Below are 71,109 nucleotides of genomic sequence, written 5' to 3' on the forward strand. Positions count from 1 at the left end.
TGTAAATCACTGCATGGACTTCTGTTTACGGCCAGCCTGACAGCCATTTACGGAAGGAAGAATCCGAGTTTTCCTCCCCGGTTGAAACCGGCTCTTTCATTTCACTTTCCCAGCCTGATTGCTAAATCAGCAGCCAGCAGAACAGAAAGTGGAGCCTCCCTCCCGGCTCCCAACTTCTCCTGCCAATCAATCTTTCCCCCAGGACTGGGAAATTAAAGTTGGGGGGGGGGCTGGCTGGAGAGAGAAATTGTGAAAATGAGAAGTGGTGATGCCAAAGAAAGGGACTTTCCAGACCCAGCAGCGGTTCTGCTTTCCTTGCGAGCGGGAATTAGGAATCAGGCTTAGAGCAGCTTTGCCTGACAGCTGCTTGGAGAGCTTCCCTGACACTGTCCTTGTGTCTTGGGAAGCGGCTGGAAGGCTGGCTTGTTTGTTTCAAGCCAGCTTCTGTCATTAGTGGCAGGGGTCAAGTGTTCTCGCAAACCACCGGCTTCTGCTCTTTCGGCCCCTGGGAAAAGAGAGGCGAAGCGTTATCTTCCTGCCTTGGTTTCTAGCACAGGGGAGCAGAGAAGATCAACAAAGATGATTAGAGGTCTGGAGGACAAACCACACAACGAACAATTGAGGGAACTGGGAATGTCTAATCCTGGGGTCTTCAAACTTGGCCCTTTTATGACTTGTGGACTTCAACTCCCAGAAGTCCACAAGTCATAAAAAGGCCAAGCTTGAAGACCCCTGGTCTAATCTAGTGAAGAGAAGGATTGGGGGGGGGACGTGATAACTGTCTTCCGGTACTTGGGGAGTTGGGGGATTGACCTATTCTTCAAAGTACCTGAGGATGGGACAAGAAGTAATGGATGGAAGACCATTAAAGCAAGATTCAGCCTAGAACTTAGGAGAAATTAGTCAAGAACAATTAATCAGAGGAACGACTTGCCTCCAGAAGTTGTGAGTGCTCCATTACTGGAGATTTTCAAGAAGAGACTGGACATGTGTTTGTCAGGAATGGGGTAAGGTCAACTGTTTGAGCAGGGGGTTGGACTAGATAGAAGACCTACAAGGTCCCTTCCAATCAGAGGATCGACTTGCCTCCAGAAGTTGTGCTTGGTCCATCACTGGAGGTTTTTAAGAAGCGACCAGACAGCCATTTATCTGGGATCTTATAGGGTCTCCTGTTTGACCAGGGACTGGACTAGAAGAGCTCCAAGGTCCTCTAGTCCTTTCTATTATTCTTTGTTCTATGAAGGCAGCTTGGACCTTGGCAACTGGGAATTAGACAAGGTCCCAAGCAAGGGACCTCCCTCCCACAGATAGGTCTCAGTATAAATGGTCCATTCAAGGCAGCAGGGGAAAATAAATCCAATATCTCAATCCAAGTCTTACTTGGGTATTTAGAGTTTCCTCCCCTTGCTACCCTGGATTTCAACCTGCAAAGCTGGAGGAGAGGACCATCTCATGATGTTGGACAATAAGTAACACAAGTGTATGAGCTTCAGTGGAGATTCTGCCCTGAGTTTGTTGGCGTCTTAAAACAACCCCAAGGCCAGGCTGAACTCCCCATAACAGCTGGAGAAATACTAGAAGCTGGGATTGCCATGGCTGGCTAGGGAATGTTGGGAGTCGAAATCCACATATCTTCACTGGTGGCGCAGTGGTTAAAGTGCAGCATTGCAGGCAAACTCTGCCCACAGTCTGAAGTTCGATCCCAACAGGACCAAAAGGTTGACTCAGCCTTTCATCCTTCCAATGTCACTAAAATAAGGACCCGGACAGCTGGGGGCAAGTAAGCTGACTCTGTAAACCTCTCAGAGAGTGCTGTAAAACACCGTGAAGTAGTATATAAGTCTAAATGCTATTGCTAAGCATTATCTTAAAGTTGCCGAAGTTGAGATACAACCTAAATTTCACCATCTATTTGAGAGACAAAGGGGGGAGGGTGTTGGCTGGGAAATTCATGTGGTCCAAATTAATTCTTTCTGACAAACTTCTGCCTTCCTCTCTTTCTTTTACAAAAAGTGTAAAAAAAATTGTGAGTCACCTTTTGGACTGCCTAAAGTACAGGTGTGCATGATTTATGTCTGTAAGATTATTTCAATCTGCAAAAGAAAACGGTTTCACTGTCTGCTCTCCAGCTGGCCCCTCCTGAGTTTCTTTTCTCCGTTCTCCAGGTCGCCCACAAAAGTTTTCCACCTTATCTCTTCTGTGGAGGTTGGGCCACCCACATGGAGACAGCTTATATTCCCTGGCAGGCTGGGCCACCTTATCTCCTCCAGCTTCACCATCATGGTGGTGCACATTCCAGCGAAATGGACATCATGGTGAACGCAACTGTTTCAAAAGTAAACCAGGAAGTGGAGATTTAGATTTGCTTAATAGATATCCAGATACACTTTCCGAATCCGAGAACCACTTGGCCAATGAAACGGGTCTTGCGCCAAGCTTGGCTGTCTTTCTACCTCCTCTTATGGAAATGGAATTAAGCGATAGGGGTGGGTGGTCTTCTAGAAGGCGGCTTAGGGTTATTCCAATGAAGGAGCCTTTCCTGGAAATCTCATGTCAGAGCTTTGAACTTTGGGACATCTGTTGCAATGTTTAGGGCTGCACCTACGCATCAGATGGGGTGGCGGTTAGAGGATTGGATTAGATTTGGAGACATTCAGGATTAAATTCTTGTTGGCCAACAGGGCCAAACAAAATTTCAAAGGGACTTGGTTGAACCGGGCTCCATCCGAAAATCTCTCCCCAGCTGCTCTGCGGAACAATGTGGGTCTCGCTGCTTCTAAAAGCGAGGTGCAGCATCCGTTGGCATCATACCCTTTTGAGGGCCAGCAGATCAAATCATCAGAAAAGCTTCTGGGCAGGCAATAGCCTTCCCTGACCAGGAGCACCAGAGTTTTCCTCACCTGTGGTGCACAGATGGAATTCCTCTGGCCACATAGATTCCATTCAGTTGGGAGGAATCTTGGCAGTCTTCCAGGCCAGAACAAACATCTTCAGATAAAGGCCTATCCAAATTTTGTTTCAAGTCCTCCAGTGATGGAACCTTCCATAACTCCAGGAGACAGCTGGTCCTCAGTTTAATAGACCTCAAGTCAGGAAATTCCCCTTTAACTTTGAATTTGCGTCTCCCTCTCTAAGACTTTCACCCTCTACGTCTATGGAGATTCTCAATCATCCAGATCATGGTTGTCCCAAAGGTGTTTTTTTGAAAAGGCAAGTGGGCTTTGATTTTCCTTGAGGATGTTTCGCTTCTTATCCAAGAAGCTTCTTCAGTTCTTCAAAAACAAAGGAAGCCCCATTGCCTCTTGTAGAAGCACCTTTGGGACTTTCACCCTCTAACTCAGGGATGTCCAACCTTGGCAACTTTAAGACTTGTGGACTTCAGCTCCCAGAATTCCCCAGCCAGTCTTAAAGTTGCTAAGGTTGGATATCCCTGCTTTGGATCTTGTCCTGTCTTCAGGCACTAGTGAGAATAAATCTATCTCTTCTTGCCTGGGGCAGCTCTTCAAGAATTAGAAGACGACTATTGTGTCTCCCCTCAGCTTTGTCTTCTTTAGGCACACACTGTTCTTTAAACCATTTTCAGCCTCCAGGCCCTTCACTACCTTCACGACTCTTCTCTGCATCTTTTCCCAGTTCCTCAGCATCCTTCTATATGGCGGCCAGAACCAGACACAGGATTCTACATGCAGTTTGACCAGTGTGCAGTATATTACAGTATAGTAGAACAATACTATCACTTTCCCTATCTTAATGCTATCCATCTGTTGAGGCAGCCCAAGATTGCATTAGCCCCTTTGGCAGCTGCACACGCTTAGTGGCTAGTCTACTGGCACCACCCAGAAACATTCCAGAAGGACTTGCTGAGTCAAGGTCCTGTCAATCCTGTTTCTTCTCAATGATGAGTCTTCCCTTGTTGCCAGAGACCTCTCCCTTTTTAGGAAAGCTCCGCCCCTTTTTGTAAGTCCATCTTTGTCTTCCACTTGGGAGAAAAACTCCAAAACCTCTCCAAAAATATGACTTCCCATCTTCCACGGGAAGGAGAAAAATGCATTAGGAAGCCCAGTGAGAGGCATCATCTCTTGTTCTCTTGGTCCTCCAAGTCATGGGTTACCTGCCTTAGTCTTCCAGGGTAATTTCTTTCTTCTGGTGGTCATTTCATAGATCTTATTCTGCCTCACCCAGAATCTCCTTGACTTTCCTGATGGGTCTAGAGTAGAGAGATGGCCCTTCAGATCTTCCACTTTCTCAAATAAAAAAAATAAACACAGTGTTTACTTGGTGCAGGCCTTCATGGATGCCATGAAGGGCTCCATCACTGGAGGTTTTCAAGATGAGACTGGACAGCCATTTGCCCGGAATGGCATAGGGTTGGACTAGAAGACCTCCAAGGTCCTTTCCAACCTGATATTTCTATGTTATATCTTCTGTACAGTCAAGGCTGAAGCTGTCTCCTCCTTTCCTCCTCCTCCTCCTCCTCCTCCACCACCACCACCACCACCACCTTCTTCTTCTTCTTTCTTCTTCTTCTTCTTCTTCTTCTTCTTCTTCTTCTTCTTCTTCTTCTTCTTCTTCTTCTTCTTCTTCTTCTTCTTCTTCTTCTCTCCTCCTCCTCCTCCTCCTCCTCCTCCTCCTCCTCCTCCTCTTCTTCTTCTTCTTCTTCTTCTTCTTCTTCTTCTTCTTCTTCTTCTTCTTCTTCTTCTTCTTCTTCTTCTTCTTCTTCTTCTTCTTCTCATTCTTTGTCTGCTCCTTCTCCTTTTCCTTCTCCTCCTCTTCCTCTTCCTGCTGCTGGTTCTTGCTCTTCTGATGACCTCAAACATTATTATTTGATGTTGTTGTAGTGTGACTTGATATTCTCTCTCCAACTTCTTCTGCATCTGCCTCCTGCTCTTTGACTTTCTCCTCTTTTTGTATATGCCTTGTATGTGGTGGTGGGATTCAGCCAGTTCACACCACTTCGGCAGAACCGGTAGCTAATTTTTTGTTGCCCAGGCCCGTAATGGACTTCCGGAAGCGGCATCCACACAGAGAACCGGTTGTTCACCTCTGAATCCCACCACTGCTTGTACGGTATGGGATCCCAAAACAGGAATATCCTTTGATGAGGAAAATTGTCTCCTTCTTAAATCAGTAAGATTGGCTATCGTGACTAAGTGAGGCTCCCTCGAGCAAATGTTGCTGTTGTGTCTTCATCAAATGCAAACCAAAAAAAGTCAATAAAAGCCTAGTAATTGTAATTGCAGAACACAGTCATCAGGGTTAATTTTAACTTTCTCTCTCTCTCTCTGTGTGTGTGTGTGTGTGTGTTTGTGTGTGTGTTTGTGTGTGTTTGTGTGTGTGTGTGCGATTTATAATATTATATGACCCAGCTTGTTCAGTTCATTTATCATGCACTGCATTGTGCAGATCTAGGGGGAAAAATGGCAACTCCAGGAAGATAGCTAAGCAGATGTGAATGCACTGGCTAGGGGAGGCAAGGGGGGTCAAAGGTCAGCCAATCATGAACATCAGCAGGTGGGCAAGGGGGCAAATGGCAAAACCTCCATGATGGTGGCCACTGCTGCACAACTGCCGCATCAGGAGACATCCTGGGGTATTTGTGGGATGACATCACCATGGGCGCCATCACGTTCAGATGCTCCGCTGGGCCCCAGATGCTGCTCAGCCCTCGTCTCTCTCAACCTCACCTTCCCCCGAGGATGGGCAGGCTAAAAGTGGGCACCTTGAAGCAGCTCTGAGCTTCTTGCAGAAAAGACGAGATCAGAAGCAAGTGTCCCCAGGCCTTGGCATCACCGCTTGCTGCTGGCCACACCCTCTGCTTCTCTCTATGATTTATTTATGTGTATCCTGCATTTATTATTTTTGTAAACAATTCAAGGTGGCGAACATAATACTCCTTCCTCCTCCTAATTTCCCCACCGCAAGAACTCTGTGAAGTTGTCTAGGCTGAGAAAGAAGGACTGGCCAAAACTCCCCCAGGCAGCTTTCATGCCCAAGGTGGCACTAGAACTCACTGTCTCCTGATAATTGGCCCAAGGTCATCCAGCTCGCTTTCATGCCCAAGGCTGGACTAGAACTCACCGTCTCCTGGTGATTGGCCCAAAGTTACCCAGCTGGCTTTCATGCCCAAGGCAGGATTAGAACTCACCGTTTCCTGGTGATTGGCCCAAAGTCACCCAGCCGGCTTTCATGCTTAAAGAGGAACTAGAACTCACAGTCTCCCATTTTCTAGAGTGGTGCCTTAACCATTAATTGCATGGTGTCACTTCTGAAATTTGTGATCCTTGGACTTTGACTTTCCTCATATCCCAAAGGTGACTTCTCACGAGGCAACTGGACTTTGTTTTTCTTTGGAAATGTTTCGCTTCTCATCCCAGAAGCTTCTTCAGCTCTGACTGGAATGGTGGGGGAATGGAAAGGATTTATACTTGCAGACAGCTGGTCATTTGCATTCTTTTAGAGAGTCGTTGAGACCACTTGGAGGTTTATCTGTGTCCTCAGGGTGACCTGAGTGGTGCAAATGGGTGTGGAGCCTTCTGGGAACTGCTGAAAGGACTGTGTTGTAGACTGGAGATAGATGATGCCGTATCCCTCACCCTCTATTGAGAGAGGGCTGTTCAGTTTTGAGATAGATGGCCTCTTGGACCCCTCTTTTAAACCAGTGGTCCTCTCTGTCCAAAACTATGACTTTCCTCATAGTTTTCCTCTGCTAATTATGGCCAAGGGCACCCAAGGAATGTTTGCTGGGGTTATCCAAATGAATGGGTCACGGAAGCAGCCACTGTCCATCGTGAAACGATGGTACCACGCATCAGGTTGAAGAGCAGATTCCTGGATTAGCCAGCCTGGTGCAATGAGTTGGAAGAGAGAAAAGGAAGTGCAGGAGAACAAGGAAGGAGAGTGGAAATAACAGTCCTTGTTTTGGTAACGGCCAGACCTGGCATCAGGCTGATTTGACCCTTTGAGAAATGGCTGCCTCTTTCTAGTATAGGTATAGATCAGGGGTAGGCAACCTTGGCTCTTTTATGACTTGTGGACTTCAACTCCCAGATTTCCTGAGCCAGCTATGCTGAGGAAAAAGGGAGAGGTTTCCAAGCTGAGCCATGCTGGCTCAGGAATTCTGGGAGTTGAAGTCCACGAGTCATAAAAGAGCCGAAGTTGCCTACCCCTGGTATAGATAATACAGGTAGTCCTCAACTTCCAGCATTTCATTGAGTGACCGTTCAAAGTAACAACAGCCATGAACAAAAAACTGACTTATGATCATTTTTCACACTTATGATCTTTACAGAATCCATATGTTCATGTGATCAAAATCTGGACCCTTGGCAACCAGCTCGTATTTATGACAGTCGCAGTGTCCCAGGATCACTTGGTCCCCTTTTGCGACCTTCTGACAAGCAAAGTCAGTGGAAAAGCCAGATTCACTAACTTAACAATTGCAGTGATTCACTTAACAACTGTGGCAAGAAAGGTCGTAAAATGGGGCAAAAGTCATTTAGCAACAGACATTTTGGGCTGAACGGTGGTTGTAAGCTATGGACTACCTGTGCAGATCATAAAGAAACTGACTTGAAACAAGCTGGCATCCATGAAGCATTTGCTAGAAGAGAGCATGGATTGAGCAGGAACAAGCTTCGTCTTGTACCATGTTTTGATCATTACCTTCCTCAGTAGATTAAGGAAATACCCTAAATACTTCTTCATTTTCAGGTAAACATTTGACCAACCAACTCTCCCATAACATGTTGACTTCAAAGCTGGTTAAGTGTCAGCCAGATGTTCAGGCAATTAAGTGGCTGCCTAGCTAGCATGAAGACTGTAATTTAAGAACACTCAAGGATGGTTCATCATCAGACTGGAGAGAGGTATCGAGCAGGGGGTCCACGAGGAACAGCCTCTACTCTTTCTTAAGAAATAATTTTGAAAAAAGGGCCTTATCAGTGGTGATAAGGATAAGATGATAAGGTAAGATATAAGATATAAAATATAGGATAGAAGATAGAAGATAAGATAGAAGATCGAAGGTCGAAGATCAAAGATAGAAGATAGAAGATGAGGTGAGGTGTGGTTAAAAAATGGCACATAGTAAAAAATGAAATTCTGATGTCCACTCTCAGAATATACATATACATATACATATACATATACATATACATATACATATACATATACATATACATATACATATACATATACATATACATATACATATACATATACATATACATATACATATACATATACATATACATACTGTATACATATACATATACATATACATATACATACTGTATACATATACATATACATAGACATAGACATAGACATAGACATAGACATAGACATAGACATAGACATAGACATATACACAGTGCTTTTTTTGTAAAAGAAAAAGCTGCCGGAACTCACACGTCATACAACCCACCCATACGGTACAACCTACAAGGTTCCATCCAAAAAAGGTGCCGGAACTCTGTTCTGGGCGTTCTATGACAAAAAAAGCCCAGCATAGACATAGACATAGACATAGACATAGACATAGACATAGACATAGACATAGACATAGACATAGACATAGACATAGACATAGACATAGACATAGACATAGACATAGACATAGACATAGACATAGACATAGACATAGACAAATACGAATATTAATCACTGTCCATTTTCAATACATAGCGCAAAAAAGATTCTTGAGAGTTCACAAGGTTGACACTGTATGGAACGAAGCTATTATAGAATCCAGTTGTTCTGCTTCGAATACCACGAAGACTCCTCCCAGAAGGTAACAAGGACAACTGGTCCTGGGGAGGGTGTGAGGCATCCCAGATGATCCTGCGGACCCTGCTCAAGCATCGCTTACATGCCACATCCTGGATAGAAGGGAAGGAACTCCCCTTAGTCTTTTCTGCTGTCCTCACCACTCTCTTCACCACCTTCCTGTCTGAAGCAGTGATGCCACTGTTTACTGATAAGAATAGTTTGAGGGGGAGCCAATGACCCAAAGACATGGTGGGCTCATCATTTATCATTTATTAGACTTAATTACATTATTAGTAACTCAAGAACATAGATAATACTAGTAGCCCTCGACTTACAACCGTTCATTTAGTGACCATTCAAAGTTACAACAGCACCGGGGGAAAAATGAGTCATCACCATTTTCCACACGTATGACCATTGCTGCATCCCCATGGTCACGTGATCAAAATTCAGACAGTTGGCATTAAGACGGTTGCAGTATCCCAGGGTCATGTGACCACTTTTTGCAAAATTCACACAAGCAGAGTCATTGGGGAAGTGAGATTAACTTAACAACCGGGTTACTAAGTTAACAACTGCAATGATTCACTGTGGCAAGAAAGGTTGTAAAATGGGGGAAAAATTCACTTGACAAATATCTCGCTTAGCAACATAAGATTCTGGGCTCAAATTGTGGTCGTACGTTGAGGACTTCCTCCTCCTCTTTTCTCCTCTGGGGGCATTCAAGCGAGGAAGGAGACCAGACTGTTGAGGGGGATTCAATCAAAGGTCTTGGACAAGTAGCAGGTTGAGCTTGCTGGTCTCCTTCCTTGCTTTCTCTTAAGGTTTAACTCTTAAGATTCTGCGCCCCAGTTTAACCTGCTTCTCCACTCCAGACTTTATGGGAAAACTTTCTGTTCCCTGCAATCCGCGACTGACCTGTTTATTTTCTACTCTGAAATCAGGAACCTGGGAGAGTATCTGGGGAAACCACCTGGCAGGAGGCCACTAAAGTCATGGGTGAGTAAACACTTTGGGGATTTGAGGTGGGATCAGAGGAGATGGAGCTGGTGGAACAAGGGAGGAGACTTCCTGGCCGCTGGTTTTCAGCTGGTCCTCCTGGAGCCTCTTTTGTGAAGGCGAACGGAGCGGGCTACCACTACTATTTGTAGCTCGGGGTTGAAACAAACGAGGGGTCCCTGGTGCTCTCTGAGCTTGGTGGTTTTCTTGCAGACGTTTTCATTACCCAACTAGGTAACATCATCAGTGCTGATAAGGAGTGCTGTTTGCTGTCGGGTTTAAATTTCTAGAAGCCTGGCACTCTGACAAACTAGCCATCAACAGACACATAGACATTAACAACATCTACAGACTCTGCAAAAGAGACAATCAACCAGCCCCAAAGAGGAAACGACTCCAGCACCTCCCCACCAGGAATTAGCACTCAGATCAGCATAGATTAGCTCCAAGGTCAACTTCAGACCAGCAATCAAGTAACCAGCAATCAAGTAAGAGCCTTGGTGGAGCAGTGGGCTAATGCCTCCTTAAGTAACACCAGCTGCCTGCAATTAGTGCAGGTTCGCATCCCACCAGGCTCAAGGTTGACTCAGCCTTCCATCCTTCCGAGGTAGGTAAAATGAGGACCCAGATTGTTGGGGGCAATTAAGCTGACTTTGTAATAATGCCGCTTGGGGGTGTGTGTGAAAGCCCTAATAAGCAGGCACATACATAGAATGAAGGCTACTGCTAAGCTTGTAAGCTGCCCTGAGTCTTCGGAGAAGGGCGGGGTATAAATGGAATTAAAATAAAATAAAATAAAATAAATAAAATAATCAATACCCCAATCAAGAAACTGCCCAAGAGCCAACAGCCAAACCAAAGAATCCCTAAGACCATCCCCACCCACACAAACAGGCAAGCCGCCAGAATATAAACCGACAGCAAACAGCACTTCTTACTAGCACTGATGATGTTACCTAGTCGGGTAATGAAATGTCTGCAAGAAAACAAGCAAGCTCAGAGAGCACCAAGGTTTCCTCGGAGAGGGCTACCTCTGAGTGCCCCATTCATGACTGTCCCTCAGCTGGCTTCTTTGAGTCAACTCAAGGCTTGGCCCCCTCAAGGCTTTCCTTTGGAACCCAGCCAGAAGTGTCCATGGGGGCTATCCAATGAGTCAAGAGGGTGGCCAGGATGGTAGGGTCAAAGATGTTGGCCTTCATGCCCATCTGAGAGGGTAGCGCAAGTGGCCTTGAGGAGCAGAAGGAAGAGCTGCTACGAAGGCAACAGTCAGATAAAAGACACCTGAGTCCGGGCAGGAATGTAATGTGAGAAAATGTCTCAGCCAAGCCCCTCGCTAGTTCTCCAGAAGATAAAGGGAAGGAGGAGCGAAGCACATTCAGACTTGCAAGATTCTGCTCTGATAGCTTTACAATAAAAGTGGCACCAACCTTTAAATGTGCCATTGAATTCCTAGCATGGTCTACCTTGAAAGGCTGACAGCACCACACCACAATGACTTTTTGGACCACACCCTGCAGATGCTTGCTTGCTCTCTGGCCTGGCCAAAGGAGAAAGACTTGCTCTGTGGATTAGTGGGCTTGTCTTGCAGCAGAAAAGAGGGAAAGAGAGAGAGACTGTCCATCTCTGGTGAGATGTGCAAAAAACCAAAACAACATAATAACCCCAAATCCCCTTTAATATTTCTTTGGGGTCAACTGCATGCTGGGTAATTCTTGAATGACACCTGCATGTCTCTCCTTCACTACTGTAGATCTTTCAACCCTTGATCTCAAGAGATGTTGATTGGATTCACATCTCCACTTAACTGTTCATCCATTTTTGTGACTTTGCCCAAGCATGGATGACTAAACCTAGCAAGCCCGACATCGTTAAGTCACAAAACACTAACCAAGATTAACACCAACCAAGGTCAACGTGTCGAGGGAATGTCTCCAGTACATTTTTTTTTACTTATTTGATGAGATCCATCAGGCACGTACAATCACAGAGTTGTCCTATAAGTTTCCATGTATCACATTTCCAAGCCTTTAATTCAGTGTTTCTCAATTTTGGCATGCTGGCTGGGGGATTCTGGGAGTTGAAGTCCACCCATCTTCAAGTTGCCAAGGTTGAGAAAACACCGCTACTCCTGTCACCTTCCTTCTTTCTTCTACCTGGCTCTCCAACTCCTTGCTCAAAAGTGGAAATGGAACAAATCCAGGAATCGCTGATGGCACCTTTGATTACCACCCAGGCCAGGAAGCAGCTGTGGACTTACTCCCAACCACAAATCAAAGCTGGAAGGCACTTTGTGAGCTGTCGTGCTCTTAAGGCAGAGTTTTAAATTGCGCAGTGCTCACAGCTGCTTGGGACGCAGCCACAAGACCATTAAAGCACCTGCTGGAGCCCACGGAGGCCTAATGGAGAAAGTCACCCACCACAGAGGCCCAGTTGAGATGGGGAGGGAAATCACGTCTTTCCTTGTAAACATCCTGAGGGTTTTATTTGAAATCGGGGCGGTGTTGAAAGCAAACCAGCTTCCCCCAGCTTCCGTTCTCGAAGTCAGCAGGAAGCCAAGGCCAAGTGCCGCAGGCTTGTAGCCCCGAGGGGCTGCATGCCACCACTTCTCCCCACTTCTATTGACTCTGGCGAGGGTGGCTAGTTTGTGCCAGTGGCAAATATCTGTAGCTCGGGTGGAGGACGAGGGTGGAGGTTTGTTCTCCAAGCTTGTGGGCTGGGTTCTGAATGTTTTGTACACCAGGTTAGGTGACGTCTTCAGCAGAGCTTAGGGGATGTCCTTGTCGGTGTTCTTCTGCTTGTAAGGACTTCAGGTGGTCAGTGGGTCTTGTGAGGGGGAGGTCACGTCAGGTGAGGGTCACATCAGGTGATGTCTTGTGGTGGGATGGATCTTCTGAGGGGTCTTCTGATGGGTCATGTGTGGGTCATCTCAGGTGAGGGTTTCGTGTTGGGTCTAGTGATGGGTCTTCTGATGGGTCAGGTGAGGGTCACACCAGGTGAGGGTCTTGGCTAGGCTAACCCAGCCCTAGCACTAACCTAACTTGGCTCAGCTGTGCCTTGGAAGCTTCCTGGGCTTTCTAGGGAAGAGGAGCCACCAGGAGACTTTTTGTCCATGGCTCAAGCAATCACCACAGGATGGGCCTCACCACAAGTTGAAGGGTTCCTGGTGCTGTACAGAGCCAGCTCCCCTGGTTTAATCCAGTCAAACTTTATGGGCCTTTGTGCCACCTTGGGAGCATTGGCAGAAGTGGTCATAATGGGGTCACAGACCACCACAGGAGATGCTATGGACTGAGCGAGCACCATCACCAACCTCTACTGTGATCCTGTCTGACCATAATCAAAGCAGTTGATTCCTTTCTCCCTCAAACGTCTGGTTTTCCCTCTTGGGTGGATGAAGCTGTTGTGTCTTTCTCCCCAAATATTCATGGTAGCCCTGCCTACCAAAAGGAGTGGTGGAGGGAGGATGGCATTGATGTCCCAACCTATCTGAAGATCAAGAGATGCCTTCAAGATGCCGTCCTAAGCACTGTCTTCCAGTCTCTTCAAAGTGATCCAGCAACATCTGCCAGCAACACACCTGCAAGAGCCAGGAGTCCTTTGCTTCACACCTGCCAGGTCCATGAACTCCTCCCTCCCTTGTGACCTCATTACTCAGCCTTGACATCACTGCCTAGCAACCAGGAAGTAACAGCTACTCCAAGGAAGAAGTAGCAAGCGGGACACAGGCTCAGGTGCAGCTCAGCCAGATATAGCAGTGGGCTGTCACAGGAATCAGGGTCCTTGAGGTGGGTCTGGGGGACCCCTGGGGAAGAGGCTGCTGGAGGCCTCCTGCTCCTCGGGGAGGAGTTGCATTACTTCATCCATCCAGGTTTGGCCACCATATGGGTTATCTATAATGTTCACAAGCTACCTAACCCAGGTTGGAGTTCTGGTTTGGCGGTGGGGGTAGAAAGGGGAGGGGCTGAAGGCAGGATCAGAAATGGGCCATGGTTGCCCTGAGAGGTACCCTGGATGCTGGTTGGCTGATGCTGGCAACCCAAAATAAATGGAACTTCACAAATCAATAGGAAGGTGAAGGACAGCAAAGGGAGGGGGCTCTGATGAGAGGATCCTTTAATGTGAATACCACCCACCCCCATTCCAATGCTGGTGACCACTATGGCCAACGTGTCTGTTTGAACTGGAGAAGAAGAAGGAAGAAGAAGAAGAAGAAGGAAGGAAGGAAGGAAGGAAGGAAGGAAGGAAGGAAGGAAGGAAGGAAGGAAGGAAGGAAGGAAGGAAGGAAGGAGGAAGCTGCTTGTGGAGAAGTTGGAAAATGGCTGGTGTGGCTAAGTGGAGTTCACCCAACTTTCACAGAAGGGTGGAAGGAGGTGCCCCAATGCTTCCCAAAAGGAAAGGGGCACAACACAGCAGCGTCCCTCGGCCTGCTAGTCCTTGGTCCTCCTCTGAGGCCCCCCAGATGCTTCTGGGATGCCTGTGTGATCCAGGCCTGAGAAAAACTCTCCTGCACTGCCCCCTGCTGGTGCCACGCCAGAGGCGGTTCTTGTTCAGCTCACTCTCCCCCTCTCCGGCCTCCGCATCTTTGGAAAACGGAATCAAAATCGTTTAGGTTTAGAGAGAGTTGAACATGCAAATCCCACGAAGTCCTCCGGGGCTGGATGACAAGCCAAGAACTCACAATTAGCAGCTGACATCACAATGCTGTCGGGAAGATTAAGGAGACACAATGTTGGCTACGGGAAGAAACGGAAAAGTGACAGGCTGCAGGTTTTTCAGAGTTGGGAGGGGAAATGATGGACGCCCTCCAAGTTGCCTCTGAATTAATAGCTTTGACCCGCCTTTAATCTCCTGCTTTTTTTTCTAATTGCTTGCTCTGGGGATGATTATGTTTTACTCAGGTTTTTAATTACTGTCGTTTAGTAAGCCGGGCTATGTGTCTTCAGAAGGATGGGAATAAATCACCCCCTCTAGCGGTTAGCAGAACTGGAGCCAAAACAGAAAAATGAGGGAAGGATTCCCAAATAAAAGCATTTTTTTTACAAAAATAAAATGCTGTGCATAACACAGATATGCACGCACAGCCAGAGTGTCCAGTGGAGGTGTGTGCAGGAGCCCTGCAGTACTGACTATCAGTTGAAAATGACAAGGATGGGAGGGAGGGAGGGAGGGAGGGAGGGAGGAAGAAAGGAAGGAAGGAAGGAAGGAAGGAAGGAAGGAAGGAAGGAAGGAAGGAAGGAAGGAAGGAAGGAAGGAAGGAAGGAAGGAAGGCCAGAGGAAATAAAAGCCCAAAGGAAATTTGCCCCAGGATAAAACCTGGGTTGGTAGTCTCCCAGATTACGAGAGCCTTCAACGTTAGGGATTGTAGAGAAGGGCTTATGGACACACACACCCCTTGAAGGAGCTACAGGAGCCCACCCACCCAATGCAGGGGCAAGGGTGCAGGCCCTTATTGGGCTCCTGAGAACCAGACGCAACCTTTCCCTTCCCCCTTCAGCCGCAGGTTCGTCCGGCTTCTTCTCCGCCCCTTCCCAGCCTTTCAGCCACCGAGGCCATGGACAGCAGAGGCTCTGGCTCCCCGAGTTTCCAAGGTAAGGGCTCCACCCTAGGCTGGTACCCAGGAGAAAGGGTGGAGGGGTCCCTGGGAGCAGAAGGCAGGTGGTCTGGAGCCCAGGCACGACCGTGCAGGAGGAGACAGCTTGGCTTCCTTCAGGGCACCCGCCAAGGGATGATGGGTAAACGTGGGGGCTCAGCCTGACCTGGTCCTGGTGGAGAATAACAGGAAACAAGAGCAGGGAGGGTTCAACTAGCCCCTTGCAAGGTGGGCAGCCATCCAAGAGAGAGAGTAGATGGCTTGTTCATCCGGAGTTTTTCTTCTGGACTCATGTTATCTGGTTCCTGAGGGATCGGGCAGCATCTACGTCTGAATTAATTACAGGTGGTCCTCAACTTACAACGGTTTATTTAGTGACCCTTCGAACGCCACCAGAGAAAGTGACCTACGCCCTGCTCTCACACTTAATGACCACTGCAGAGGATCCCCAGGGTCACGTGTTCAAAATTCAGCTGCTTGCCAACTGATTCGTCTTTGCGACCATTGCTCTTTCCCGGGGTCACGTGATCTGCTTTTACGAACTTCTGGCCGGTAAAGTCAATGGGGACGCCAGAGTGTTACTAACCCAATAGGCTGCAGCGATTCACTTAACAGCTGTGGCTGGAAAGGTCATAAAATGGGGCAAAATGCACTTTACACCTGTCTCGCTTGGCAACAGAAATTTTGGATTCAGTTGTGCTGGTAAGTCGAGGGCCACCTGTAATGAATCAATCAATCAGTCAAATGGGGAATCCCTTCTAATGTCAATCTCCTTCAACAGGGTAGGTGGTCTGCTCTTGGGGAGCTTCATCCCCGGCCCCCAACTCTTATCCCCCTCCCCGGCCCTCAGAGCTGCCAGTCTTCCTCTCTCCACTTCTGTTTCCCCACAACAGAGCCTCGATCTTCCATGAGTGACAACCTAAACTATGGCGAAGAGGAACTGGATGAGGAGACCATGTAAGTGTCTCCCCTCGCATGAGAGGCTCTCGACTGCCACGGACTCTCCGAGAGGGGTGATGGCAGGACCATCCCAGGGCTCAGTTAAGGTGGGATGGGCGCTCCAAGGCCAGCCAGCTGTGGGTGGATCTCAAGGCCACTGCAAAGGTGGATTCCCCATGAGATGGCCTGGAGGCAACGTCAACCTCATCTGCCCCATCTTCCTTGGGACAGCAATCATTGTCAGCAAAGTGTTTCTTCCAGGTCTCATCTATGGAGATGCTCAATCATCCAGGTCATGGTTGTCCCAGGGATGCTTTTCCAAAAGGCAACTGCTCTTTTTTAGTTGTTGCTATTGTTTTTTGTGAAAATGTTTTGCTTCTCTTCAGAAGCTTCTTGGATGAGAAGCAAAACATTTGCAAGAAGAAAACCAAAACAGCTGTCTTTGGAAAAGCACTTGGGGGGGGTCTCCTGGGTCTTCCTTCAGTTATCCTCCTCCCAACCTTGTGAGGTAGGTTAGACTGAGCCAGAGTGACTGGACCAAGCTCCCCTGGTGAGAGTCGTGGCCAGCAGGGACCCCACCCCAACTGCCATAGAGGGCTGGCACTGCCCCGTGGGACTGGGCGTGCGTCAGGGCAGCTGGCTAGCTGGTTTGTCTTAAGTGTTCCTTTAAGGAACCACACCATCCTGCCTACTCAGAGCATATCATCTCTCTTTCTCCCACCTTAACCCCCTCCTGTAGTGCAGGTAGCATCTCGTTGGGCTTCCCTAGCCTGGAATAAAAACAGTTTCACCCAACTGTTCAGACAATACAGAATCTTATTAAACATAATTCTAGTGGAACGCTTTGGGGAAGAAACATTAGCAATCTTTCACGTGGAGTCTAAAGTCAGAGAGCCAGTTGGTGCGGGGCAAGTGGAGAGGGGCCCAGAGGGGCTTCCCCAGTCCAGCATTTTGGATCCCTCAGTGGCAAACCAGATGCATCCGGGAAGTTCACCAAGGTGGACAGGAGGGCCCTCTTCTTCTCCTGCTCAGTACGGTCGCAATCAGAAGGACTGCCATAAGTGTGCTGCCTCCATGTGCCCCAGCGTAGGGGGTCTGCCCTGCAAGTGCTCAGAGCAGGCCCACTTTGTGTGAAGGGTCAGTGATGGGGACAGAAGGAGAGCTGCTGCCCCAATGGCTCTGGACCTTCCCTGGGCTGCCTTCGGCACTGGCAGGAGCTGCTACTGAGTTAGGACACCCGCTACAGAACCTTCTCCTGATGTTTCGTTTGCAGGAACTTCATTTCTGCCTTGTACACCGCCTTGGGACCCCTCTTGCCCGAAGTCACCAAGCTCCAAGGCCACCAGGACCCTCCGGCCCACCTGATGGTTGACATGAAGACCAAACTGAGGGAGCTGGGCTCCAGTGTCTCTGATGCCCGGAAGCGGCTGTTGAAGTACAACATTTACCTGGTGGGTGGTGCCCTTGGGTGCAGCCCTGCAGCTCCCCCACCTCAACCGAGAGTCAGGATGGCATAGGCCAGGGGTAGGCAACCTCGGCTCTTTTAGGACTCATGGACTTCAACTCCCAGAAGTCCATGAGTCCTAAAAGAGCCGAGGTTGCCTACTCCTGGCATAGGCCAGGCCGGAAGGCTGAGGCGGCTGCGAGAATAAGGTTGGCAGGACACAGCGACTAAGAGAAGACACTGGGACAAGGACGTCGCATCCCTAGGTCTGTCCCATTTTCCAATATGGGTAGTCCTTGACTTATGTCCACAGTTGAGCCCCAAATTTCTGTTGCTAAGTGAGACATTTGTTAAGTGAGGGTTTCTTTGCCCCGTTTTACAACCTTTCGTAAAGTGAATCACTGGCAGTTGTTAACTTAGTCACACGGTTCTTAAGTGAATCACTGCGGTTGACTAGCTAATAACCCAGCTGTTAAGTAAATCTGGCTTCCCCGTTGACTTTATTTATTTATTTTTATTTATTTTAATTCCATTTATATCCCGTCCTTCTCCGAAGACTCAGGGCGGCTTACAAGCTTAGCAGTAGCCTTCATTCTATGTATATGCCTGCTTATTAGGGCTTTGCTCTTCAGATGGTCGTAAAAGGGGACCCCGTGACACACACCCCACCCCACCCCCGGGACACTGTGACAGTCATAAATATGAGCCAGTTGCCAAGCCTCTGAATTTTGATCACGTGACTGTGGGGATGCCACGGTTGTGTGATAAAACGGTCATAAGTCACTTTTTCCAGTGCTGAAAATGTCGTAAGTCAAGGACTACATGTGGTTGCTCCTCCATTACTGCCACTGGCCCAGCTTGGTTCTGAAAGGGGAGCAGGGGTCTCTTTAGTCAAGAGGGCACCCCACCACCACCACCACCACCACCGAGGTTGCTAAGCCCCTTTCTTTTCCCTCCACAGAAGAAGAGGCTGGCCAGAGCCATGCAGGAGAGGAAGGCCCTTCGTGAACAACATCTGAGGCAACAAGGAATTAGTGAGCAGGTAGAAGCCCCTGGGGGACGCGGTGGCTCAGTGGGTTAGGACGCTGAGCTTGTCAATCAGAAGGTCAGCAGTTTGGCAGGTCGAATCCCGAGTGCCGCGTAGCAGAGTGAGCGCCTGTTACGCGTCCCAGCTTCTGCCAACCTAGCAGTTCGAAAGCACGTAAAAAATGCAAGTAGAAAAATAGGGACCACTCCGGTGGGAAGGTAACAGCATTCCGTGTGCCTTTGGTGTCTAGTCATGCTGGCCACATGACCACGGAGACATCCTCGGACAAGCTCTGGCACTTCGGCTTTGAAACGGAGATGAGCACTGGCCCCTAGAGTCGGAAACGACTAGCACGCATGTGCGGGGGAACCTTTCCCTTTTTAGAAGCCCCTTGAGGTTGCCCCCCTCCAGGGAAGAGACCAGATTCCCCCCCCTCCTGCAAGGGTGGACTCCCCCCTGCCCGTTGGCCGCCCCCTCATGTCCTCCTTCCTTCTCCAGCTCAGCACATCGCACGTGCCAAATGTACCCAGGGCTGAGGTGGCTCCGGGGAAGTCCAGGCTGGGTACTGAGAAGAACATTCTGGTAAGTGGAGGAAGCCCACGAGAGGATAGCTTGGCCTCCTTCGCCTCCCTAGGGAGAACTTCCATTTCATTTTGGTTTCTTTTCTTATTCCTCCTTGAGAGGCTCAGAGGGGGATGCCCTAAAGAGGGCAACGATTGTCAGGCACAGGAAATCAGGAGCCAAGGCTGTTCAGATGAGTACAACTTGATTCCCTGCTAACTTTAGACAAGAATCTGGACTACCGACCGTCAAGGCAAATTGGCAGTAGATAAGCGTCAATGGAATTCAAGGAGGGCTGGACTTAGATCTCTTGTGGGCACGAAGGGATGCCAAACTGATGACGTGCTTGACCCTTCCCTCCCTCCCTCCCTCCCTCGGTCTCAGCCTGGTCATCTACAACAATGTTCCATTTTGCTAAAAGAAGGGAGTTAGCTGCCATGCAGTTGGGGTCTGGATGGACAGCTGCCCTCCAAAGCAATAAGGGGGAAAGGAAACAAAGAATCGGCATCTCAATCAATCAGAAGAGAGCTGGAAGGGACCTTGGAAGTCTTCTAGTTCAACCCCCTGCTCAACCATAAGACCATTTCAGACAAGTGACTGTCCAATCTCTTCTTAAACCCACACCCCCCACCCACCCCAGTGATGGAGCACCCACAACTTCTGAAGGCAAGCTGTTCCTCTCATTAAATGTCCTCACTGATAGGAAGGATCTCCTTAATTCCAGGTTGCTTCTCTCCTTGATTAGTTTCCATCCGTTGTTTCTTGTCCTGCCTTCAGGTGCTTTGGAAAATAAGTGGAAACTCCTCCTCTTTATGGCAGCCCCTCAAATACTGGAACTATGCTATCACGTCACCCCTAGTCCTTCTTTTCTCTAGACTAGCCAAACTCAAATCCTGCCCAGGTGGCATTTAAATGGGGTGCATTAGGGGAGGGGGGCTCTTGCAGGCAGCAAGTGAGTGGGACTATCCACCCTTTGTGAACTGCAGCATCCTGAGACACAGGAATCCAAATTCCAGCATTCCTGAGAGGTGGCTGTTTAGCTGCCTCCAATAAAGAAGGGGAACATAGGCACACAGACACACACAGACACACACACAGAGCGACACACAGAGACATACACAAACCAAGTGATCGGTTCCTCTCTCCTGGGGCTCCAATTCTGGGAAAATTCAGGTGGAGTCTGACTTCTCTCATTCTGCATTCTTTTACATCCTGCCCTCTGGAAAACAAGGCAAAGCCGGTCCTGACTTTATTCCATGCAACCTCACTCTGAACAGGGTTATTGTCAGGCCTGCCCCAGTCTGATCCCTTAGGAAAAGGAAGACGCTCAACTCCATTTGGTTGAAGCCGTCGGGGGTCTTTTTGCTAAAAGATGTTGATTGCAGCAAAGTCAGGCTAGAACTAAATTTCCCACGCTTAAAAGATGCAGAAAGTTTCCCCGCATCCCAGCCCTCCCCACCATGACCAGCCCGTCTGCAGCCAATCAGAGTCCACCTAGGTGTTTTGAGAATGCTGAGATGTTTAGTGTAACCCACTGTTCTTTCTCAAGGTGCCTGGCCTTGGGTGCTGGCACAAACTGTGTTCTGTACCAGCCTGCTACCGGCCCTGCAGAAAAGGCAACCCCTTTACAAACGGCAAGAGGCTAGAATAACGTCTGCCAAATTTATTACTACAAAAACAAACAAGACACGAACCAAGATACAGGAGCTTTGAAACACTATCCGAACGGTTGCTTTCAGCAAACCAGCCCTCCCCACACATTCCCTTTATAAAGAGTTCAGGGCGTGGCCTCTCTCTGCCTCCTTCCGAGAAGCCCCACTTCCTTCCTCTGTTTACTCCTACTTGACTGCCTCCTGCGTCGGGCGTCCTTGAACAGGGCCAGCTGTGGGTCATCTTCATCCACACTGTCAGGCTCACACAGCTGGGTCTCCATGGTGACCAAGTGGGAGGGGCCTGCCTGAGGGCTATCATCAGCAAGATCTTCAACCCCCTCAGCAAGGTCTTCAACACCCCCCTCCTCCTCTGAGTCATATGACCCAACTGCCGAACCCACAGGCTGACCCTGAATCACAACAAACTGGTCCCGAGTCTCCTGCTCTGTGTCGAGCTGTCATTCCCCCCCTCCCATTTCCCATCACATACACAAGCAGGTTGATTGCCCACTTGTTTCCTCACCCCATCTCCCCCCCTCCTAGCCTTTGATGGTAGGATGCCAGCAAGGCGCCAAGCCAAAGATAGCAGACCTGACAGTTATTGTACTCCTTTGTGGTCCTCAGCCCCTTCGCGCGCAGCTTCGTTCCTATTCCTGATTTCCACTTCTGCCTTTCTCCGAACCTGTTCTAATTTCCCTCCTCTCCTTTATGCCCAGAAAAAGACATGGAACTCAAGGTGAGGGTCTGACCAAAGCAGAGATCAGCGGAACGATTCCTTCCCACAATTTAGATATTATATCTTTGTTTGATGCAGCCTAAAACTGCATTTGCCTTCTTTTTGCAGCCACATCACTCTGCTGGCTCTTAATCAGCTCGACAAACACTCTTTATTGTTCTGAGAACTTTTAAAAGCTACCCAGCCTGACAGTTCCATCCCAAACTATGTATTTCATTTCTTGTGTCCTTAAGTGCCTAATTTGCATTTTGCTTCATACAATTTTATTACATTCAGCCTATTTCGCTATCAATGTGGTTTTCATTCTTTTTAAGTTAATTTCTCTCTTTTTTTCCAGAGCACTAGTTATCTTGCTCACTTTTGTATCCTCTGGCAAATTAATATTCATTCTTTGCACTTCATCATTCAAACCATTTTTAAAAAAAATACGGGAGTGAAGCGGCCAATCCCTGTGACACTCCCCACTTGATGGGTCTCTCCAGTTTGATTGAGGACCCATTAACGAAGCATATATCTTTGGGCCAGCTGTGTTTTTATTTAGCTGTCATGTCACGTCATCCAGCCTAGCTTACCTAGCTTTGGAAACCAGGAGCACTTTATCAAAAACTCTACTTAGGCCAAGATACATCATAAATGCAGCATTTGCAGGACATATGAAGAAAGTTACCCAATCAAAAATGAGACAAGATAAGCCTGCAAACTTGTTCTGAGGGTTATCCAGCAGTTGCCATATTGTCTTCAGGGGCCTCACTCAGTGACCTTTTTATGTTCTGCTCTCCAGCCTTCCCAGGATTAGATGCCAGAAATCTGTGCTGGATCTTTCTTTTCCCTTCTTTTAGAGAGAGGGGTGATATTTATCTGGAATTTCTTGAAGTTAATCAGTAATGGTTTGACTAGTCCAGGGGTAGGCAACCTTGGCTCTTTTATGACTCGTGGACTTCAACTCCCAGAATTCCTGAGCCAGCATGGCTCAGCTTGGAAACCTCTCCCTTTCCCCTCAGCATGGCTGGCTCAGGAATTCTGGGAGTTGAAGTCCATGAGTCATAAAGCGGCCTAGGCCTAGACCAGGGGTAGGCAACCTTGGCTCTTTTATGACTCGTGGACTTCAACTCCCAGAATTCCTGAACCAGCGTGGCTCAGCTTGGAAACACTGTCTTTCCCCTCAGCATGCCTGGCTCAGGAATTCTGGGAGTTGAAGTCCACGAGTCATAAAAGAGCCAAGGTTGCCTACCCCTGGACTAGACTAACAGTTAGTTCCTTTAGTACTATAAGGTGCTCCATCGCTGGAGGTTTTCGAGAAGAGATTGGACAGCCATTTGTCTGAAATGGTATAAGGTCCCCTACTTGAGCAGAGGGTTCAAACAATAAAACTGGGAGGGACCTTGGAGGTCTTCTAGTCCAACCCCTGCTCAAGCAGAAGACCTATACCCGTGGTGGCGAACCTATGGCACAGGTGCCACTGGTGGCACACAGAGCCCTCTCTGTGGACACGCATGCTGTCGCCCCAGTCCTTGGCCTTCAGCTGGGTTTTATAAAACCTTTTCACTTTAGGCCTCCGCTGCCATGTGCAAAAACAAAAAAAAAGGTTCAATCAATCAATCAATTTCAACTTCTCGCGGGGAAAAAAAAGTTCTCGCAAAGTTGGAATTGATTGATTGAACTTTTTAGTCCCACCCAGTTGGCCGTTACCACTACAACCATGCCCACCCAATTGGCCACACCCACCCAAAGGGCCACACCCACCCGGCACCCGATGATACATAAGTGGGTTTGGGGTTGCAGTTTGGGCACTCGGTCTCTAAAAGGTTCGCCATCCCTGACCTATACCATTTCAGACAAGTAGCTGTCTAGTCTCTTTTTAAAAACCTCCAGTGTTGGAGCACCTACAACTTCTGAAGGCAACTTCTATTCCACTGGTTAATTGTCCTCACTGTTAGGAAGTTTCTCCTTAATTCCAGGTTGTTTCTCTCCTTGATTAGTTTCCATCCATTGTCTTGCATTCTCATGCTGGTCCTGCCAGTTTATTCCCTGTGTTGGCTTCTGTTGCTTGAGGATTCAGGGTGGTTGTCTCTGCCCCTTCCTCCTGGCCTTTGTGACTTCCTAAGGATCCCACTGCAAAAAGTCTTTTGAATAAAGCAGGTCCTAAACCTGATAAACAATGAATGAAATAAATCAGCAAGAGCAATTTGTCTTGTTGAGGACCGAAGCGCCATTGCAGTTGGATAGCTCTGCTTTTTCTTGGATCCCAGTTAACACCTTGCAGACTTCATTCTCCAGCTCTCATTTCAATGTTCTTTTTTTTCCTTTTACTTCAAACATATCTAAAGTTTGGTCTAGTGATGAAAGCATCAAGTTGATCCAGCAGGTTGGGGTATGCTGCAGCTCCTCTCAGCCAAAGAGCGTCGGCTGGCAGGGCCTTTTCTGCGGTGGCCTCCGCTCTTTGGAATATCCACCCCCTCCAAGATCAGAATGGCCCCAGCCTTGCTGACCTTTTGTAAGGCTTTAAAAACATGGTTGTGGACCCAGGCCTGGAGCTCAAAATATTTTAAGGGTCTTGTTTCCTGGATTTAATCATCACAGCGGCTTTATGAAATTTATTTTCTGGAAGTTTTTACTGTTTTATTGTTTTTAATTGTTTTATAATTTTAGAATTGTAAGCCGCCCAGAGTCACTTGGTTGAGTTGGGTGGCTATATAGAAATTGAATGAATTAATGAATGAATATGAATGGACGAAAATGAATGAATGAATCAATCAATCAATTAATGAATCAATTATGAGTCAATGAGGCTAGAAACTGGAACACCCTGAGTTCTAAACCTCCCATGAACACAAAGCCAGTTATATGACCTTGGGCCAGTCACTCTCTCCAGCCCTAGGAAGGAGACAATGGCAGACCACTTTCTGAAAAACTTGCCAAAAAAAACTGCAGGCAGTCTCAGAGAATTGGACACAGCTGAAGAGAAGGACCCCCCCCCCCAAAAAAGAGGCACTTTGTTTGTTCTTCAGTCGCCTCAAGCTTTGGCATTTGTATCACTCTCAGAAAGAGTGCTAACAACCAGATGACTGCAAGGAATATAAACCCTTCCACATTCTCCGCCATTCAGTCAGAACTGAAGAAGCTTCTTGGATGAGAAGTGAAATGCTTTTCAGCTACTGTAAACAAGAAAGTCCCGCTGCCTGCTTGAACACCATGACCACTGGGACAATTTGGGACATGGTTGACTTTTTGTCTTTTGGAAAACCATGACCTCTGGGACAACCATGATCTGGATGATTGAGACTCTCCGTAGACATGCCCGGCCTGAGTTTTGCTGTAAAACAGGGAAGCCTTCTTGTCTTCTCTCAAGCGAAGCCACCAGCTCAAAGGCAACCAGCTGGGTCCTCTGACTGTCTCCTTGCCCTCACCAAGGCTCCCTGTGGGGAGAGGTGGCCAGCCAGGCTGTCCTGAAGGCCCCTGTGTTGTCAGAAGCTGACCTGGACATCTCTGGGCACCATAGTTCTTTCATCAGATCTGTGAGATACATCAAGAAGGAGAGCAAGCACAATAACAGGAATACCTCTGGGCACCAAAGTTCTTTCATCAGATCTGTGAGATACATCAAGAAGGAGAGCAAGCACAATAACAGGAATAAGCCATTATCGGCATGAGTCGGCAAAAGCAATCCTACTGTTTCCCACATATCGCTAAAAGGAAAAACAGATTTTGGTCTGCTGAGTTGCATCTCCTTTTATGACACATCAAGACCAAAACGCCCTCTGCATCCTTCATCTTTCTTGGGCTACGTGGAGCTTTCAGAGCAGCCTCCAAGTCGAATAATATCATCTCCAGCATCAAAATTAGATTCTGTGGCTGCAGTCACACAACACTCTCCCCCAAGGTAGAGCACACCAACCTTGGTTAGTACTTCATTAACTCCTGGGAAGGTGAAGTGTGCCGTGGGAACCCATCCTAATGAGGGCATTTGCAAACCCAGGAAATAATTTAATTCAATCGACGTGTCCTAAAACACAACACAAGGGTAAAGGATAGGAAGAGATGAGTGTCCTGGATCAAGAAGAATTGCTTCCTGCAATGGTCAGATCAGAGGGAAGGAAGGAAGGAAGGAAGGAAGGAAGGAAGGAAGGAAGGAAGGAAGGAAGGAAGGAAGGAAGGAAGGAAGGAAGGAAGGAAGGAAGGAAGGAAGGAAGGAGAGATCTCTTTAAAAAGAAATTGTCCAATGTTCTTTAAGAAGAGATTGGACAAGCATTTGTCTGAAATGGTACAGAGTTTCCTGCTTGAGCAGGGGGGTGCACTAGAAGACCTCCAAGGTCCCTTCTAAGTCTGTGACTCTGGGAAGGAAGGAAGGAAGGAAGGAAGTATTGTGTAGTGGGTCTGACACAAGGAAGAGATGCCAGCCAGGGTGTGAGTTCAGCTCTTTATTGGAGGGGATGGCCCACTGAGGAATGACATACATAAAAGGAAGGAAGGAAGGAAGGAAGGAAGGAAGGAAGGAAGGAAGGAAGGAAGGAAGGAAGGAAGGAAGGAAGGAAGGAAGGAAGGAAGGAAGGAAGGGATTCCAATGTGCCCACATCGGCGGAAGGAAGGAAGGAAGGAAGGAAGGAAGGAAGGAAGGAAGGAAGGAAGGGATTCCAATGTGCCCACCTGAGCCGATGGTTGGTAAAAGCTGGGTTACTTCTCCTTGGGGTGGGGAGAGACAGGAATGCAGCTTCCAGCCTCACTTGGATTGTTAGTTCAGGGAATCCTTTGGCCCCACAACACATGTCAGATGTCTCTGAATTAAGATCAACAGCCGACCAACCAAGATTATCAACAACAATCAACAGCAGCTGGATGTTGACTCACAACCTGGAGAAGATGGACAGCTGCATTGCAGCCATTTTGGGCAGACAATGGAAGGATTTTCATTTAGTTATGAACAAGCACCAAGTATGCAGCCTGGTCCTTCATGTGGCAGGGCATAAAACGTGGCCAAAGCCATGTTTCCAAGCCCAGGAGACCAGGAAGACAAATGCCTTCTTGACTCATTGGCGGTTCAGCAAGGCAGACATTCCCACGAGGAGGCTGGTGCCTACAACCCTCTTCCTCTAATTAGTATTCACACCCTGTTTTTTAGGAGTCAATTAAGCATGAAGAGCAATTATTCTTTGCAAGGAGCAAATGCAGCCGGTCTCCACATGAAGCTACATCTTCCCGTAGAGAACAGGAGGAGAAAAGAAGTCAAGAAAATGAGCCAGAATTCACAGGCAGACATTTTGTGTGCATTTCCCTTCAGTTCCCCCACCCCCCTTTGGTTAATTAGCAAAATCCAACTAAGCTCAGCTCTCACTTTAGAGCAGGAATCTCCAACCTTGGCCCCTTGAAGACTGGTGGATTTCAATGCCCAGAATTCCCCAGCCAGCATGGCTGGCTGGGGAATTCTGGGAGTTGAAGTCCACAACTTCAAGGGGCCAAGGTTGGAGACCCCTACTTTAGAGTAGTGTTTTGCAATCTTGGCAAGTTGAAGACTGGTGGACTTCAGCTCCCAGAATTCCCCAGCCAGTAGCCACCAGACTTCTGGGAGCTGAAGCCCACCCCTCTTAAAATCGCCAACGTCGAGAACCCCTGCCTTAGAGGAACTCATAGCCATGCAGTGAATCCACTCCAATAGTGTAGTAACACACTCACCCCACCCCTGCTAGAAATTGCCAATCAGGATGACCCTGACCCAGAGAAGTCTCCTTGTCCACCTTGGGTGGAGATCTCAGAGCTTCAGGTCAGGCTGCCTCCTAGTTCTCCAGGTGAAGTTTCACCTGCTGCCCTAGAGCCCAGTTCTCCTTCAGGCCACAACAGCCCTGGCCCACAATGAGCCCACTCCTTGCTGGTCTTCTCCCCCAGCAGTCGGGATTCAGGGAAGGGAGCATCTGTTGGGGATCCTGCTGTTTGGGTGCTGGGACCTTCTTGGGAGGGATCCAGGTCAGGAGAGTTAATTTAGAAGGGAGTTGCATGAACTGACAGTGAGAACGATGAATCGGAAGAACAGTTTGCCTCCCAGAGTTGAATACTTCTCACCAGAGGTTTTCAAAAAAAGATTGGACAGCCTTTTGTCCAAGATTGGAGGAGGACTGCTGCTTGGTCAGGGGGTTGGACTAGAAGATCTCCAAGGTCCCTTCCAGCCTAGGATTCTATGAGACAGATAGATAACATGCGTATGATAGACAGACGGACAAGATAGAAGATGGATGGATGGATGGATGGATGGATGGATGGATGATGGATGATGGATGGACGGACAGACAGACAGATGGGATGGATGGACAAACAAATTAATCAATGGAACAGCTTGCCTCATAGAGTTGTCGGTGCTCCATCCCTTCAAGAAAAGATTGGGCAAGCATTTGTCTGGGATGAGGACTCCTCCCTTGGGCTGGGGGTTGGACTAGAAGACCTCCAAGGTCCCTTCCGGCCCTGTGATTCTAAGTGTAGCCTTCCCGTCTTGAAATCCCTGAGCTGCATCATCAGTAGCTCTTTCAATCAGCTCTAGCTTATGCATAACACTGGGAGGCCCACTCATACATGAAAATAACAGGTTGCTAAACAAAACACTTAAGTTGTTCAGATCATGCTTGAAATGCCATTGTTTCCCCACTTGAGCAAGAGAGACCAGGAAAAACATGTCATTATGGAAAGAAGCCACTAGCGGCCAATTTGTTCCCACGTCTTGGGGTTTCCTAATACATTAAGCCCAGCCATCATAAGGCGCCACCCCAGCCAGCAGATGGAGAAGGTCCCCGCACTGAGGGCTCTTGTCGGTGCCATCCTGCTGAGGTCCAGGGGGTGAGGCTCCGGCCTATGGACGATTATGGCCTTGGAGAGCGAGAGAGGACTTGAGGGCATCAGGCAGAGCTACATGCAGCTGCCACGGCGCTCCAGCAGGCAGGTCTGGCACAAGTGTTTCAAGTGTTTCTAGACGTTGTGGGTGGTCCATTACTGGAGGTTTTTAAGAAGATACCCTAACAGAATAGAATAGAATAGAATAGAATAGAATAGAATAGAATAGAATAGAATAGAATAGAATAGAATAGAATAGAATAGAATAGAATAGAATAGAATAGAATAGAATAGAATAGAATAGAATAGAAAATATGGAGTGGAGTGGAGTGGAATGGAATAGAATAGAAAATATGGAATGGAATAGAATAGAATAGAATAGAATAGAATAGAATAGAATAGAATAGAATAGAATAGAATAGAATAGAATAGAATAGAATAGAATAGAATAGAATAGAATAGAATAGAATAGAATAGAATAGAATAGAAAATATGGAGTGGAGTGGAGTGGAGTGGAGTGGAGTGGAGTGGAGTGGAGTGGAGTGGAGTGGAGTGGAGTAGAGTAGAGTAGAGTAGAGTAGAGTAGAGTAGAGTAGAGTAGAGTAGAGTAGAATAGAATAGAATAGAATAGAATAGAATAGAATAGAATAGAATAGAATAGAATAGAATAGAATAGAATAGAAGAGAAGAGAAAATATGGAGTGGAGTGGAGTGGAGTGGAGTGGAGTGGAGTGGAGTGGAGTGGAGTGGAGTGGAGTAGAGTAGAGTAGAGTAGAGTAGAGTAGAGTAGAGTAGAGTAGAGTAGAGTAGAGTAGAATAGAATAGAATTAGAATAGAATAGAATAGAATAGAATAGAATAGAATAGAATAGAATAGAATAGAATAGAATAGAATAGAATAGAATAGAATAGAATAGAATAGAATAGAATAGAATAGAATAGAATAGAATAGAATAGAATAGAATAATTCATAGGATAGGATAGGATAGGATAGGATAGGATAGGATAGGATAGGATAGGATAGGATAGGATAGGATAGGATAGGATAGGATAGGATAGGATAGGATAGGATAGGAGTTGGAAGGGACTTTGGACATCTTCTAGTCCAATCCCTGCTCTAGGAGGAGACCCTATATTATTCTGGACAAGTCCAGTCTCCTCTTTAAAAGCCTCCAGTGATGGAGGACAGGCCCTGCCTACAGCCTGTCAGGGGAACTTTGAATTTTATTCTAGAGCAGGGGTCTCCAAACTTGGCAACTTTAAGATTTGTGAACTTCAACTCCCAGAATTCCCCAACCAGCCATGCAATAACAGAGCTGGGAAGGACCTTGGAGGTCTTCTAATCCAACCCCCTGCTCAAGCAGGAGACCCTATACCAGGGTTAGGCCACCTTGGCTCTTTTATGACTGTGGACTTCAACTCCCAGAATTCCTGAGCCAGCACGGCTCAGGTTGGAAACCTCTCCTTTTCTCCTCAGCACGGCTGGCTCAGGAATTCTGGGAGTTGAAGTCCACGAGTCATAAAAGAGCCAAGGTTGCCTACCCCTGCCCTAGACCATTCTGGACAAATGTTTGTCTCTGTTTATTTATGCGTAAGAGCTATTATTCTACCTTTCCAGCTCAGATTCCGATTTTGGAAAAGGCACACCAGGCTAAAAGCCTTGCCGTGGTTTACAGCTCTCATCTGCTTTCAGCCTTCCGGCTTGAATGTGTTTTAACAACTCAACCTAGTGTTTGGTTTTGAAAGATGAGACTGTAGATTGCAAAAGTTCCTGTCCAAGAGGACGCATGAAGTCTTCCTCCATTTGCTCTTTCTTCTAGGAGATCCCGTCTGCGGAGCTGGCCAAGTTAAAGCAACCAGACAGAATTCATCGACGGGGCGTAAGGCTGCAGCTCCCAGGACGTCCGTCGGATGGGGCTGGGGGGCTGGGGGGTGGAAATTATTAAGGTGGTGGCTGAAACCACAAGGGCGTTTTTGCCTAGGTTCATGGACACCCTGGGGGAGAGGGACGGTAGCCGGGGGTCTTTTTCTGCCTGGGGTTGCCGTGGTGCTGGCAGGGTCTCTGCCCCTGCCTGAGTACGAGAGGTCCTCGGCTTACGACCGCATCTGAGCCCAAAATTTCCACTGTTAAGCAAGACAATTGTTAAGTGAGTCGCGCCCCATTTTATGAGTTATTTGCCACCATTGTTAGGTGAATCGCTGCAGTTGTTCAATTAGTAACACGGTTGTTAAGTAAATCTGGCTTCCCCGTTGACTTTGCTTATCAGAAGGTCACAAAAGGAGACGCTGACCTTGGGGACGCTGCAACGCCCATGAATACGAGTCAGTTGCCAAGCACCTGGATTTTGATAGGGAGGCTGCAACTGTCGTAAAACGGTCATAAGTCGCTTTTTTTCAGTGCGGTCGTAACTTGGAACCATCACTAAGCGAGTGGTTATAAGCCGAGGATTAGCTGTAGGGCCTTGCAAGATTCTCATTGGGGATGAAAAGATCCTTTCCTGATTCCGCCTCTCTCCAAGTGGGTCAAGGCCAAAGGAAAGGGGGTTCGGAGCTCCTCAAGGGGGTGCCCAGCAGAAGCGCCCCCATTGCGCCCACCTGGAGGAATACTGTACTTTCAGCCCCCTCCCTCCTCCCTTTAATGCAGAGGGTTGGGAATTTGTTAGAGGTGGTGGGGGTCAACTTGGGGGAACTCTTCCCCCAAACTTCTCAGCCCCTTCTTTATTTTTCAGGACATGGTGGAAGAACGTGCTCGGACATGCATGACCCCCCAAGGCATCCTGCAGAGAAATATCTGCAAAGTGGAAAACGCTGGTGAGTTCTCCCTTTGGGGCCCACGAGGGTTTACACACACACACAGGGACACTCTGACTCTAATCTACAGCATTGTTTCCCAATCTCAGCAACTTTTAGATGTGTGGACTTCAACTCCCAGAATTCCCCAGCCAGCATAGCATCTTAAAGTTGCTGAGATTGAGAAGCACTACTCTAGATCAGAGGTCCCCAACCTTTTGGGCACCAGGGACTGGTTCCGTAGAGAGAGGTTTTTCCACGGAACAGAGGGGGCGTGGTTTGTGTGTTGGCTACATCCCGCAAATGGGGCTTTGCTTGCTTGTGCGGACCGGTTGCTGGCATGCCGCGGCCCGGTACTGGTCCACGGACCGGGGATTGGGGATCCCTGCTCTAGATGTTGAAACACATTGCTAAAAATTATATCTTGGCAACCACCAGCTTCTTTTAATTGCACACCCACATACAAACCACCTTTATCTAGTCCTATAATAAATGCTGATCACTAGTGATGTCAAAGGCCAGCCTGCCATGGGTTAGACCAGGGGTCTTCAAACTTGGCAACTTTTAAGACTTGTGGTCTTCAACTCCCAGAATTCCCCAGCCTGCAACTTTAAGACTTGTGGACTTCAACACCCAGAATTCCTCAGCCAGGCACGCTGGCTGAGGAATTCTGGGAGTTGAAGTCCACAAGTCTTAAAGTTGCCAAATTTGAAGATCCCTGGGTTAGACTTTCTGCTTAGAGTGGGATAAGAACAAGAATAAAATGGCAGTCACCATGACAGGTTTAGCATTAGAGGTAAGTTGAGGACTAATTGCATCCAGCATGTTTCTAGCCCTCAAATATAGACTTATCCCCACAACTGAGCCCCAAACCTCTTCTGCTCAGTGAGACATTTGCTAATTGAGCTTTGCCTCATTTTACGGCCTTTCTTGCCCCGGTTGTTAAGTGAATCACTGCAATTGATAAGTCAGTCACATGGTCGTTAAATGAATCTGGCTTCCTCGTTGACTTTGCTTGTCAGAAGGTCGCAAAAGGGGATCACATGACCCGGGACGCTGCGGCCGTCATAAATATGAACCAGAGGCCAAGCTTCCAAATTTAGATGCCGGAAGTAGTCATAAGTGTGAAAGTTGGCCGGTTTTTTTCAGGGCCGTTGTAATTTCAAGTGGTCACTAAATGAACCGTTGTAAGTCGAGGACCACCTGCCAAGCCGACAAGCTTGGCGCGGTGGCTCTTTCCTTTGGAAGCTGACTGGATCTTTCTTCTCTGCAGCTTCCCGTCCTCTGGACCGGAGCTCCCTGTGATCACCAGAAGGAGAAACACGGTTCCTTCTGCTGCCTCTTCTCCTCTCCCACCCCCAGGACCTCAAGGATGTCTGTGAGACGGCCCCGAGGCTGAGCAGTGACCGCTCCTGCCCAATAAATCCACTGAGATACACCTGCTCGGCCTCTGCTCTCTGGAGTCCTGGGCCTTTGGCGGGGGGGGGGGGAGGAGGTATTGGCACTTTTCAGAGATTCACGGCTGAGCAGCCACTAGCCCAGGGCTTAAAAGGGGCTTCAAGAGACCACCAGGACATCCGTCACGATCCAGATGCACCCGGGAGATACAATCACTGGCTGCCGTGGTGTGCAAAGTGCAGCCGGCTGGCCTCTCGGTCAAGGGGCAGAATGAAGCCAAAGGCTGGGCCAGGAGGGCTCATCTGGGGCAGGGTCCTCTCTCTGAGTGGGGAGGGGGCAACCTGGACAAGACCCTCTTCCTGGGCTCCCCCTGCCTCCCCTGGCTGGACAGGACCGTCCCAAGCAAGGCGGTTGCAAGCAAGGGACCCGGGCGGATGTTTTTTTCATTCCAAGTAGTCCTTAACGTGCGACCACAATTGATCTCCAAATTTCCGTTGCTAAGCGAGACAGGTGTTAAGTGAGTTTTGCCCCAGGCTACGACCTTTCTTGCCGCTGTTGCTGAGTGGATCACTGCAGTTGTTAAGTTAAACCTGAGGTCTTCCAAACTTGGCCCTTTTATGACTTGTGGACTTCAACTCCCAGAGTTCCTCAGCCAGCCACGCTGGCTGAGGAATTCTGGGAGTTGAAGTCCACAACTCATAAAAGGGCCAAGTCTGAAGACCCCTGAGTTAGAGACACAGTTGTTAAGTAAACTCGGCTTCCCCATTGGTTTTGCTTGTCAGAAGGTCGCCAAAGGGGATCACATGATCCCCGGACACTGTGACCGTCATAAGTATGAGTCAGTTGCCAGGCATCTGAGTTTCGATCGTGTGACCACGAGGAACGGTCATAAGACTGAAAAATGGCCATAGGTCCCTTTTTTCAGCGCCGTTGTATAACTTCACATGGTCACGAAATGAATAGCTGTAAGTCAAGGACTCCCTGGATTTGGATCCTTTTTAAAAACGAAGCCTCTTCCTCAACACACACACACACACACACACAGCAAATTCTCCTCTCTCCCCAATGTTGGTCTCTGAATTTAGAAGTGACAAGTCAGGGACCTCATTGTCTCACTTCTGTGGCCAACAAGTGGACAAGCTTGCTTCCCTAAGTGGCCTCAGACCCAACAAGCCCTTTTTGGCCACCTTCTCCAGTGGCCGGTGGGGTCTCTCTGGCCGGTGGGTGGGGGGTTGGCCTTTGCCTTGTGCACACAGTGAGGTTTGCAGTTCGTTGGGGGTGGGGGGGGAATGGAGTGGGTGGTCATGAGATCAAAACTTTAAATTGGGAGGTTCCATCACATCCACCTGGACTTTTTACATAAGAAGAAATGTAAACACGGCATTGTTATTTTTAAACCCCCCTGAAAGCATTTCCTCTGACGCTTCCTCCTCCTTCAAAATGCTTACAGAAGAGCTTCACACCTCCCTCGCCTTCGTGGAAAAACTTCCTGCCGAGGCAGTTGTGAGGCCTCCTCCAGGGAAGACATTGTTGCTCCCCAGATCCTCCACAGTGGGGGGGGGTTTCTCAATTGCCAATCTCAGCTCCAGAAGGGGGAGGATCCTGCCCCCTGCAGGAAGGGGGCACAGCAACTGAGGGATGGGGCCTAGAGGGGCAGCCAGGTTGGGGGGGGGCAAGGCATTGCCTTAGGGCAGGGGTCTTCAAACGTGGCCCTTTTATGACTTGTGGACTTCAACTCCCAGAATGGCTGAGGAATTCTGGGAGTTGAAGTCCACAAGTCATAAAAGGACCAAGTTTGAAGACCTCTGCCCTAGGGTCTGGAGGCTAAAACATATGAAGAACAGTTGCTGGAATTGGGCAGTTTGGCGGGTTGAATCCCGAGTGCCGCGTAACAGTGAGCGCCTGTTACTCGTCCCAGCTTCTGCCAACCTAGCAGTTCGAAAGCACGTAAAAAATGCAAGTAGAAAAATAGGGACCACTCTGGTGGGAAGGTAACAGCGTTCCGTGCGCCTTTGGTGTCTAGTCATGCCGGCCACATGACCACGGAGACGTCCTCGGACAAGCGCTGGCTCTTCGGCTTTGAAACGGAGATGAGCACCGGCCCCTAGAGTCGGAAACGACTAGCACGCATGTGCGGGGGAACCTTTACCTTTTACCTTTAGTTTAATGAAAAGAAGGACCGGGGGTGACATGATAGCAGCCTTCCAATATCTCAGGGGTTGCCACAAAGAAGAGGGGGGTCCACCTCTTCTCCAAAGCACCTGAAGGCAGGACAAGAAACAACAGATGGAAACTAATCAAGGAGAGAAGCAACCTGGAACTAAGGAGAAATTTCCTGACAGTGAGAACAATGAACCAGTGGAACAACCTGCCACCAGAAGCTGTGAATGCTCCAACACTGGAGGTTTTTAAGAAGAGACCGGACAGCCATTTGTCCGAAATTTATTTATTTATTTATTTATTTATTTATTTAGTTAGTTAGTTAGTTAGTTAGTTAGTTAGTTAGTTAGTTAGTTAGTTAGTTAGTTATATTTATATACCGCCCTATTCCCTGAGGACTCAGGGCGGTTTACAGGGAATTAAAAATCCAAAATACAAAAATTAAGAACCAAATTAAAAAATATTAAATTGGCCCTGTAGTCGATTAAAAAGAACCCCAAATTAAAATTTCTCCTCAGTCTGGGCCCGAGAGCTCGAAGAGCCAGGTCTTCAGGCCCCGGCGGAATGATCGGAGGTCGGGAGCAGTCCTCAGCTCCACCGGCAGCTGGTTCCAGAGGGCAGGCGCCCCCACTGAGAAGGCCCTATCCCTGGGTGTCACCCGCCGGCAATCTCTTACCGGCGGGACCCTGAGCAGACCCTCCCTGTGGGAGTGCACTGGGCGAAGGGCGTTTGATGGTATAGGGTTTCCTGCTCGAGCAGAGGGTTGGACTAGAGGACCTTCAAGATCCCTTCCAATTGTGTTATTTTGTTATTGAGCCATGGTGGTGCAGAGGTCAGAATGCAGCATTACAGGCAAACTCTGCCCACTGCCAGGAGTTCGATCCTGACCGGCTCAAGGTTGACTCAGCCCACCATCCTTCCAAGGTCTGTAAAACGAGGAGCCAGATTTGTTGGAGGGGGTAAGATGCTGACTGTAAACTGCTTAGAGAAGGCTGTAAAGCATTATGAAGTGGGATCTAAGTCTGAGTGCTTTTGCTATTGCTGCCACCAATTTCAGGGGCTCCTCCGAAGTGGTGGGGGGCGGCTGAACAATGGAAAGGCATGGAGATTCCCAGATATTTGGAGTGCCTGAAGTATGCAGGATGAGGAGAAGTTGGGAGAAGCTTGGAAACTCAGCCGGGACGGCTGGAAAAGAGATTTCTTCCTCCTCTGAGAGAAGATCAACAGCCAAGGGGAGATGCAAAGGGAGGGAGAGGCGAAGAGACCCCCCCCCCCCGGCAGGGTAAAACCCCGCCTATCAGAAGCCAGCAAGAGGCGAAATGCAACACACACGGCCATCTCAGCCTCCTTTCAAAGTGCTCATTAAGAAGTTTAATGGGTATTTTTCAAATAACACAAACTATTTACAGACCCACATCCCTCAAAAGAAAGGCCTATCCTGGATGCTCGTCCTCGCTGTCTGGGGAGCTCCACAGCTCCTTTCGCCTCAACAGGATTCTTTCTTTCAGGTTGCGGAACTGCTCCCCATGGGGAAGGGGGGATGCTGGCCTGCCTGGGGGGGCTGTGGCCTCAGAAAACCCACAGCCTCCTGGTGAGTCCTCAAGGGGAGACCCCTCCCTCCCTGCAGGTTGACATTCTCGGGGGCTCAGTCTTACAAGGTCTCTTTCCGGGGACCCCTCCCTACTTTGGGGGGACTTCCAAGCGGCGGGCTGCCTAACTTTGTCTTCCTGGTCCACTTGAGGGAGGGGCTGGTGGATGGTCCTCTTGGGCCTAGGGGGTTCCTCCCTTCTCCTGCACAGTCCCCCTTCTCTCATTTTGGCTGCTCCTTGAGCCCAAAGGGCTGCTTGTCCTTCACTGCCAGAGGCGCCATTGCTGAATCTCTCTTCTCTGCTGCTTGAGGAGCTCTCCTCACAGCCACTGGTGTCCGTGTCCCTCTTGACAACCACCATCTTTCTTCTGCTGGGTCCCCACATCCTGCCACCAGCCCCCCTCTCAGCTGCTCTTTCTTGGCTTTGGGTCTTGGCATTCCTCCTCTTTCTGGCCACAGATGCCAAGGATGAGGTCTTGTGCCCAGTCCTATCCCGGGCCAAAGCTCCTTGTGGTCCCCAGTTCCTTTCTTGGATGTAGTCCTCTGAGGAGGACCTGCTCGCTTGACAATGAGTGGAGAACGAGCCCGTGGAAGTGTCGCATCGGTGGTGGAAACCTGGTCGTGCTGTTAGAAATGTCTGTGTTTGAGGAACATGGGTTTCACCTTGCCTGAGAGTTTCTCCTTTACTCGGAAGTGCAGGATGGGGAACCATCCACCTCTTTGCAACATCTCCTTCTAGACCGTGCTCAAGGTCTCCAGAGAAACCAGCCCTTCCTTCTTCAGCTTCACTGGGGACTTCATGCCTCTTCTTCTCTTTCCAGGTGGTCAACCGGCAGCCCTGGCTGTGTTGCCAAACATTCATCCCCTTTTTCAAGAATAGCTTCCTCTCCAGAACTGAGCCAATGATAGAGAAACCATTGCTCTTATCCTTCCTGGAGCTGGATGAAGCACTTCTAGCCTGGGATCTTGAGCTGGCTTCAGCCTTCAGTGAAGACCCTTCTGTGGGTCTCTCCTGAGGATCCAGATGACTGTCCTCCTCGTCCTCCATGGTGAGACTTTCACTATTCATGTCCTCGGTTGCCCAGTCCCCCACTTTGTCCCACTCACGTTCTGTACTGAACTGCGAATGGTCTTCTGAAGACATTGGGTTTTGTTGCATTGACTGCTGGTGTGGTGGGATGACCGAACTATTGCCATCCTCATACTCGCTCCCTGCTCCAGTTTCTGACTGAAGCCAATCTGATGGGGGAGCAGGCAATTCAGTACCTGCTTCCAGAGAAGATACAGCCGAGAACTTCTCGCCTGATAGGTTTGACAGTGCAGGACCCTCAATTGAAGCCTCACCAGTTATCTGGGAACCTTCATGGTCCTGCTGGTCCAGAGCAGTTGTACTCAAGTTAGGTGATGGAGGAGGTGGAGGTGGCTCCCAAAAGTCCCTGTGAGCCAAATCCTTAGGCTCTCCAGTATATACAGCTGCAGACCTCAGCGGTCTTTCACCTCCAACACCTTGTCCTTGTTCCGGTGAGGACTCCCTCTCTTTCTCAAGAACAGGCTTTTCCTCAAGTAATGGGGCACTCAACCGCTGTCGGTGCTCTCTGCCTGCCTGCCGGATGAGTCCCACCTCTACGTCATCACAGGTGGAATATGAGAAGATGACACAAGCAGGACGTATGAAGGAACCCAAGGCTTTCTGGACAACGTGGGACCTGAGCAGAGGGTTGGTTGCCACTTCAGAAGGCTTGAGAAGGTTCTCCTGCTCTGAGAGATGACCCTGCACTATGCTTCCTGCTTGATGGGTCTTCTTCTGGGTCTCGTTGTCCTCCAGAGATGCCACGGACCTGGTTCCTGCATCTCTGGCCATGGGGAAAGCTTCCTCTCGCTCCTCCCACTTCTGACCTACATCTCTTTCACAAACTGTAGTGCCACATTCATAGGGGGCGCAGGTCACTGGCTGCCTTCCTGGTTGTCTCAGTCCTGATGGAGATGCGCTGTCTCTTACCATTCCTTGAATGCTGTGTTCCAGCTGCCGTGAGAAGCTCTCTTTATCCCAAAGCAACTGCTCAATGGAACTGCTTGGCATGCATTCTGCATTGCCCTCCAGAGAGCTCAACTCTGAGGAGTCAGAAGTTTGGCTGTCTCTATGGCTGGCATTATACTTGTCATGGCTGGATTGAGGAGGAAGCGATGATGAGCTTCCATAATCTTCTGGCTCAGAAGAAGTGAGCAAGTCTTGTTTTGGTGTTTCCTGCTGCAACAGGACATATGGAAGCTCTGGTTTATCACACGATGAAGATCTTCCTTTAGGGCTGGAGATTCTTGCTTTACCTTCTTCTGGTTGTATCTCACGGCTGCTTCCTCCCTCTGTTGCCTCCATGATAGGAATTGCTTTTGGAAAAGTGGAACAAGAGGGCTTCTCGGTAGACACACAGGAGCCAATTCTTCCTCCAGGCTCCAATTGGAGTTGCACTTCAGACCGGTAGGCTGGTGAGCTCTTCTGTGGGCCTGAGTGAGAGTCCGGTTCTGCCTCTGTAAGAAAATGTACTCTGGTCGATTTATGGTAGCTATGAAATCTGGACTGGGGTAGAAATTTCCTGAATGACTCTTGGGTTTGTTCGCGAGCTTGTCCTCCAAAGGGGGTTTCCATGTGGCCCGTTCCATCTTGCACCCAGGTCTTGCCACCCATCCTCTTTCTCTCTGCAGCTGGGGGGCTCTCAGCCATGGGGCTCAGTCTACTTGGGACCTGGCAGCTCACACTTCCATCTTGCATTTCACCTTCTACTGGAGGTCTGTCTGCCGCAGTGACCCACTGCGGATGCAGCTCAGAATGTCCCCCGTCTTCTTCTGTTAAGAGGGGTCCTCTCTGTGTTTTCCCTTCCTCTTTGCCTGACAGACCCTCCAAAGTGGTGGCTTCTTTGGATGCAGCCTCTGAACTTCTGCCTGAGGTACTTGTTTCCTTCTCCTCCTCTGAACTTCTTCCACTGGAGATTTGCCCAAGATTGAAGCTCTTTTCTTCTCTAGCATGTGGACTTTGCACCTTCGTGTTCATGTCCGGGGATCTGCCTGAAACTAGGACCAATGAGCCACCAACCACTAAGTTTGTTTCATCTTTGGACCAAGCAACTTTATCAGGGGTGTTTGCTTCCCCTATATCTTCTGGGATTTGTGATCCAGAGAGGGTCACCTCCAGTGGAATATATGGACTCGCACCTCCCTCCATGGTTGGAAGTGTCTGATCTGGAACATTTGCCTCCATGTTGACAGCCATGATGTTCTCAGCGGTTGATGGCCTCCTGCCATCAGCAAAGCTCATATCCTTGATGGACTGTGACTTCTCCCCATGTTGCCCCCTGGGAAGGTCACTCTCTTCAGCTGCTGCTGTGACTGCAGCATCGTTTGCACTCCCATCTGCTGTGGTCTCTGCCACGGCTCTCTTTCCTTCCACAGTCAGTGAAATCTCAGAGGCAAGACTCCGTGTGGTCTCTGATTTAGGAGACATCACGTTCTCATTGTCTTCTTCACCTTGTGGGAGTTTGTTGGCTCTGACCGTTTCTCCTGTGGCCTGTGGCATCTCAATAACTTCTTCTGTGCTCTGTAGCTCAACCAATCCTTCTGTAGCTTGGGAACCTTTACTGGTAATGGATATTTCTTCAGCTGAGTGTGGACTACTGATGTGTAATTCCTCAGTGAATTCATCAGTGGCACAAAGGCTGTCTGAAGCAATATTCTCTGGTCCAACCTGTAGGCCATGGGCAGTGGTGCCTTCCTCTTCTGCAGCCCCATGGTTCCCTTCTACTTCCATCTGTAGAGAACCAGTACCTGGTGAGTATCTTCCATTCTCTGCTGCAGCATCTCCTCTCAAGGTGGTCTCCACTACCCTTCTTTCTTCTGCATCCTGTGGAGTCTCAAATGGCACCCCACCATTCCCTGGGCCTGATGACCCTTTTGCATCTACAGACCATGGAGTCTCTTTCGTCACCAAATCAGCAATCTGCAATCCGGCCTCACTGGCTCCTTCTGTAGCTTGCAGACTCTTACTCAGAATAGTTGTTCCTTTCAACGTCCCTGGACTCTCATCGTTAATGGCTTCTGGCCTCTCGCTTGTGATGTTGGCTTCTTCTGAGGCTTGTGGACTCTGTGGATTAGTAGTGGACTTTGTTGCAGATTGAGGACTTTCAACATCAGGGCTGGTTTTTGAGGGCTGCTGTGGACACTTTGAAGTAAATTTGTCTTTTTCTGTGTCTTGCAAGTGTCTGAGGCTTTCTTCTTTGTTCTCCTGGGGTTTCTCACCTGTGGAGTTTATTTCTTCTGAAGACTCCAGCATTTCACTAGCGAGGGCCTCACTGGCTCCTTCTGTAGCTTGCAGACTCTTACTCAGAATAGTTGTTCCTTTCAACGTCCCTGGACTCTCATCGTTAATGGCTTCTGGCCTCTCGCTTGTGATGTTGGCTTCTTCTGAGGCTTGTGGACTCTGTGGATTAGTAGTGGACTTTGTTGCAGATTGAGGACTTTCAACATCAGGGCTGGTTTTTGAGGGCTGCTGTGGACACTTTGAAGTAAATTTGTCTTTTTCTGTGTCTTGCAAGTGTCTGAGGCTTTCTTCTTTGTTCTCCTGGGGTTTCTCACCTGTGGAGTTTATTTCTTCTGAAGACTCCAGCATTTCACTAGCGAGGGTCAGTTTTTCCGTCTCTGTGGCCTTGGTGCTAACACTGTCCCTTTTGGAGTCTTGGGGAGTCTTACTCACCTCTTCCTTTGTCACCTGTTGGCTTTCCACCAAGAGTTTCATTTCATCCTCTTGAAAGACATTCTTCCCAGTGGTGGCACCATCTTCCTTCACAATCTCCAGACTCTCTCCAACTGATCCCTGGTCAGTTTGTGGCTTAGGAAGAGGTGGACAGAATGCTGACAGAGATTTCTGCACAATTCGTGGCAAGCCCCACTCGTGACAAATCTTCTTGTGTAGGATGTGGAATTCAAGGAGGTCTTTGGCCTCGGCTTGAGAAGTTCTTTGGTTAGGTCCCTTGCCATTTATGGCTGAGGGTGCCCCTGGTTGCTGAGTGGTGCTTCTGGGGTCCCTCTCACTGCAAAGAGATTCAGGAAGCAAAATGTCAGGGACTGTCCTGGACTGGAAGTTAATTTCTTCTGACTTTCTCCTGAGGTGATTATTGAGGTGGTCTTTCTTTGCAATGTGATTGGGTCCTGCTTTTTTCTGATAGGGCTGTTGCCTTCTGGCTGGGGTGGCAAAGGAGAACGCCTGTAGAGAGTCATGGACTTTCTTTGGAAGTCTCCACTGCTGAAGGATGACCCTCCTCTTCAGGCTATCCTCCAAATTCTCCTGGGAATGCAGAGGAAGGAAAAGTGGTCTTTGAACCTGGATTTTCACATCTTGACCTGCCTTCTTTGAAGGACGGACTGGTCCAAGGAAAGGGGGTGCGAAAGCTTGCAGAGATCTCTGGATGGCAACAGGCAGCCCCCACTGGTGCTGAAGTCGCTTCTTCTTGATATGATGCTCCAAGACCTCTTTTCCCTTGCCTGGTAGGTACAGCATCTCCCCCATCTGGAAACGGAAAGCCTGCCGCTTGATTGGCCTTGAAGACGGGACAGATGAAGTCACTTTGGAATGCAATTCTGGTGGTTGCTTCCCCTTCTGATTCTTTGATCCCTCCAAAAGTTCCTTAGTGGGGGGAACCGGAGTCCGCACTGAGGTTCTCGGGAGGAAGATCTTTAAAGACTTGTGCATCTTTTTTGGAAGCCCCCATTTCTGTAGCAGTTTCCGCCTCTGAACGTGGTGGTCCAAGTGAGTTTGGATGTTGGGGGGTAGAAAATGCACCTCATGTAGCAAAATGCGGGTGTTGGTCTCTAACTTATGGGTGCCACGACACAAAGGAGCCCTTGACATGAAGCGTTCCATGGACCTCTGGACAAGCATTGGGCTACTCCACATGTGCTGTATCTTTTTCTTCTTAATGTGATCTTCTAGGACTTCTCTGTCCTCCATATGGAGGAAGAACATCTGCATCTCTGAGAAATCCACCTGTGCCCGCCTGTGCCCGGGGAATGGGTAGGTAAATTTGGGTATCATTCCAGCAAGGGCCTCCCTGTATCTCAGACCCATCCCCCACAAGAAAGCAAAATGGTTTCTCTGGACCATCCACTCCAAGTGATCCCTGTCTTCTGGAGACATAGTAAGGGGGGAGATGTTGCGAGGTTGTAGCAGCCCCTGGCCAGAAAGGATCATCTTAGGAAGGGGCTGTTTTGAATGGAGATCTGCCAGTTGATGGGAGGTTTTGGTAATGATTGGAAGAACCCCGTAGTGGATCTCCATATGTTTTTTAGCCAGATGAAGCTGTAGCCTCCTCAGGTTTTGAGGGTCCAGAGCAGATATGACATCACCTTTTGTCCTGAGGTCCCGTTCTGTGCTCTGTGTTCCTCCACGCCAACCTACTGAAACAGTCTCCAAGCTAGGACCTCTGGGGAAGTTCCTCCAGTTTTGATCAAGATGAAGCATTGGTGGCCTCTGTCCCTCAGCATCCTCATCTGTTGGCCAGGGCCTCCAGAGGGATTTTAATGCCCTCCTGGGTAGCCCCCAATGCCGCTGGAAGTTCATCTTCTGAACGTGGAATTCCAAGCGACTAGAGACAACATGGGGAAGGAAAGATGGCTCCTGGTGAATAACACGGACATCAATTAGGTTCCTTTGTGGGATGGGTGGAATGGGGAGTTCTTGCATGAAGGCCTTCATCGATTTCTGGACAAGAACTGGGAAGCCCCAAGAGTGATGGACCTTCTTCTTTACAACGTGACGTTCTAGACCTTGTCTTTCCTGCTCCTGGAGGAATGATGTTTGGGCCTCTGAGAATTCAATACTGATCCTTCTCAGTCTGAAAGGCTTAGAGAACGGCCTGAAGGGCAAGGCACTGAGAACATCTACATAGTGCATTCCCAAGCTCCACAAGGATAAGAGATGGTTGCAACGAACGGCCATTTCGATCCGCTCTATCTCCCCTGCACTGAAGAAGGGCAAGGAGGTGGATCGAGGCTGCCATATTCTAAGGCCAGGAGGGATCTGCTTGGGGAGGTGTTGCTTTGAAGAACTCCGGGTCCAGGCAAGGCCATAAATATTTGGGATTGCTTCCAACTGGACCTCCATGTTCTTCTTACCCAAGTAGATTTGAAGTTGATTCACATCTTTGGAGTCTATTTTAGACAGAACCTCAGCCCGTTGTGGGGTACCCTCCACTGAGGAAGCTGTTCCCATGTCCTCTCCTGGTTGCAAATACCCAAGATCCAGAATGGGGTGCTCAGAAACCATCCCCTGGCTGCAACAGTAAGGGGGAACATCCCCATCCTCATTGCTCCTCAAGTCAGACGGGCTTAACTCAAGCCGAGGATAGAGAAGCTTAAAGGATTCCAGAGCTTTTGCTGGCAAACGCCATTGTCGCTGTTGATACCTTCTCTGGATGTGGGATTCCAACTGGGTGTAGGTGCTTGAGGGAAGGAATGCCGGAGCCTGGTATAGGATGTGGGCATAGCTGCCCATCTTCTGAAGGCTGGGCTGGACAGGAGCTCTTTCCATGAAGCCTTGCAGGGATTTCTGAATGAGTCTGGGGAAGCCCCATCCATGCTGCAGCCTCTTCTTCCTGACATGCAGTTCTAAGGCCTCGCTGACTTCTGCCTGGAGGGAGAGGGTCTGCTCCTTGGAGAGCTCTTCTTCTCTAGGTCTTCTGTGGCTGGAGGGCAGTCTGGGCTGCAGGGCAGCTATGCCTCCCACATAGACCCTGCCCAGGCTCCAAAGGGAAATCAAGCGGTGGCGCAAAATGGCCAGCTCCAATCGGCCAGCATCCTTGGCCTGCACAAAGGGCAGGAAAGGTCTGCGTGGCTGTGGGACCCAGGAGCCTGAGGAAAGTGGCTTGGGAAGGGCGGCCCTGGAAGGAGGGAGGCGTTGCCAGGACTGCATGGCCACACTTGGGAAGACCCCCGTTTGCACTTCCACACACTTTTTAAGGAAGAGGAGCTGGATCTTTTTCTCCGCTTCAACCCTGAAGCACAGAGTCTCGGGTGGGGACCTGTCCCCTGTAGATGGGGGATGAGATGCCTTTTCGCCATTAGTGACCCCTTTTTCAGAGGGCTCCAGGCCCACCTGGCTCTGATCTACCACTTGCATTTCCTGAGGCTGAGGACCAGCAATGGACTCGACCCCCAGCCCCTTCATTGCTTCCAGCACCCTCTTGGGTAAACTCCACTGATGCTGGTGCTTCCTTCTATGAATGTGAAGCTCCAGGAATTGGATGGAATATTGGGGGAGGAACGTCAACTTCTTGTGCAGAACCTGCACTTCAGTCACATTTTGTGGGGAGAGTTGTGAGGGAGCTCCTTCCATGAAGCCCCTGAGAGACCTCTGGATCATGTCTGGCAGCCCCCACTCATGCTGCAGCCTCTTCCTATGGATGTGTCCTTCAAAGGCTTCTCTGATGTTCTCCTGAAGGAAGAGGACCTTCACCTCCGAGAACACCAAATGATCTGCCAATCTAGTTTGGAGAGGCTGCCCAGGTGGCTTTGGCATCATTCCCCCAAGGGCTTCAAGGTATTGGATGCTCAGGCCCCAGAGGAACATCAACCATTTGTGCTTCAGGGTCTGCTCAATCTGGGCCACGTCTTCTGGGCGTTCAAAGGGCAAGAAACGGCAACGTGGCTGGAGGAAGCTATGGCCAGGAGGGATCAGCTTGGGCAGCGACTGCCTCGGTGTGAAGGTTGCATGCTGCCAAGAGAACCTGACCACAGAAGGCATCACCCCCAACAATATTTCCAAATGCTTCTTCTCCAGGCGGGTCCCCATCTCCTTCAGGGTTTTCCCCCGTGGCGGCAGGTGGAACACCTCAGGCTGATGTGGGGAAGAAACAGTTGCCCTTCTTGGTTTCTTCACCTCTTGACTTGGTCCTGAGACCACTGCCAACCGTGAGCCAAGCATTTTCATTGGCTCCAGGAGCCTCCTGGGTAGAAGCCATCTCTGCAGCACGACTCTTTTCTGCACATTCCTCTCTAGCTCATATATGCTGCCGTCCCCAAGGAACGTGATTTCAGCTGGGAGGGTAGTCACCTCAGTGTGCCCTGCAGTGTGCCAGTGGGGGGCAGGTGGCAAAAATAACTTCAGAGATTTCTGGACGAGACTTGCCAGCCCCCACATGTGCTGCATTCTCTTCCTTCTCACATGCCATTCAAGATCTTCCTGGGCTCCTTGGCTGATGAAGGCTATATCTGATGAGCTGAATTCCAACCCAAGGGCTCTTCTGGATAAGGGAGGAGGGGGGACCTGAAATTCAACACCTGTGAACAGGTGAGAGAGGGACTTTTGGTACAAAGTGGGCAGCCCCCACTTGTGAGCCAAGTCTTTGTGTCTGACACTAAGTTCAACATGCTCCAGGGCTGTCTGCTCCATGAAGAGAAGCTCCTTGGATCGCAGCTGCAAAGTCCTTGACCCAGGAGAGATAAGTCTGGGGAGGGCATCTTCTCTGTCCCGGAGAGCAGCTGTCTGACGCAGCATGGAAAATGGACCATTCCCTCCCAGATGTATCTCAAGAGCTTTTTGGGCCACATGCTTCTGAAGAACTTGGGGGAGCTTGCAGGGACCTGGATCCTTCGCAGAAGGTGACCTCTTTGCAACCTTCTCCTTCTCGCTCTCTCTAGCTATGTTTGCCACACTGGGGGGCATCGGCATGAACATCTGGAGAGACTTCATCACCCTTTGGGGAACACCCCACTGTCTCTCAATGATCTTCCTCTTGATGTGGCCATCCAGCTTCCTGTTAGTTTCCAAGGGGACAAAAGGCAACGTGCTTCTTGGGGCCACCATTATGTCTACTTGAGGACCCTTTGGGATGGCAGGGCTAACAGGGGCCACTGGTGGTGCACCGGAGAGGAACTGCCTGAGGGATTGCTGCACAAGCTTGGGCTGTCCCCATTGGTGCTGGACCTTCTTCCGGAGCACGTGCAAGTCCAGGAGCTGCCGCTGAGAGGTGGGCAGAAAAGGTGTCGCCGCATGGCTAAACTCAGAGGGGTGAAACACCTGAGGTGGAGTCACCGGCAGATTAAAGGTCATTGGAGCCATCTTGGACAAGGACTGGGAGTAAAGAGTAGGGAGATGCCATAAGTATTGGATGTGCTTGCGCTTAATGTTCATCTCCACGCTGTCCGCCTTCCTCCGAAGACCAAGGCTTGGGCCTCCACGTGCCTGGGGGCTCCTCCAATGTAAACTGATCAGCTTTGGAAGGACTATTTTCTTCTCCTCTGAGGCACTGATTTTCTGGGACATCTCCACTCGTTTAGGAAAGGTTTCATGGGCAATTTGAAATAACTTCTTCCCAATGTGTACCCGGAATCCGGGTTTGGAATGGAGAGGATAGTCCAAGGTTGCATCTCTACTTGTGGAGGCTAAATGTGGAGGTTTTATTGAGCTTGGAGACTTTTCTCCACCAGACCCTTCCTCCCTAGGAACAGTGCGGTGAACATCAGTCTTCATGTGCCTGAGGACCTCTTGGATCTTCCTTGGCAGCGCCCAGTGCTTGAGGTGAGCCCTCTTCTTCACATGCTGCTCCAGTCTTCTTCTGGTGGCCACACTCTTAAATGGAAGGACCTGGGGCCTGGTCACCACCACAACTTCTCTCTTCAGGGACCACCGAATAATGGGACTTGGAGCAAATGGCAAAAAGGCCTTGAGGGACCTGAGGAGGATCACGGGCAGCCCGATTGCATTCTGCATCCTCTTCACCACCAAATGTTGTTCCAGCTTCTCCAGAACAGTTTCAGATACAAATGGAAGGTCAATAGCCACAAATATCATCTTCCTGGAGCTGCTAGATCCAGCTGAGGTCAGAGAGGCAGTCAGAAAATCCTGTTCCTCTTCAGAAAGAAGGGGTGTGCCTACCTCGTCTTCTGCTTCGCTGTGAGAAGAGGTGTCCTTTTCACTTGAGGACCCATCATCTTCATGATGATGGAAAGTTTTCTGATGTCCCCAAAGTGTATGGTCCTTCTGGCTGTAAACAGTGGAAACATCAGGAAAGGGACCGGATTCTGCTCTTTTAGTGCAAGGAGGCTCAGACATGCTAGAAGAACTACTGGGCTCAACTTCCTCATCCTTCTGCTCATCAATGGTGTTAAAATTATTCTTCCTTTTACTGGGTACCTGGCGGTGAGGACGACTGAGGTGTCTGACATGTTTTGGGAAGGTAACTGTTTCTGGTAAATTGGAAGGGAGAGGTTTCGTCCTCTGGATTACATCTCTGGGAGGATGTTGCCTCTTTCTGAGTGAGGGGGACGCTCCTGGGCTGTGTCTGAGATGCCCAACTCTAGGTGGGGGTTCACTCCTGCTCCGGGAGAAGACGGGATTGTCCTGCAAACCAGAAATGGCTGGGAGGCTGGAACGCTCCACATAAGAAGTGGTGGGGAGTGATGGTTTACGTAATACAAGATTCTCAGGATTCAGTCTTTGGATATGCACCAAATTCTCTGCCTCCCTGGCTGCATGTGCACATAAGACACAGCTGCCATTGTCACACAGAAGTTTGCGGATGGTGGTGGCAGTGGGGCCACCCTCTTTCCAAGGTGACCGGCGAAGCTGCGGTTCTTCTTCCCAGATAGAGGTACCTGCCAAAGGAAAGAAGAGGATTAAGAGGTCCATTAGGGAAATCTGCCAACAAGAAATGTCGGAGAGACATTGTAACTGCTGCCTGATGTTGTGCCAGAACAACTTGCTGAACCTCACTGCTGCAGTGTCATAAATTATGAGTACATGCAAAGATAATGCCATTGAGGATTTTTTGGTGCTCTCTGACCTTGGTTATTTTCTTGAAGGTGTTTCATCATGGGAACTAGGTAAATACCAATGGAATGACTTTCCTTCAGAAGTTGTGGGTGCTCCATCATTGAAAGCTTTCAAAAAGAGAGTGGACAACCATTTGTCTGAAATGATATAGGGTCTCCTGCTTGAGCAGGGGGTTGGACTAGAAGACCTCTGAGGTCCCTTCCAACTCTATTATTCCATATTTATGTTTTGCTTCTTCAGGAATGTCACCTCCTAGGGGGAGGGTCAACCCCCCCAACTCAGCTATGAAAATCTGAACCTTTCTGGAGAACCTCCAGCCTGGTGCAAGAAGCATGTTCTTTGGCTCAGCAATGGGAATGGCCTTAGGAGCTTCCATCAGCTCCATCATGCAGATGATGATATGTTTGGAGTCTGGGCAGGTGTGGTGAGTTTCTAATATAAATGCCAGAATAGAATGTCCATGCCAGGTAGGACAATTTGGGCACCTTTAAGGTTCACTGACTTGGGTTGACTTGGCTTACCTTCCTCTTGATCCAGAACTGCATCATGGGGTTGGCCTCCGCTTTCCTGATCATGATCCTACCAGGAAGACAGGAGAGAAGGCAGTTAATGGGAAGAGGGTGACTCTGAATGTTCTCCCTTCCCTGGCTGGGTTTCTGTGGAACACCTTCTCAATCCCAGTCAATAAAAGGAGGATGATCGACTACGTTGGGGTTGACTTTGGGTGACCACCTAGATGGATTTTTTTCCAGGAACAGTGGGCAAGCAAGATCATTAGTCCTGTGAAGACTCTCCCAGTCCATGAAGAAAATGGACTTCTGCACTCAGGACCTCTTACAGGGTCAAAGTATATTGGAGAACAAAACTTGGTGAAAGACGAGGGCAGGGGTAGGCAACCTTGGCTCTTTTATGACTCGTGGACTTCAACTCCCAGAATTCCTGAGCCAACATGGCTGGGCTAGGGTTTGCTAAACTGGTAGTCTAAGTAAAAGGCAATCAGGACACAAACAAGGGTGTCTGTCTGTCTGTCTGTCTGTCTGTCTGTCTGTCTGTCTCTCTCTCTCTCTCTCTGTGTGTGTGTGTGTGTGTGTGTGTGTGTGTAGTGCAGGCTGTTTTTCTGCAGTGTTAAACTGTAACATGTGGAAGGTGCTATAAGCCTTCAATTCCAATCCCCTGCTCTGAATTCAAGCAAAATGAGGACTCCATACCTGAAATTAGCCACTAATAACCTTTACAGCAAAGTCTGCTGATTGGCCCTTTCTAAATCCCAGTGGTGGGTACCATTCCTTGAAATTGGGAAGACCGCATACTGCAGCATCTCCTTCACATAGCCAGGCCATCATAACAGTGACCAATGCTGGAATGCCCCCTCCCAGTCCCTGCTCAGTGGGGCAAAGGACTCACCAGCTGTGTCCAGGAGGGAAGACCCCTAGTGGCTTCCAGTTCCGTGGTCAAAAGCAAATTTCTTTTCCACGCCTGGGGAAGAGCCTTGTCCCAAGCCGAGAGCCTTCTTGGGCTCCGCTTACTGAGGAAGAGCAGCAGGGCCAGGGTGAGGGTGCTGCACAAGGCAAAGCAGCCATCCAGGGGGAGGAGGACACAGCTGGGGGGAAGCGGAGCCATCTTTGCAACCCAGAGCTGAAGGCCCCTTGAGCGTTGGGGGCCATCCTTCTCCACAATGCCTCTCTTTCTGCATTGGCCAAGAACCGCATTCCACGCTGCATCACAAAGGATTTGTTTTCCTTGTCTTTCTAGAACCAACAATCCAAAGGAACCTTTGGAATCAGCTGGGTTCTCTGGAGCAGAAGACACAGTTTGGAAAGGACACCAGTCCTGGGAGAAGAGAAGGGACTCCAAGCATGTGGCAAAGAGAATGGAAAGGTGTCCAAAGAAAGGCAGGATTGATCCTTAGCCAGCCATAATCAGTGGACTCACGCTTCTTTTACTGTGCTGGTCAAATGGCACCTCCTGACTAGCCAAGACTGGCCCAGGGTGCTTGCTGTTGTAGTATGCAGAGCGTGGTATAACCTCTGGGTGAGTCTCACATTGGCTTCCTCTCACTTACCTTCATCTCAACTTCAAAGTTTGCAGCTGGAGAACTAGCTAAAGACAGTAAGAAAGCTGATGGGTGAACTACGCCTGACTCACAGGATTAAGTCAGGGGTCCCCAACCTTGGCAACATTAAGACTTGTGGACTTCAACTCCCAGAATCCCCTAGACAACCATAGCTGGGATTTTGGGAATTGGAAGTCCACAAGTCTTAATTTGCCAAGGTTGGACACCCCTGAACTAGAGGATGAAAGCCTTACAGAGGGAGATCCAAACTCAACGTAAGGGTGAATTTCCTGATTCGAGGTCTATTATCCAGGTCTATCAAGCTGTTTCCTGGACTAATGGAAGGTTCAGCATGGCTAGCTAGGGAATTCCGGGAGGTGAAGTCCACGGGTCTTTAAAAATGCCATAGTTGGACACCCCTGTTTACGTCACTTAAGGCCAACTCAGGTGAGAAGGAGAACAAACTCGTCTTCTACTCACCTACAGGCCACACCTGAAACTTGGAAGCAGCAACGACAGACTAGACAAGATAAAAGCACATTGCCCAGAATTTGAGTGCCGTATTGGTCCACATGTACACAAAATCCCCCAAAAAGTAGAAAAGCAACTTCCTGCCATTAATAGGCCTTGCAGAACTGGCTTCATAGACTCCTTGGGTTGAAAGGACGTGGAAGCGGTGGTGGACCAGGAAGCAGGATGTTCTATGATGATGGCTCTTGTGGACTGGAGATTCCTCCTTAAGGTAAGGCCAAGGAGAGGAGACATCCAGTTTTCAGCCCCAGCTCTGAGAAGGCAGCCAAATTGTCCCCTGCCACACCAAGTTCCGGCATTGTCCCATCTAAATAAAGGAGAATATTTGTAGCTCAGGGTTGAAATGAGTGGTGCTCTCTGAGCTTGGTGGTTTTCTTGCAGATGTTTCATGACTTAACTAGGTAACATCATCAGTGCTAGAAGGGAGGTAGGTTTATGGAGAGGAGGAGGAGGAGGAGGAGGAGGATTGTGAGGTCCTTGGTGCTCTCTGAGCTTGGTGGTTTTCTTGCAGACATTTCATTACCCAACTAGGTAACATCATCCTTCCTAGTCTGTACAAATGCCTGCATTTGCACAGAGGAGCAAGAACACGTCTCTTCTTCAGGGGAGGGACCAAACGGGTTCAAGTGAGGAAGAGCTACATTAAAAGCAAAGGGGTTTGTGCATGTTGACAGGCATAGCAGTTTCTTGTCTCAGTGATTCTAACATGATTGTGTTATTCCTGAACAATTTTAGTTTTAAAATGCTATAAGCTGTGTGAGACTCCCCGTGAGTTTTGCATATGTTTCTGAGCAACCATCTGGAAGTTGTTTGTCACTGCCTCCTTTGGGGACATTTTTATGAGTTCCCATCGTGCAGATCTAGGCTCTGAGAGGCAGTTTGGCGTAGCAGTGAAGGCATCAGGCTAGAAACGGGAAAGCTGTGAGTTTGAATCCTGCCTTGGGCATGAAGCCAGCTGTGGGATCCTGGGCCAGACTGAGGGGGGGAGGAGAAGGAGGAATAGGAGGGGGTGGTCCTTGGTGCTGTCTGAGCTTGGTTTTCTTGCAGACATTTCATTATTATGTATCCAGGTGCAGGCCACCTGCATAGCAGCGGCCACTAGGGGGTGTTGGCCTGGATGGTTTGGCGGGAAAACCTACTTTCGGCGGGAAACTTAGGGCCAACCCCATTGGCTAGCCACCTACCTGGCTAGGTATATAAGGAGGCCAGGTAGCCCTTGTTCTCCAGTACGGAACCCCCCTCAATAAAGAGCTGAACCTGTACTCCGGCTGGCATCTCTTCCTTGCATCGGACCCACTACATTACATCATGACTCAACTAGGTAGCACCATCAGTGCTAGAAGAGAGTAGAATGTGCAGAGGAGGAGGAGGAGAAGGAGGAGGAGGGGAGGGGGAGGGGGAGGAGGGGGAGGGAGGAGGAGGAGACCAGGATAAACCACTTCCAAAATCTTGCAAAGATAAATGTAGGGATTTATCCAGGGCGTGGCCAGGAGTAAAGATTGACTCAAATGCACCAAAAAAATAAAAATAAATCTAAGCTTTCATTCAACCTGTTCCAATTGTTAATCCTTTTTCCTAATTGGTGGAAAGCCCTTTAATGTACTGCATGCACCAGGGGTGTGCATCGTATGCTGGTGGATACACAATGGAAGGGAACGGCCTCCTTCAAACTGGAAACGCTGGGGAGAGAGCTGGGTCTGCAGTAGAGGCCTCGCCTGCCCTTTCTGGAGGGCCCAGATTCCTCAGCTGGTGGTCTTTGGGGATTGCAGAGCTAACTAATGGCCCTGACTTGGGGAGGCTGCCCCAAAACGAGTTCCCCCTTCTTGCACCTATTTTTCTGCCCGATTCCCTGTGTTCTTCCTCTTCTGCTTAATTGTACGAATGCCCACATAGGTTTGTGGAAGACGTGAAACACTTTTCTCACTTTAAAGCACACTTTTTGAGCAAGGTGTTGATTTGGGGGCAGCAGGCACCCCACCAAGAGCCCCCCCCCCCGCAAGCTCATCTTGCTGATGCTGCGCCCTGCAGGCACTACAACCACCACTAGAGGGCAGCAGGGTTTCTCTCTCTCTCTCTCTCTCTCTCTCTCTCTCTGTATGTGTCCATAGTTAGAGTGAGCTGAAATAGTGTTGTGCAGCCTAGTCATCCTCTTTGCCCTTTGCACACCATTTTAACAAGTAAGATCGTCCTTTCCCAGATGTAGCTGCTTTTCTTCTCAGCAGGGGTGAGGAAAAATGAAATAGGTATAGATGAAACAGTCTGGAATGGTACAGGGTCTCCTCCTCAAGACCTCCAAGGTCCCTCCCTTGCAACTCTGTTGTTCTGTTATTCTGATGTATTTCAGCCTCACTGGGACAACCAGATGAACTTCCACCCTACATGGCTGGCTGGGGAATTCTGGGAGTTGAGGTCCACAGTGCTTACAGTTACTAAGGTTGGACACCCCTGAATCAAGCTTTTCCACCCATCACTGTGTCTCCCACTAGGAAATTGGCAAATATCTGCAACGTAATTAAAACTAAAGAAAATGTCACTAGGAGGGCCATGATAGCAGTCTTCCGATATTTGAGGGCTGCCACAAAGAAGAGGGGTTCAATCTATTTTCCAAAGCAGGACAAGAAACCATGGATGGGAACTACTCAAGGAGAGAAGCAACCTAGAACTAAGGAGAAATTTCCTGACAGTGAGGACAATTAACCAATGGAACAGCTTGCCTCCAGAAGTTGTGGGTGCTTCATCCCTGGAGGCTTTTAAGAAGAGACTGGACAGTCACTTGTCTAATGGAGAAAAGGACTAGAGATGACACGATGGCAGTGTTCTAATGTTTGAGGGGCTGCCCCAAAGAAGAGGGCATCCATCTATTCTCCAAAGCATCAGAAGGCAAGACGAGAAGCAATGGATGGGAACTACTCAAGGAGAGAAGCAACCTGAAATTGAGGAGAATCTTCTTGACAGTTAGAATAGTTAACAAGTGGAACAGCTTCCCTCCAGAGGTTGTGGGTGCTCCATATTTGGAAGTTTTTAAGAAGAGATTGCAGAACGATTAGTTTGTCTGAAATGGTATAAAGTCTTCTGCTTGAGCAGGGGGCTGGACTAGAAGACCTCCAAGGTACCTCCCAACTCCGTTATTCTGTTCTCTTCTCTTCTCTTCTGACCCCACAAAGAGACCTTTTCCTAAGCAGATTTTCCCCAACGGGTTATTGTTTTCATTAACTCTTTGGTCTCTTAATCGCCTTTTATGGATTCTCTTGTCTCATTCCTGCCCTTGTGTTCAGAGTGATTTTTCTCTGGGATGAATAGGATTTAGAACATTTTTTATGAGTTAATTCTGAATCTTCTGCTATTCCCATCCCCTGGTGGTTACATGCAGCCTTTGCCAACCTATGGATTCCTATTTTTCACAGACACCTACAACCACCTGGGTGACTAAATGCTGGTTTTTTTGGCAGATGTTTCAGCCCTTTCTTTCAAACCTTCACCTTCACTTCTTGCACGGTCCCATGAATTAGACCATCTTCTCCCAGGCCTTTCTCTGAAGTTCACAAAGACTTAATTATTTCAACTCATTTCATAATTCAACCTCTTTGTGGCTTACTCATTTTCCCTTCCAATTGCAATTCTCCAGATGCCATCACCAATGGGCCCACAGATATTTGCTCCACTACCTTCCATGGCTTTGATGAGTCAAGATGCTCTTATTTTTAATAAGATCTCAGTCTAAGTTACAGTCTTAATCACACCCGTGTGTCCTGCAATGTTTCCTGCTAAGAGTGACAATTCTATTGTTTAGATTGGTTACATCTGCACCGAAATGTCTTTATTTACGTACATCCAAAGCCCAATTCAGGGGTATTCCCCAAGGTATGGTCAAAACAGGAAAGATCAGGGGTCCCCAACCTTGGCAACTCTAAGACTTGTGGACTTCAACTCCCAGAATATCCCAGCCAGCTCTAAGACTTGTGGACTTCAATTCCCATAATTCCCCAGACAGCACAGCTTAGACTCACCAAGGTTGGAAATCCCTGGTCAAGATGACAGTCACCATAATGTGATCAAAACTCCACCCCTTTTTTTACTATATCTTACATGTGCAACACATATATACAAGGTTTGATTGCCCAGTTGCTGCTGTGTTGTTGCTTCTTCTGATCACGCAGGTAGTCCTCGACTTATGACTGCAATGGAGCCCAGAATTTTTGTTGCTAAGCGAGACAGGTGTGAAGTGAATTTTGCCCCATTTCACGACCTTTCTTGACACAGTTGTTAAGTGAATCATGACAGGTGTTCAGTTAGTAACACGGTTGTTAAGTAAATCTGGCTTTCCCATTAACCTTACTGGTCAGGAGATTATTATTATTATTATTATTATTATTATTATTATTATTATTATTATTATTATTATTATTATTATTATTATTATTAATTTTATTTGTATACCGCCCTTCTCCCGAAGGACTCAGGGCGGTGAACAGGGCAAGGGGCCCTGGGACACTGCAACTGTCATAAATATGAGTCAGTTGCCAAGCATCTCTACTGTATTTTGATCACATGACCCTGGGGATGCTGCAATAGTCATAAGTGTAAAGAACGGTCATAAGTCACAGAAGAAGTAGAAGAAGTAGAAGGAGGAGGAGGAGGAGGAGGAGGAGGAGGAGGAGGAGGAGGAAGAGGAGGAGGAGGAGGAGGAGGAGGAGGAGGAAGAAAGAAAGAAAGAAAGAAAGAAAGAAAGAAAGAAAGAAAGAAAGAAAGAAAGAAAGAAAGAAAGAAGGAAGGAAGGAAGGAAGGAAGGAAGGAAGGAAGGAAGGAAGGAAGGAAGGAAGGAAGGAAGGAAGGAAGGAAGGAAGGAAGGAAGGAAGGAAGGAAGAAGACTGTGGCAAAGGCAAGCAAGGGCAGTACCAATAGTAAGAGGCACCTTGGGTGCCATCCCAAAACAACTGGAGCACCACTTGAACATCACTGGCATTGACAAATTCGCCATTAGTCAATTGCAAAAGGCAGCCTTACTAGGAACTGCTTCCATCCTCCGACGATATCTGTAATACCATCAAACATCCACATCTGCCTATCCCAGGTCCTTGGTAAGGACTCGCTAGGTAGACAAAAATGCCAAATCCAGTCTGAACATCTGGCTGACTGTGCAATGATCAATAACAAATGTTTGTCCAATCTCTTCTTAAAAACCTCCAGTGATGAAGCACCCTCCATGTCCGAAGGCAAGTTGTTCCACTGGTTAATTGTTCTCACTGTTGGAAAATTTATAATTTCTAGGTTGCTTCTCTCTTTTTCAGTGCTGTTGTAACTTCACATGGTCATGAAATGAACTGCTGTAAGATGGTGTTTACTAAAGATCTAATTTTACCTCCAGCTTGCTAATGGTATTCTATGCAAGCTCTTTTCTATACGCCGCTTTGCACACCAACAAGTTATCCTGGGCATCCCTCTAACCCGGAGGAATATGCAGAATAACATAGGTGCCTGCCGAAAATGAGAAAAGTAGCATTGCCCTGCTGATACTACAAGACCCATCCCTTTGGGATGCACAAGCCTTCAAAAGGGGATGCACTTGCGTTGTGTTGCTGCCCCACAATTTTCAACCCACGGACCCATTGGGCTGGTCCCTCCCCTGAAGATTCTGCTGCAGGCTATTGAAACAGACTCCTGGATATTTTCAGAATAACAGAACAACAGAGTTGGAAGGGACCTTGGATGTCTTCTAGTCCAATCCCTGCTTAAGAAGGAGACCTTATATTATTCTTCTGTCCAGTCTCTTCTTAAAAGCCTCCAGTGATGAAGCACCCACAACTTCTGGAGGGAAGGCGTTTCACTGTTGAATTGTTCTCACTGTCAGGAAATTTCTTCTTCATTCCAGGTTGCCTCTCTCCTTGATTAGTTTCCATCCATTGTTTCTTGTCCTGCCTTCAGGTACTTTGGAGAATAGGTTGAGCCCCTCTTTTTTGTGGCAGCCCCTTAAATATTGGAAGAGTGCTATCACGACATCCCTAGACCTTCTTTTCACTAGACTAGACATATCCAATTCAAATTTATCCTTCTCTGGACATCTGGTAAGGACCACTTCCTAAAGCTGGAGAGTGTTTTTCCAGTCCCTGCTTGAGCTAAAATGAAATGATGGTGCAGATCTTCCTGGCTGCCTTCTCACATTCCAACATGCAGGCTGACAGGAGTGGAAAGCACATGCTACTAGTCTTCTGATTTGGTCTGGGGAACCACATGAAAAGAGTTCAGAGAAGCATCTCAGATCTCCTGAAAGGATGGCACACAAGGCAAATTCACACAAGGTTTGTTGAGTATTGTTCCAGATCAGTGGCCTTCAGTTAAGGGATGGTAGATTCCATCTGCGTGTTGGGCAATTTCCTGCTTGAGCAGGGGACGGACTAGAAGACCTCCTAGGTCTCTTTCAAAACTGTTACTCTGTGTTCTGTCAATATCTCCTAAAGGTAAAAGCCATGTCAGAGTAGACCTTCTTCCCTAGACAGGCAGTGGATTCAAGGGACAGCTATAGCAGTGATCTCTTGGGATATGTCAGGCACAAGAAATCAGGAACCAAGGCTGTTCAAATGAGTACAAGTTTATTCCATGCTAACTGTCTACAAGAATCTGAACTACTAACAGTCAAGACAAATTGGCGGTAGATAAGAGTCAACAGAATTCTAGGAGGGCTGGACTTAGATGTCTTGCGGGAGGGAAGGGACTCCAGACTGATGACATGGTTGACCCCTCTCTCCCTTGGGCTCAGCCTGACTATCTCTGACCTACATCATGCTTGCAGCTGGCTTTTTGAAGGAATATAGTCTGGATTCCCAGGAGGAAGGGACTGCATTTCAATGAGGCAAGAGACAACTCAGTTCAGATAGTTTGTGTGAGAGAAAGAGGATGAGGACAGCTGCTCCTTAATAGTTCACAGAGTATATCTTTAATGATGTAAGTAAATTGTTTTAGTTTGGCAAGATTTTCTCTATAGGAATGGAATAAGAAAGGAATCTGCTTAAAACAACCTCAAGATCCTTTCTTGATTTTGAGAGCCTGACAGGGATGGAGAAATTTGTATGGGAGAAAGAGAGTTCTTAACAGGCTCCTCCTTAACAATTCCCAGAATACATTAATTATGAAAATACTTTGCTTTAGTTTGGCAAAATTGATGTCAGATTCCAAAAACCAAGAAAGATATATTGTGATTCTCCCAAGCAGATTTCTAAATTGATCTTCAGCTATAAACAGAATCTTGCCAAACTAAAGCATGCTAACATCCCGATAAGGCATATACTCTGGGAACTGTTAGGGAGGAGCCATCTTCACCTTCTTTCTCTCACACAAACTATCTGGATCAAGTTGTCTCTTACTAACAGAATAACAGAGTTGGAAGGGACCTTGGAGATCTTAGATAGCATCACCATCAGATGGATTCGTAGCTGGCTGACAGGCCGTACTCAGCCGTACTCAATGGAACCGCATCTACATGGAAGGAAGTGTGTAGTGGGGTGCCCCAGGGCTCTGTTCTGGGCCCAGTGCTCTTCAACATCTTCATTAATGATTTGGATGAGGGGATAGATGGGGGACTCATCAAATTTGCAGATGACACCAAGCTGGCAGGAATAGCCAATACTCCAGAAGATAGGCTTAAGATACAGGAGGATCTGGACAGACTCGAACACTGGGCACTATCTAACAAAATGAAATTCAATTGTGAAAAAGTAAGGTTCTACATTTAGGCAGGAAAAATCAAATGCACAGGTATAGTATAGGTGGTACCTTGCTCAATAGTAGTAACTGTGAGAGAGATCTCGGAGTCCTAGTGGACAATCACTTAAATATGAGCCAGCAGTGTGCTGCAGCTGCCAAAAAAGCCAACACAGTGCTAGGCTGCATTAACAGAGGGATAGAATCAAGATCATGTGAAGTACTAATACCACTTTACAATGCCTTGGTAAGGCCACACCTGGAATACTGCATCCAGTTTTGGTCACCATGATGTAAAAAAGACGTTGAGACTCTAGAAAGAGTACAGAGAAGAGCAACAAAGATGATTGGGGGACTGGAGGCTAAAACATATAGGGAACGGTTGCTGGAATTGGGTATGTGTAGTTTAATGAAGAGAAGGGTGAGGGGTGACAGGATAGCAGTGTTCCAATATCTCAGGGGCTGCCACAAAGAAGAGGGAGCCAAGCTATTCTCCAAAGTGCCTGAAGGCAGGACAAGAAGCAACGGATGGAAACTAGTCAAGGAGAGAAGCAACCTAGAACTAAGGAAAAATTCCCTGACAGTGAGAACAATTAACCAGTGGAACAACCTGCCTCCAGAAGTGGTGAATGCTCCAACACTGGAAGTTTTTAAGAAGAGATTGGACAGCCATTTGTCTGAAATGGTATAGGGTTTCCTGCCTTAGCAGGTGGTTGGACTAGATGACCTCCAAGGTCCCTTCCAACTTATTATTATTATTATTAACCCCTGATCAAGCAGGAGACCCAAACCATTTTATACAAGTGGCTGTCCAGTCTCTTCTTAAAAGCCTCCAGTGTTGGAGCACCTACAACTTCTGGAGAGAAGCCACTCCACTGGATAATTGTTTTTTTTTCTGTCAAGAAATTTCTCTTATTTCTAGGTTGCTTCTCTCCTGGATTAATTGATTACTCCTGGATTACTCCTTTGAAATGCAGCCCCTCCCTCTGGGAATCCAGACCACATTCCATCACAGCCCTCCTGGGAGTGGCAGGGGGCTTGTTAAGATCTTGAACTGAGTTTCTTCAGTTGTAGCTGTATCTGAAGTGTTCCCTCAAGGTTCAGGGATCATGCTGGTGCTGCCAAATAAAATGAGATTTCTGAGATCTATTCATGTCATCCCTGGGGCAGGGGTCCTTTTTAATTGGATTGTGCTGGAGATGAACAGAGCTTGGGAGCTGGGTAGGAAGTGGGATTAATGCTGGTGCTCAGTTGCCAGCAAATAACCCTTCAGTCATGAAGGCTGCGAGAGTCTGCATGAGTCATAACCAGCAAGAAGTGATTTAATGAAATTCTGCACTAATGTGAAGGAAATGGGCGAACGAGGAAATATAAAGAAAGGGATGCTCACATTCAAAACATTCTTAAGTGTAACATCTATGATTTTTTTTCCTGTTAGACATTTTAGAGTGTGGCATAAAAGGCAGGAAGGAGATGTTTTCAAGCCAACGCGGTTCTGACGCCTGCAGCCTTTATAGGATGTAAAAATGCAAAGGAAAAACCTGAGACAGGGATTATTTCTGCCTGACCTATCCAGAAGAGCAGAGCCAGGTGGACAATTGTCTCACAATGTTGGTGATGCCAGATGTGAGTCAGCCCTTCTTCGGAAGCTCCCGCCTCACTTTGTGCGTGGCCAGAGGAAAAAAGCTTTGCTCGGAGGAACTAACAGAATAATAGATTCGGAAGGGACCTTGGAGGTCTTCTAGTCCAACCAAAACTAGAACCCAGATTAACATTGGAACAGAGTCAAGATCAAGTGAAGTGTCAATACCACTTTATAACGCCTTGGTAAGGCCACACTTGGAATATTGCATCCAGTAACCACAATATAAAAAAGATGTTGAGACTCTGGAAAGAGTGCAGAGAAGAGCAACAAAGATGGAGGCTAAAACATATGAAGAACAGTTGCTGGAATTGGGTATGTCTAGTCTAATGAAAAGAAGAACTAGGGGTGACATAATAGCAGTGTTCTTATGTCTCAGGGGCTGCCACAAAGAAGATGGGGGTCAAGCTATTCTCCAAAGCACCTGAAGGCGGGACATGAAGCAACGGATGGGAACTAATCAAGGAGAGGAGCAACCTGGAACGAAGGAGGAATTTCCTGACGGTGAGAACAATTCAACAGTGAAACACCATCCCTCCAGAGGTTGTGGGTGCTTCATCACTGGAGGCTTTTAAGAAGAAATTTCCTGACAGCTAGCACAATTAATCAGTGGAATGGCTTCCCTCCAGAAGTGGGTGCTCCATCACTGGAGGCTTTCAAGAAGGGATTGGACAACCATTTGTCTGAAATGGTATGGATTCTCCTGCTTGAGTAGGGGGTTGGACTAGAAGACCTCCAAGGTCCCTCCCAACTCTGGTGTTCTGTTCTGTTCTGTTATTCATATCTGAGCATGACCAAAGAAAGCACCCATCCCTATTTCAGGGCCACAGAGAAAGGCCCCCCCCTCTATCCCCAGAGAGTCATCTGCTTGGTCTGCTTATTTTATTTCTCCAGCATTTTGCATTTTTATACTTCTGCTATAAGCCACCTGGGGAGACTTTTGTTTAAGCTGAAGGGTGGCAATCTGAGCACTTTCCAAGCGAGGAAAGGAACACATGTTTTGCTAGCATCAAGAGGGGTTTGACGGTTGCGCTGGCTCCCTCAGGAAGCGCCATCTTCCCTCAGCAGCCATCTGTCTCAGAGGCCAGCACTGAGCAGAGACCAGAGGAGGAAAAAGGAAGTGCCTGCTGGGTCAGGACAAACTCCCACAGCCTGACCTTTGCTCCCTGCGTCGGCCAGCCCCCGCCCACCTCCGGTGACACCCCCACACAGACACATCCTAGAACAGTGATGGTGAACCTTTTAGAGACCGAGTGCCCAAACTGCAACCCAAAACCCACTTATTTATCGCAAAGTGCCAGGGCTACATCAGCACTGTGGTGCCCTCAGGGGTGGCGGGGGGCGTGGCCCACTGGGTGGGTGTGGCTGCAGTGGTCACGGCAGACTGGGTAAGCTTGGCCGGGGCCAGTCCCTCACCATCTCCGGGGCATCCCTGGGGGGGCCAATGCCACTTGCTCGCTCACTTCCTGCCCTGTCACATCCAAACGCCACGTGCTCGCTACTCTGGCGAACTCTGCTGGGGCAATGGCGCGTGTGCCCACAGAAAGGGCTCTGAGTGCCGCCCCTGGCATGCGTGCCATAGGTTCGCCACCACTGTCCTAGAAGTTAGTCATCTGGAGCTATGCTGCCCCCAATCCGGGGGAGAGGACCAGCCCTCAACTATCTTGGCCTCCCCCACTTTTATTTTTTCATGTATTTATTCCATTTCTTATACCCGTCCATCTCAGTCAGGGTGCCCTACCATTCCAAAACCATAAAAACAATTAAAATGATAAAAAGCATTCTGAAAGCAATGAAAATATCCAAAATTATTACAGGTGATCCTCAACTTACAACCACTTGTTTAGTGGCTGTTGAAAGTTACAACAGCACTGAAAAAAGTGAGTTATGACTGTTTTTCACATACGACCGTTGCAGCATCCCCAGCATCACGTGATCAAAGTTGAGACGCTTGGCAGCTGACTCATATTGATGACGGTTGCAGTGTCCCAGGGTCATGTGATCTTGTTTTGCAAAGCCAATGGTGAAGTCAGATTCACTTAACAGCCGTGTAACTAGCTGAAAAATTGCAGTGATTCCCTTAACAACTGTGGCAAGAAAGGTTGTAAAATGGGACAAAACTCAATAACTGTCTTGCTTAGCAATGGAAATGTTGGACTCAATTGTGGTCTTAAATCAAGGACTAGCTGTATATACACAGCAACCAAGATACTTGGCTAGTTAATAGGAAAGATAGGAAATGGGGCTCTCACACAGTCTGAACCCCAAGCCTTGGGAACGCAGCCATGTTTTTAGGGCCCTATGAAAGCCAGAAAGGTTGGGGCCCTTCTGATCTCCAATGGGAGCAGGGACCACTACAGGAAAGGCCCTGCCAACCAACTGTCAACATCCAGCTTGAGGATCCAAATAAATAACCAGGGTCATTCCATTCCTGAAAATCTTACTGTTTATTGCATACATGGCATGGCACTGTCAAAGCAAACAGTCAAAGCAAACTGTCAAACCTTAGAGTGAAGGTTCCAGGACACTAGATCATAGAATTAAGCAATAGTCTCTTCGCCCAACCCCCCACCCTCTTGCGCAGTCCCTGTAAACAGTTTCATTTTGTTATTTGAACCGTCTGCTTCTCTTCCACACCTGCTGCATTGTCCTTGGGAATGGTTCAGGCTCTCACGATCTTCAACTGAATCCAAAGGGTTTCATTTCTCCATCTAAACATTTCTAAAGCAACGCCTCCCCACCCCACCCCACCACCCACCCCCTTAACTCTAATGACAAGTCGAAATGAAGAGGCACGTAGCTGTCAAAGTTTCATTCTTGAGACTGACCCTCTTTGGCTGATGGAAGCTGCTGCGTGCCGCAACCTGCTGGATCGAATTGAACGTTATCCTTTGCATTCAACAGGGATGTTGGTCAAGCCTGAGAGGCCTTGCAGAAGCTTCCACTTTGTCAGGTAGAATCCCGGGTGGAATCCAGCCTGGTCCTGAGCAATAGAGCCACACCTATCTAGTTCTCCTTCATTCCCACTGTGGAAAGCACCACCTGGCAAAGCTTCCCCTTCAGCCTGTGATTATTTGTGGAAACCGTTGCCAAGGATGCGGATTTTCCTTAGGGGCAGAGTCTGCCACTGGAAAAGGCAGGTGGGAAGCAGCCTCGCTCTTGGGTCCACAGATCTATGAAGACCTTGGCACTGCCATCCGGTGCCTTCCTTCAAGTCTGGCGGCAGGGAGACTAATTACCGATGCAATTAGAAATGGCACTTTCAGCTCATTACAGGAATTCCTCAGTCAACAACGCAATTATTCCAGCAATCTTTCAAGGAGAGAAAACACCACTTGCTGGTAGGGAGGAGAGGAAGGCAGCCATCAGAGTGGGAATCGTCGGCATGGAGGAAAAAGACAGAACTCAGTTGACTGTTGGGCAACCTGGGACCCATCAAGCCGCCCTGAATTGGCTTCCTATTTGCTTCTGAGTACAGGCAAAGTGGGACGCGGTGGCTCAGTGGGTTAGGACGCTGAGCTTGTCGATCAGATGGTCGGCAGTTTGGCGGGTTGAATCCCGAGTGCCGCGTAGCAGAGTGAACGCCTGTTACTCGTCCCAGCTTCTGCCAACCTAGCAGTTCGAAAGCACGTAAAAAGGCAAGTAGAAAAATAGGGACCACTACGGTGGGAAGGTAACAGCGTTCTGTGCGCCTTTGGCGTCTAGTCATGTCGGCCACATGACCACGGAGACGTCCTCAGACAAGCGCTGGCTCTTTGGCTTTGAAACGGAGATGAGCACTGGCCCCAAAGTTGGAAACGACTAGCACGCATGTGCGGGGGAACCTTTACCTTTACCTTTTATAGGCAAAGTGCTGCTTTTAACCCTCAAGGCTCTTTATGGCTTGATGCCCCGTTATCTGTAGGATAGCATCCCCTCCGTCAAGTCAGCCCATCCAAGGAAAAACAGAAATGTTCGTGGAGGGAAGTGGAAGTGCAGTTTTGGGGAGATGGGACCAGCCCTCTTCATGGCCTCCTGTTAGAGATTCATCTGTTTCTCATTGATAACATGGGCAAAGAATTTTGGACATAACATAGAACTAGAAAACTGGCAAAGCCTTTAGGGAAGAAATTCTAAAATAACAAAAGCGGTAGCGTACAAAGAAAATTTATATAAAATGTTTTATAGATGGCATTTAACACCAGTGTGGTTAGCAGAAATGTTTAAAAACATATCAAGCAATTGTTGGAAATGTAAACAAAAAACAGGCACTTATTATTACCATCTTTGCTGGACATGCTCTAAAGCCAAAAGATTCTGGTTAAGAATACATGTATGGTAAGGAAAATGGTTAAAAAACACATAGATTTTAAGCCAGAATTATTTTTGTTAGGCATAATTGTAGGAAATTATGAGAAAGAGTGTATATATTTAATTGTACATATATTAACTGCAGCAAGAATTGTATTCGCTCAACATTGGAAAAATGAAGATTTACCAACGGAGGAAGAGTTAATCAAAAAAAAATCTTAAGAGTGTGCAGAAATGGATAGATTGACATTGAAAAGGAAAGAGAAAGAAGATTCAGTTTATTTTAGAACGTGGGATTCCTTTTATCATTGGTTAGAAAAACGAGGTAGAGAGAAAGGAACTTAATATGTATTAGTAAGTGTGGAAAGTCAGCCCCCCCCCCAGAGAAAGAAATATTTTTGGAAATATTTAAAAGACAGAATATATTTCCCTAAAGCAGGGGTGTCAAACTCAATTTCATTGAGGGCTGCATCAGCATTGTGGTTGCCCTCAGGGGGCCGGGTGGGTATGGCCAGGGTGGGCGTGGCCTACTGGGTGGGCGTGGCTAGAGTGCGTATGGCCTACTGGGTGGGCGTGGCCAGCTTTACATCATTCGCATCAAGGGTGCCTATGGGAGCCTGGGCAGGAGTGGGACAGATCTGAGGGTCTCTGGCAGGAGGAGGGTCTCTGGGCCAGGGCCAAGGCAGTGGGGGCCATTCACTCACTGTTTCCAGGATGGCTTCGCGGGCCACATGAAACCACTTTGTGGGCCGGATCTGGCCCCCGGGCCTTGTGTTTGACATGTCTGCCCTAAAGGATTTAAAGGCAGAAACCAACACCAACACCATCCAGGTCTCTCTGTCCCAAACTGAAACCAAGTCTGCAGAAATGCAGATGTGATAATCTTGTCAGAAAGACTGGAGTCAGGAAACTGGGATTAGGAAGAAAGATCCCTAGAATCAACACCAAAAATCTAAGAGGCATCAGCCCCAGCCCCTGAGAAGCAGGATACGACCTTTGGGACATAATAGGATTAACGTCAGAATACCAGAAAGGCACACTCAGACTCAGGTCAAAGTTCATGCCACAGGGAACAATTCCAAACAAAAGGCTCCAGAGGGTATAAAAACCCACTCCCTACATGTGCTCGCTCTCTTTTTCTTCCAGAGCCATCTTCCTGTCTGCCTCTCCTCTTCAATAAACTGCAACCTTCTTTCTAAAGTAGTCGCCATGTTGTTTATTCCCGGCTTGGACTGAACCATGATGAAGACTTTTCCTTCAACATAAGTTAAATGTTGGAACCCAGACAATATGCTGCTGATAAAATATTAAGCACTTGTGATTATAAAAATTAATAAAAATATGTATATAAAAGAAGATTCAGCTGTTTCTGACAACACCTGCTTTCTTGAGGCAAGTAGAGGAAGTCTTCCAGCTCACATTGACTGTTCAAAGTTAAAACGTCACTGAAAAAGGTGATTTGTGACCACCTTAACAAGCCTTGCAGCATCCCCAGGGTCACGTGATCAAAAGTCAGATGCTTCACTCATATTTATGACGGTTTGCAGTGTAGACGAATGACATGATCCCTTTTACAAACTTCTCACAAGCAAAGTCAATGGGGCAGGCAGATTCACTTAGCAACCCTGATCCTAACATCCTAATGATCGCAGTGATTCAGTTAACAACTGTGGCAAGAAAGGTCATAAATGGGGCAAAACTCACAACTGTCTCACTTAGCAACGTAAATTCTGCGCTCCGTTGTAGTCATAAATTGAGGACGACCTGTATTCTTTATTTGTGAGCCGCCAAGATTTCTGTGTCTGGGGCAGGATATAAGTTTGAGTAATAAATAAAAACGGGCAGAGAAGACCCACCAGCCTAGCATCCTTAAATTCTAAAGTTTAAATCAGTTCTTCCCAGCTTGATCTCCAAATTTATTGGATGTGGGTCTTTTGGGTGGCAACTCCTTTCTAACTGTTTACCTTTTTGCCAGGATGTCAGTCATTACTTTCTTACTTGAGCTCCTAATTTCGACATCAGACTCGGATATGTCTCTGCCTTGTCTAGAAGGACCAGGAATGAAAGGAGAGCAGCCTTCCAGTATTTGAGGGGCTGCCACAAAGAAGAGGGGGTCAGCCTACTCCTCAAAGCATCTGAAGGCAAGACAAAGAAGAGAGGGCCAATCTATTCTCCAAAGCACCTGAAGGCAGGACAAGAAGCAATGGATGGAAACTAATCAAGGAGAAAAGCAATCTAGAATTAAGGAGAAACTTCTGTACAGTGAGAACTGCTTCCAGAAGTTGTGGGTGCTCTATCACTGGAGATTCTTAAGAATGGTATAGGGCCGTGGTGGCAAACCTATGGCACGGGTGCCACAGGTGGCATGCAGAGCCCTCTCTATGGGCACGCGCACCGTCGCCCCAGTCCTAGGCCTTCAGCTGGGTTTTATAAAACCTTTTCGCTTTAGGCCTTCATCGCTGTGTGCAAAAAAAGGTTCAATCAATCAATTGATTTCAACTTCTCGTGGGGAAAAAAAGATCTTGCAAAGTTGGAATTGATTGATTGAACTTTTTAGTCCCACCCAGTCTGCCATTACCACCGCAGCCACGCCCACCCAATGGACCACGCCCACCCAATGGGCTACACCCACCCAATGAGCCACACACAGCCGGCACCTGATGATACATAAGTGGGTTTTGGGTTGCAGTTTGGGCACTCGGTCTCTAAAAGGTTCGCCATCACTGGTACAGGGTTTCCTGCTTGAGCAGGAGGTTGGACTACAAGGCCTCCAAGGCCCCTTCCAACTCTGTTATTCTGTTATTCTGTCTTCTGTGGGTCTCTTTGTCCATTCTTCCGAGCGTCAGCATCTTCTCCCTTCCAACAACTCATCGCATTCTGTGTCCACAGTAGCCGAGTCTGCACTTCATGAACGGTGCTTCCAGGAGGCAGTCTGGATTCAATTCATCAATTATGGAACGATTGATTCTTCTTGGAGTCCAAAGTAGTCTCAGCCATGTCCTCCAGCCTCACAATTGAAAGGCATCCATTTCTCTTTGTTAAACCTTTCTGACAATCCCATTTTTTTGCAGCCATGTTACAAGACAGAGAATTATAGCCACGGCAATGGACGTGCTGGAGACCTGCCAGCAGGCAGAAATCATGGGATTTCCTGTCAATGTTGGCCTTTCCTTGGGGACAGCTAGATTAAACTGGCAGGGTTTCCATTAGGAGGGAGAAGCTTCTCAGATATTCCGTTGTGCAATTCCAATTCCACAAACTGCTTGCGATCTTTGCTGTGGTGGTTGTTCTCTTTGGCTTCCTTTAAGGGCTCGTGGCTGAGAGGAGGATTGTGATCCACAGAGCAGAAAAAAAAAACAAAAACCCAGAAGCAACAGTGTTATTGAAGCTCCTTTGTGACACAGGTCAGATGTGCAACAAGGGACAGAGAGAAGGAGCCCCTTACTTTGGGAGACAGAACCATAGATTAGTAGCTCTGGAAGGAACCTTGTGTGCTGTCCTATTCACTCACACACAAACACAACTGGGGTTTAGTCGGTTTATTAATACAGGGCTTTTCAACCAGTGGTACGGGTACCACCTGTGGGACATTGGCACCTGGCAGGTGGTACGCGACCATCCTAGAAAAGTGGGAGCAGGGGAGGGGAATGAGCTGAGCTGGTGGCAGCACCGCACAAGCCTGAGCGAGAGACGGCTGAAGCTGCAGGGCTGTCAGGGCTCAGCGGAAGTGCCAGGATCAGTGCCAGGATCCAGCTGGAGCTCGGCGCTGATCCTGGTACTTCTGCTGAGCCCAGAAGAAGCACCGATCAGCTGGAATGTTGCAGCATCTCCAGGGTCTTGTGATTTACATTCAGATGCTTGGCAACTGATTCATATTTATGACAGTCACAGTGTCCCAGGATCATTATATTTAATCGTTTTTTTAACTTTTGTATTCTGTTTTTATATTTATTGCCCTGTACACCGCCCTGAGTCCTTCGGGAGAAGGGCGGTATAAAAATATAATAAATAATAAATAATGTGAAGTGACCAAAACCTGCTGCAACCACTCAGCAGATCTCCCAGGGTCATGTGAAGTGACCAAAACCCGCTGTAACCACCCAGCAGATGGGTGGGGGAATAAAAACCAAACACCTCCCCCACGCCACCTCCACTGCCAATCCTCAACAGAAATGCTCACAACAATGAAAACCACGGACAGGAGGAAGAGCGCTGTCGGGCGGGCAGGCAGGTGTCTTGCTCGGCTGTGGCTTGTGGGGGCACTTTTTTCAGTGCCACTGTAACTTCGAACAGTCACTAAGCTAGCTGTTGTAAGTCAAGGACTACCTGTACTTCATCACTTTTTCCTTTTTTTTTTGGTCATCAGGTTTTTGCTAAGCGACTGGTGGTACTCGGATGTTGCCATATCCTAAAAGTGGTACAATGGGTGAAAAGGTTGAAAAGCCCTGTATTAATATTCCCCCTCAACTCCCTTCACCGAAAACCCAGAACTGTCCCAATTAAGTCCAGCCACAAGCTAGTCCACAGAGCAATGGTCAAAGAATCCACAAGGCACTTGAAAGTTTCTCAATCCAAATAAATCCACCAGGCAAACTTAAATCCACAACACAAGAGAGTTCACGAGGCACGAAAAGCCCAGAGTTTCCAAGGCACGATCCAAGTGAAGACACGGTATCAATCCAAAGCAAGGCAGGAATCACAACAACCAGAAAACACACAGTTAGGAAACAAATACATTGTTCCCAGCAACACCTCCATCCATCCACTGTGCTCAATAGCCAGCTTCTGGTGCAGCCCATCAAGAAGGGCAAGGCTTTCTCCTCATAGGTAGTTTGGCTGACCTTCTCTGCCCTACGTGTCCTTGTATTTAGGTGCAGAAGGCTGGCTGCAGCTGCATGCCTTCCCCACCTGAAGCCTCAGGACAATCCTGCTACAGCTGTGCTTCAACCAAATCCCTCACGGAGGGCTGCTCGGAGCCATCAATCAACTCCCCTCCTGATGTGCCAGGAACTGGCTCATCCTCCCCTGAGCTGACATCTAGAGAGGTATCTGGGGAAGCATCCGTGGGAGTCTTCACATCTTGGAGGTCTTAGTCCAGCCCCCGGGAGCCTAGTCATTTTTTAAAAAAACTTCCCTTGATGTTTCTGTCTTGATGCTTAGTGCCAGTAGGTGATCTTATTTATTTATTTATTTATTTATTTATTTATTTATTTATTTATTTATTATTGGGACTTATATGCCGCCCGATCTCCCGAAGGACTCAGGGCGGCTAACAACAATAACATACAATAAATACAGAAATTAAGATAAAATTAAAATTAAAGGCCTCTGTACAATAAATTAAAATTAAAATTAAAATAAATTAAAAATTAGAGTTAAAAAATTAAAAACATAATTAAAATCCCTGTCAGTCCAGGTTAGCCAGGTGGAAAAGGAGTGTTTTGAGGCCACGGCGAAAGGACTGGAGATCTTGGGCCATCCGAAGCTCATGGGGGAGCTGGTTCCACAGGGCTGGCGCTCCCACAGAGAAGGCCCTCCCCCTGGGGGTCGCCAGCCGACATTGTCTAGCCGACGGTACCCTGAGGAGGCCTTCTCTGTGTGAGCGTACTGGACGATGGGAAATCGTTCCCGGCAGCAGATGGTCCTGCAAGTATCCCGGGCCTAAGCCATGTAGGGCTTTAAAGGTAAGTACCAGCACCTTAATTCTCACCCGGAGGGCAACCGGTAACCAATGCAACTCATGCAGGAGGGGTGTAATATGGGAGATCTTGCCATCTCGGCCAGCCCACACAAATCCCAGATCCTTCATTTCAACGCTATCTTTGGGCACGAGGGTCTATTTCTAGTTTCCCCTCTAGCAGGTTTTTCTGCTTCCTACTGACCGCTTTCGATGGGCATTGTCCTCCTGTTGGAAGAGATTGCGCAACACAAAAAAAATATTACAATTCCCTTTCATGAAGCATGATTCCCATCACATCTTGTGCCTGAATAAATAAACAACCGAAAAGGTGGCTTACAGAAGCCACCAGTGGATTCTCACCAGTGCTAAGCCATAAGCCTAACCCCCGTCAAGAGTATTGCGTGCATTATGGTGGCATCCCAGTTTGGGGGCTCTTGAAAAGCAAAACGGAAAACAAAGCAAGAAACAAAACCTTTCACCCCCAAAAGACTTGCATGGAACCGGCTTGGTGGTGGCTCTCTGCTCCCTCCTCCCTGGAGAACCTGCAAGACGGAAGGCGACTGAGATCCATCCCTCTTTCGTGGTTCCTCTGAATATGGCCCACAAGGTTAGTTTGTGCTCGTTCGTTTAGCTCTCTTCTTACTCACGTGAATAAGAATCCACCACTTAAATATGAGCCAGGGTGCTGACAGAAAAGACAAAGCAATCCTGAGCTGCATTCAGCCTCTTATTCCACTCAACAAATCCTCCTTTAGGGCTCTGGTTGGTCCATGCTTCAACTAAAGCCCACTAGACTGACATTCTACATTCTGCATTCCAGATACGTCAACACACCAACCCATGTGCCAGACCTGCAGAGGCTTCCTGCTGTCCACGTGTGCCTTTAAGGGTTGTCATGGCTTCCTTTCCAAGTATTGACAGCTTAACCAGTCAACTCTGTA

At 48.2% G+C, this 71,109-nt stretch overlaps 1 protein-coding gene across 1 annotated transcript; it reads left to right on the forward strand.

The window, feature by feature from the left end:
* Positions 1–13,384: 13,384 nt before the first annotated feature.
* LOC308660937 (uncharacterized protein) lies at positions 13,385–32,668 on the forward strand. The gene is made up of 8 exons (XM_081315579.1): positions 13,385–13,553; positions 16,252–16,315; positions 17,571–17,748; positions 18,703–18,783; positions 19,267–19,350; positions 30,347–30,406; positions 31,256–31,337; positions 32,590–32,668. The coding sequence occupies exons 2-8, from the start codon at positions 16,266–16,268 to the stop codon at positions 32,619–32,621; spliced, it is 567 nt and encodes a 188-aa protein (XP_081171705.1). The 5' UTR covers positions 13,385–13,553; positions 16,252–16,265; the 3' UTR covers positions 32,622–32,668.
* The last annotated feature ends 38,441 nt before the right edge of the window (positions 32,669–71,109 follow it).

This window comes from Vipera berus, assembly GCF_964194415.1.
Source record: "Vipera berus genome assembly, chromosome: 2".
Lineage (NCBI taxonomy): Eukaryota > Metazoa > Chordata > Lepidosauria > Squamata > Viperidae > Vipera > Vipera berus.

What these genes read in the sequence shown, in the direction of transcription:
- LOC308660937 (XM_081315579.1), top strand. Translation starts at nt 16,266, where the DNA reads ATGAGTGACAACCTAAACTATGGCGAAGAGGAACTGGATGAGGAGACC. An exon ending in TGAAGTACAACATTTACCTG is followed by an intron (nt 17,749 to 18,702) that starts GTGGGTGGTGCC and finishes TTCCCTCCACAG; the next exon opens with AAGAAGAGGCTGGCCAGAGC. An exon ending in GTACTGAGAAGAACATTCTG is followed by an intron (nt 19,351 to 30,346) that starts GTAAGTGGAGGA and finishes TCTTTCTTCTAG; the next exon opens with GAGATCCCGTCTGCGGAGCT.